This window comes from Mesoplodon bidens (assembly GCF_964165515.1).
Source record: "Mesoplodon bidens genome assembly, chromosome: 8".
Classification (NCBI taxonomy): domain Eukaryota; kingdom Metazoa; phylum Chordata; class Mammalia; order Artiodactyla; family Ziphiidae; genus Mesoplodon; species Mesoplodon bidens.
This window is the reverse complement of record NC_138165.1, coordinates 40,660,247-40,732,335: the sequence shown is the minus strand read 5'-3', so window position 1 is coordinate 40,732,335 and position 72,089 is coordinate 40,660,247. Positions and strand designations below refer to the sequence as shown.

At 38.6% G+C, this 72,089-nt stretch overlaps 2 protein-coding genes across 3 annotated transcripts in view; one reads left to right on the top strand and one right to left on the bottom strand.

The window, feature by feature from the left end:
• The first annotated feature begins 24,179 nt into the window (after positions 1 to 24,179).
• On the top strand, positions 24,180 to 64,661 carry GALNT5 (polypeptide N-acetylgalactosaminyltransferase 5). Its single transcript, XM_081241582.1, has 10 exons — positions 24,180 to 26,168; positions 38,846 to 39,012; positions 40,592 to 40,711; positions 46,348 to 46,483; positions 47,101 to 47,220; positions 49,608 to 49,725; positions 50,734 to 51,057; positions 55,523 to 55,603; positions 58,377 to 58,538; positions 62,073 to 64,661. The coding sequence occupies exons 1-10, from the start codon at positions 24,718 to 24,720 to the stop codon at positions 62,211 to 62,213; spliced, it is 2,820 nt and encodes a 939-aa protein (XP_081097708.1). The 5' UTR covers positions 24,180 to 24,717; the 3' UTR covers positions 62,214 to 64,661.
• A 6,200-nt stretch (positions 64,662 to 70,861) lies between these two features.
• ERMN (ermin) overlaps positions 70,862 to 72,089 on the bottom strand; it is a gene marked incomplete at both ends in the record, with an annotated part of 4,349 nt that continues 3,121 nt past the window's right edge. For both annotated transcript variants that reach the window (XM_081242260.1, XM_081242261.1), the window contains one exon: positions 70,862 to 71,385. In XM_081242260.1, the coding sequence (XP_081098386.1) occupies positions 70,862 to 71,385 (524 nt within the window). The remainder of the gene's footprint in view (positions 71,386 to 72,089) is intronic.

The window sequence follows — 72,089 nt, the reverse complement described above, 5'->3', positions numbered from 1 at the left end:
TTTTTAACTTAATGAAATAAGATGTTGATTTAATGTTAACAAGTAGAGATATTTCAAGTAATAACTTGGTATTTTGTAAACAGATATTGAGGAGGACTCCTAGAAAATAGTATGGTAATACTCCCAAGTTGGTAGACTATGGCAAGCAAAAGGCAAGGACCCAGCCACAGTGGCTAATCTCACTCATCTGCTGACAGACTGTGAAAAGTGTGGGATTTATGCCAGGGTCAATCACAATACTAAATGTGAATCTTTCTCTACTTTCTAAAGATAGACCTCCTGATTGAATATAGCAAACCTAATGAATGAATGAAAAGACAATCCAAATCCGATCATTTTAAACAAAAATTAAAGGCAATACTTCTGAAGCTGTAGTAGTATTCAGTTCCAAATCTGAAAATAGGAAGATAGAAATCAAAGTGTATATTGTTGAGGAGAGAGGGGAAGATTTTGAATTTAAACAAGTGATTCAATCATGTGGTGAAAACTTTCATTATGAACTACATGCTCTCCGATACTTTTAAAATCTACTGTTCCTTTCTAGACACAATTCTGCCAAGTTTAGATCCTCCTCAAATGTCACAATTTTTTTTTTTTTTTTTTTTTTTTTTTTGGCTGTATGTGGGCCTCTCACTGTTGTGGCCTCTCCCGTTGCGGAGCACAGGCTCCGGACGCGCAGGCTCAGCAGCCATGGCTCACGGGCCCAGCCACTCTGCGGCATGTGGGATCTTCCCGGACCGGGGCACGAACCCATGTCCCCTGCATCGGCAGGCGGACTCTCAACCACTGCGCCACCAGGGAAGCCCAAATGTCACAATTTTGATTTCTAAAATGATTTTGTTTTGTTATACCAAGTCACATTTTCTTGTTTTCAAAGTCTTTTAAGTTTATTTAAACTACTAGAAATGACCTTTTGAAAACAATACCTGGAATATCCGACAGAAGAAAATCTCTAATCTTGAAATTCACCTTAGGTTTACCAATTTGGAAAAATTAAGAGGGAATAATATAGATTACATACTTGGAGTTTTTGTTTTTGTTTAACTCAGGATTTAACTCAACCCAGCATCTTTCCAAACCCCAAATGTATGGCGTTTCTTGCTCTTCTTCCTGGTAAGAGAAGAGATATTTTTTTAAAGAAATCTTTGATTATAATCATATTCTCATTTTCTTTTCTCATATTTCTCATATGTATATTAAACCTATAGAGGATTGCTAGGTAATTAAAACATCCGTATATTTTCTGAGTCCTAGAAGTCAGTTTCAAAATATTTCAATGTTAGAGGCAAATAATGCCAACCACATTGTAAATGAATATAAAAGGGGAAGCAAATGCTGTGTTAATAGGTCCAGATTTCAGTCGGGCATTTCTTGCCTTTCTGCCCTTTGTGCTAGTTAGTATGTGTGGTAGGTAAGTGTGGCCCAGCGGTAGCAACATAACAGGGCGTGTGTGGACAAACATGAGCTGGGCTCCTATGGTTTCTTTCCACTCTTGAGATGAGGCAGGACACACCAGGAAGGACAGGGCTGGGGGATAGCCTCAACAGTGAACTCTCTCCCGGAATCCCTTGTAACTAAGGAATGATTGCTTTTCTAACACTGTGTCCAAATGACAAAGGCAAAATTCAGCAAAATAAAAAGTTTGCATCTGTTAGGTACCACCTACATCTGCCTACATATCTTCGTGACGCAGACTGAGAATGTGCGTATGTCACTAGCAGAGGGGGTTGGAGTTCATAGCATGAATCCCATTGGCAAGGATGTATTTTAGTGGGTTGAATTACACCCATCTGATAAACAACATTTGGGTTCACCACAGGGAGGGCTTGGAAAGAGAGAGGCTGCTCACGAGGAGATGCTGACACTGGGGAAGAAAGCAGGGAGGAAATGCGGCATAACAAAATCCCATTGAACTATTGATGATGGTGTCTCTAGCATGAGAGTTGCCTGTCACTACTATCTTGGAAGAAGTTACACAGATATTGATATGTCCAAATTAAAAAAAGAAAAAAAAAGTTTCATTCTTCAAATAATTTCTTTTATATGAAGTTATTTTTCAAATAACTATACCTGTAGGATTTTTCTGGAAAAAAAAGTCTATAAAACCCAAATATCAGGGCTTCCCTGGTGGCGCAGTGGTTGAGAGTCTGCCTGCTAATGCAGGGGACACGGGTTGGAGCCCTGGTCTGGGAAGATCCCACATGCCATGGAGCAAATGGGCCCGTGGGCCACAGCTGCTGAGCCTGCGCGTCTGGAGCCTGTGCTCCGCGACGGGAGAGGCCGCGATGGTGGGAGGCTCGCGCACCGCAGTGAAGAGTGGCCCCAGCTTGCCACAGCTGGAGGAAGCCCTCACACAGAGACGAAGACCTAACACAGCAAAATAAATAAATTAAAAAAAGCAGCTTCTGCATCCAAGATTTTAAAAAAAAACCCAAATATCAGAAAGTTTTAAAGACATTTGGATAAAATCCTCCCACAGATTCAGTTGGATTAAAACTAATTCCACTTCTCTTGTAATAACCTATAATGGAAAAGAATCTAAAAAAGAATATATATATATATATATATATACACATATATGTATGTATATAATTGAATCACTTTGTTGCACCCCTGAAACTAACACAACTTTGTAAATCAACTATATTTCAATTAAAAAAAAAACAAATTCCACTTCTGGGTCTGTCTAAAATTTCGCATTTGGCTAGGAGAGTTAGCAAACACTTATTTTTAAAGTTTATTTTAGCTGTTAAAGTATATATAGTGTGTAATATATATGAATGCAATCACTATTTTTTCAATTGACCTCTTACACAGCAATCTTGCTAAATTAACTTAGAAATTCTAATAATTTCATTATAGATGCCTCAGAATTTTGTATGTATGCAATCATATGACCTGAAATACAACGAGAATTGTATTTCTTTCTTCCCAGTTCTCATAGGTCCATTTTCTTGACTTACTGCACTGGCAGAGCCTTTCAAGAAAACATTGAAAAAGAGTGAATATTCAGCTACATTTTTCCATTCCTCAAATCAAAAGGAAATCATTCAGCATTCCTGGTTAAGGATGACATTTCTGGATTTTTTTCTTCTAGATACCCTTTATCAAATCAATAGTCTCCTTCTATTCATAGTTTGCTAAGACTTTTGATCATAAATAAGAATTGAATTCTATCATAAGCTTTATCTCCATCTATTGAGATGGCTACATGATTGTTCTCCTTTGTTAACTTGTGAAATGCACTGATTTTTTTTTAATGCAAAGCCAATTTTCCATTCCTAGAATAAACATAACTTAATCATGATGTATTCTTTTAGGATATTGCTATATTGGGTTTACTGATACTTTTTTTAGGGTTTTTATATCTATGCTCATGAGTAAGATTGGCCTGTAAATTTTCCTGCTTATAATGTCCTTCTGAGGTTTCAGTGTCAAGGTTATACTTGCCACATAAAACAGGTTGAGGAATGTTCCTGCTTTATTCTCTGGCAGAATTGATCTAAACTGGTATATTTCTTTTTAAACAGTTTGATAAAATTCATCCAAAATGACAAGTGGCTTGGGAGTACTTTTTGTGGCATATTGGATTTTGTTTGTTAGTTTGAGTTTGTTTATCTTTTAAATTTAAGATTCAATGTCTTTAATAGTCAAATTATTGTTCTCTTTTTGCATTAATTTTGGTCAGTTTTATAATTGGGCGAATTTATCAAAATTTAAATTTATTACTATGTAGTTCATAATATCCTCTTTTAATAGTTTAAATCCTGAAAAATACATTATAGTGTCATTTTTTCCATTTTTTATATTGATTATCTGTGTCTTTTTACTTTTTTTCTTCATCATTCTTACCAAATATTTATCTATCTTGGTCTTTGCAAAAAACTAACTTTTGTCTTTGTTTATCCCTATATTATGATTGGGTTTTATCACATTATTTTATACTTTTATTATTTACTGCCTTCTACTTTCATTGGATTTGACTTGCTCTATTTAACTAAGTTTTTGAGATTAATGCTTGCCTTGTTGATTTTCAGCCATTATTCTTTTCTGATATATACGTATTTGTATATGTACATATATAAATCTCACAACTTTTGGGGTGTAGTATTTTTGCAAGCATTTATTTATTCATTTTCTATTTTTCATTTTGATTTTTTCTTTGACCCATAAGCTACTTGGAAGTATGCTCCTTAAATTCCAAATCTGTGAGGATTTTATGGTTATCATTCTGACTAATTTCCTAATTAAGAATGTTAAGGGAAAAACACATTAAGATGGGTAGGAGGGGCAGAGATGCAGCCTAGTCAGTATTCTCACCCCACACAGGAGACCCACAGGTGGAAGGGATATCACAAACTCAGAGCACGTCTTAAGCAGCAAGGAGTTCTAGTCCCATACTGGACACCTCAGCCCTGGGGTCTGGCACCAGGAAGACGAGGCCCCAAAACTGGCTTTGAGAACCAACAGAGCTCACAACCCAGAGATCCAAAGAGTTATAGCAAACCAAGACTCCCATCCTAAGGGGCTCACGCAAAAAATCAGTGACTGAGTAGCGGCACAGAGGTAGCAGATTGAAAAAGCATGATGCTCTAGCTGACCTGCCGAGACCACTCCAGCACAACCCCAGCCTTTACCCAGCTCCAGCCTTAGCCTTCCCAGCAAGACTGCAGTCCTCAGAACACCCCCCAAAAAGGTCCCAGCCCATGATGGGCTCAGGCTCTAGCACTCCCACCAAGGCAGTGGCCCCTGGAACACTGCAGGAAAAGCCTTGGTCTGTGCCCAGACCAGGTCCAGCCATACCACCAAACCCACCAGGCACAAGCAGGCACATAGAGATGCTCCTGCACAAAGCCATGCCTCCAAGACTGGCAGAGGTAACTCTTTTGCCTAGTTCATAGAAACTAACACAGACAGAAAGTCAAGCAAAATGAGATGACAAAGGAATTGGTTCCAAATGAAAGAACAAGATAAAACTCCAGAGAAACACCCTAATGAAGTGAACATAAGTAATTTACCTAGAAAAGAGTTTAAAACAATAGTCATAAGAACGCTCACCAAACTCGACAGAATACCAGAGAAACACAAGAACTTCAACTATAAAAAAAGAATGAATCAGAGCTGAAGAATACAATAACTGAAAAGAAAAATACACTAGAGAGAATCAACAGCAAATTAGATGATTCAGAAGAACACATAAGTAACCTGGAAGATAGACTAGTGGAAATTACCCCTCTATTAGAGAACTTCTGGATAGCTGGGACAAAAACTTATTCAATTTTGATATCCCAAGCATTTAGCACCATACCAGGCAGATGGATATTATGGAGACTAAATGGCAAAAGAGGAAAAGAAAGGAAGTTTCTCCAGATACCTGAGGATCATAAAACGTTCTCCTGCTGTAAAATTCTTCTCTTTTTGAGTGGTGCAATACACAAGGACTAGAGGCTTAAAACTCTGTGCAGTACAACATCTGGAATATTCTGATAGTAAACAAAGTAGCTAGTTCTATATTAAAATGAAATAAGAAGCTCTTTTTAAAAAGAAAAGAAAGGAAAAAATGCATATTTCTGCCAGTTATAAACAGATCTCTAAATTAAATTTCCAATAGCAACTAGTTATTATGTCACTTTTTTTTACTTAAAAAAGTTATCATTTTTGAAAGAGGTGGAAGAAGGTAGAGGGAGTTTTTTTGGAAAAAAATGAAGTCTGTTATTTAACACAGCTCATTGGATAGCTGGTCATTCATAGTTTCTCACAAGGAGTCCCCAAGACAACACTCTATACTTTTAAACTTTGTGTTCTCAGCCTGAACCATGAAAATGATTTCTGTTAGCCTGACCAAACGTTCCCACTGTAAGCAGTGTAGGCTGAGCTCCTCTACAAATACACACATATTCCTGGCTATTTGAACAGCATGTCCTCCCTTGAGAAAATAGTCACCTCTATATGGATTAATTGATTAGTCAAGTCCATACTACTCCAACTTTAAAATAGCATGAATATTTTCAACACCCAAAGATAAGGAGTTTTTAATTTAAGTGTTGAGAGGCTCTTCAAAGTGTTGACAACAACAGAATATGACAAATTATTCTGTATAACCAAGAAGCTCCTCCAGCTAATGATTGAGAGGAAATCAAAATGGTGACCCAATATTTCAGGGAACCCAAAGAGGACAAGGAGAGACCAATTTTCTCAGTTTGGAGGGCTTATGGTCTTTGGTGGTTATGCTGATAAACTGTCTGTATAAATGTCTGTGTATATCTTGTCCGACTGCAAGGAGGGTCACTGTCTTCAAAAGACTAAAAGTAATACTGGTAACTTTTAATCAACATGTAAAATTTACTTCTGCTAAAAGTGAAAGCATGTAATCAGACAAAACTATCAAAACACAGTCACAGCACTCTCCCCCCAGCCAACTCAACCCCCTGGAACTCAGTGCTGAGACTGGCCTTAAGTCAAGAACAAGAAGATCTCATTTTATTCTAGTTAATATGGAGAAGGTTATTGTGGTTTGTCAGAGAGAACATTGAGCTGAATAGGGTGTATAAGGAGATAGTGAAAAGCACAGGTTAAGGAAGATAGAGTAAGAGTCAAGCCAAAGGCAGATAAATATTGTACTTAGACACTGTGCAAAGCTGGAGTATCACACAGCTTCAAGGGCACCATTCTCAAAGAATGAATTAGCAGTGCCTGACAGAATCATGCTATGTGTTGTCCCTAACTTTGCCTGGTGAGGATATATGTAATCATCGCCAAGACAGTAAATGCTACATCTGACAGGAAAAAGAATTTGAACAGTGACAAAGTCAAGAGTTCAGTAATTATAATTGCTGCTGTAGACATATTGGAATATTGGCAGACTGCAGTAAGGATTGCTGATTTGTCCAGTGCAATTGTGACTCGTAATTCTTTTAAGTAGAGTACTAAAATTTATAGCAAGCTCTGAAACTGAAGAGTCAGAACCATTAAATTTTAGTAAGGAAATTCCTTGATGTAGCAAAATCTGTGACCTCCTTGGGCTGAGTGATTTAAGAAGAGACCAAAGACCTTCTGCTCGAAATGGCACTGAGGTCAGCCTGCTATACACCATTCCACTTATGGAGGCCTAAGTTAGGTTTTAACATTAAAGGATCTTTTGAAAGTAAAGGTATTGTTTTTTCCCCCATTCTTTATTTATTTCAATGGTCTTGTTTCAAAAAAATAAGCAAAAATTTGAAAATAATTTACATCCACAGGAAAACCTTCACACCAGTGATTAGAGCAGCTGTATTTATAATTGTCAAAACTTGGAAGCAACCAAGATGTACTTCAGTAGGTGAGTAGAAAAATCAACTGTTGTACATTCAGACAGTGGAATATTATTCAGCACTAAAAAAAAAAGAGCTATCAGTCCATGAAAAGAGATGGAAGAACTTTAAATGCTTATTACTAAGTGAAAGAAGCCAATCTGAAAGGCTACATAGTGTACTATTCCAGTTATATGACAGTCTGGAAAAGGCAAAACTATGGAGACACTAAAAAGATCAGCAGTTGCCAGTGGTTGGATGGGAAATAGGATGAATAATCAGAGCACAGAAGATTTTTAGGGCAGTGAATATACCCTATATGATACCACAGTGGTGGATACATATCATTATACATCTGTCCAAACTCATGAGATATACAACACTCAGAGTGAACTGTAATGTAAACTATGGGCTTTGAGCGGTTATAATGTGTCAATGTAGGTTCATCATTTATAGTAAACATACCACTTGGATGGGAGGTGTTGATAATTGGGGAGGTCATGCATGTGTGGGGGAAGAGCCTATATAGGAAATCTTTGTACCTTCCTCTCAATTTTGCTGTGGACCTAAAACTGCTAAAAATAAGTTTTTAAAAATGTCATGAAGAATCTAGGGGTAAGACAGGAATAAAGACACAGACCTACTAGAGAATGGACTTGAGGATATGGGGAGCAGGAAGGGTAAACTGTGACAAAGCGAGAGAGAGGCATGGACATATATACACTACCAGACATAAAATAGATAGCTGGTGGGAAGCAGCCACATAGCACAGGGAGATCAGCTCGGTGCTTTGTGTCCACCTAGAAGGGTGGGATAGGGTGGGAGGGAGGGAGACGCAAGAGGGAAGAGATATGGGAACATATGTATATGTATAACTGATTCACTTTGTTATAAAGCAGAAACTAACACACCATCGTAAAGCAATTATACTCCAATAAAGATTAAAAAAAATGATTTACAAATATATGTAAAATATTGCCAAAGTACATAAATTGGATGTAGGGAAGAGAGGTGAGGCAGTGGGAGTATAAAGGTGAAGACATTAAACACGATAACACTCTTCTTGGGAAAGGCCAGGCTACTGAGCCACGATAAACCATTAATTGGTCAGATGATCGAATTAGGCACTAAGGTATACAGGACAATTTTGGTTGGGAGTTGTCAGAAGGTTGACAGATGGGAGAAATCCAGCATGTGGGACCCAATCCCTCAAGAACTGTTTTAAATGAGAAATAATAGGGGGAAAGTCTTAAGACATGGGAAGACATCATTAAGGGCTCTTAATTCTGAAATGAATGAAGCAGATGGGAAAAGAAACCTAGCTAGCAAAGCAGGGACACAGTTTAGCAGGTGGGGAGGCACTAGAATGATTTTGCAGAAAAGGCTCTGGTTCTTGTAACAGACTCTTTTTTTTTTTACCACATTACACGATTTTATTACAATCTCCTCTTTCCTTCTAACAAACACTTCACTTCTAAGAAGTTTGTGCTCCACATAAGGCACAAAAATGCTCTGTAACATCAGTGTGACCACAGTGTGTGGGATTCCCTGGGGAAGCAGAGCCAGGACAGGGAAAAAAGAACCTGCAAAAGAGAACTTGTGATAAAGACCCAAGTGATGCAGGGCCCTCAAGAGTTCAGCTCACTAACCTACAGGGGCAACTGAGAAATTTCTCCCTGCTACCGCTGATTGTTGGGTCTCTTCTTACACTTTTTGGTATTCATAAACAATGTCATGATCTGGTCCCTGCTTACCTCTCTAGGCTTATTTCCTGAATTTTTCCTAACCTACTACATATGCCACATGCTCTCAAGTCTCTGTGCCTTTGTACACACTGTTCCTTCAGACTGGAATTACCTAATCCCCTTGACATTCATGATAGCTGTTATTCAATCTTTATTACTTATCCTTAAAGTTATTTCTGCTGATATTTCCAAACTAACCAGATTCTTCTGTGGATATCTATTAGCTGCAGCATTTATCATTTATCTGTGTTAAAAATGCTGGGTTTTTGGCCTAAGAAACTTGATTTTAAAGACAGTGTCTTAGAAGTTTCCCAATCTTCACTTCTAGCACATAACACACTACCTATAGCATAGCATTTGTAGAATGAATAGTTGATAAATTCATCATGTCCTGTTTTATCATTTATTTTTGTTACAGTTTCATCTGGCTTCTACTGATTATACATTAAGATGCATGTATATATACACATATGCACACACCTAAAGCTCATTGGTTGCCCATATCCAAATTACAGTCTAATATGGATTACTTCTTAGAAACTTTAAAGTACATGCTAATTTCATGCACACTAAGGAGTTTTGGGTACATTTCAGTCATGTGGGATAGAATTTTTGTATCTTGTCCTTCATGTCTGTGGCCAACATTGTCTGGGGACTATAAGCTACTGCTTACTTACTATATAGCAAATTATTGGGCCTACTCTCCAATCATTTTTGTTGCTGTTGTTGTTACTGCTGCAGGCACTACTTTATAGTGTCATGATTGAAAACAAATGACAATACTTTAGCAAAATTTATTTATTAAAAATTTCAACAAAAAATATTAACTGCCATTAATTGCTACCTTAGCATTTAATAAGTATCTACTATGTGCCAGATGCAGAGCTAGGTATTTTTACCCTCTTCGTATCCAATTCTCACAACAGCACTAACAAATGAGCAGTAAAACCCACAGCTCGCACATGAGGAAACTGAAGTTCACTGAGGATACTGGGGTGCCTCAGTCACATCACAAGGAATGGTGGAGCTGAGACTTTGTCTGCTCTTTACTATGCCAGCCTGTCTCCCTATAAAGAACTTCTTTTTGTACACATCGTTCTCTATTCAATGATTTTGTTTCTTTACTAAAAAATGATGATGGGTGAGTATGCATATTTTAATGTAATTAAACCTTTGATACACAAAAGCACAAGCAAACAGAACAGTAAAGACAAAAGAAAGTAGTGCAAATGATACCCAGATTATGGCCATATAAACCAGTGAACCAGGAGCACTTCAGACAAACCAGCAATACCCTGAGTATCCCAGTCATACAGCCATGAATTTGACTGCTTGTTGGCTTTCCTTTCCAGGCTGTGCTTCCTCAGAGGCAGAAAGATACAATTCAGTGAATGAAATTCCTCATAAAATCAAATTCTAGTAACTGCCCCTACCCCCAGTGGAGTTGCGGGTTGAGGTATACATGAGAGAAAAGAAATAATTTTAAATTTTGGTTTTATGGACCCTGAATTACTCAAACATTATTATTATTATTTTAGATCTCAATCTTAATCCCAATAGTATTTCTTAAGCACTTAATAGACTTTACTTTTTAGGACAGTTTCATTTCTACAAAAAGAAAAATGAGGGGAAGTACAGAGAGTTCCCATATACTCTCTGTCGCACACATGAACAGCCTCCTGCACTATCAAGATCTTGCACCAGAGTGGTATGTGATGTACTCCTATTTTAATAAATTATATCTCCATCGTTTCCATGGAATTTATTGAGTATGGATTCATCATGTACTAGTTCCCTAAAAACTGGTTAAATCATACCGAAATTCTCATATACTCAACATATAAGGTGAATCCAAATAGCTCATTCCCAGCCTTTTCAGAAAAATCGAAATTGTAGCTGACACTAGCTGAAGGTGTTTTATTTGTGCTTTTCTGAGTCCTTGACTTGTATGAAGTCATTTAATCCTCCTAACAAATAGTGAAAAATGGGTGAGTATACATGTTTTAGCGAACTATAAAATGTCTTCATCTTCTCCATGGAATTTGTGGCACCCAGCACATGCAGTTTCCATGTGTCAGAGGCTGATCAACAAATGCATCCATGAAAGGCAGGAAAAGGTTGAACACTTCTCAATATATATTCATTGAAAAATACAGTAGTCATATCATGGGGGAATCATATTGTTCAATCAATGTACTGTCACATGTACTGTCATACATACTTATGTTTCCTTGCAAATGAGCCAAAGTGGGAAAGGGATGGGACAAAATCATTGTAAACAGATGGGACAAACTAAATTGAAAATATTGTTCATCATACCAAAGGACACACTGCTATAAAGACTCTGACTCTGTCTTCATAATATAAATTAAAAATGAAAAGTAATCAATTTAACCTCTGGGACTTGTTTCTAAAAACAATTTTTATGGCATTACAATGTTTTAACAGATTCCGCTTAATCAAATGTACCTTCTAAAACTGGCTTTTCACAGAATTATCATTAAAGTCCATGATTATAACCTTGGGATTAGTCAAATCTTGAAACACCTTCTGAGGCAGTCTTTCAAAATATAAAATAGCCTTCAGTATTGGTGCAAGATTAAGAATGGTCTGTTGTATGAATCACAACCTTTTCAAACATAGGAATTAAAGAAAACAAATTTCCAAAATTCCATAGTCCCTGCATACTGTAAATGTATTTTTTGTATCCACTTATTGAGCAAATACATAGGGACAAGACCCCTAGAACTTTTTTTTTAACATCTTTATTGGAGTAAAATTGCTTTACAATGTTGTTAGTTTCTGCCGTATAACAAAGTGAATCAGCTATACATATACATATATCCCCAAATGCCCTCCCTCTTGCGTCTCCCTCCCACTCTCCCTATCCCACCCCTCTAGGTGGTCACAAAGCACCGAGCTGACCTCTCTGTGCGATTCAGCTGCTTCCCACTAGCTATCTATTTTACATTTGGTAGTGTGCATATGTCCATGCCACTCTCTCACTTTGTCCCAGCTTACCCTTCCCCCATCCCATGTCCTCAAGTCCATTCTCTACATCTGCATCTTTGCATCTTTATTCCTGTCCTGCCCCTAGGTTCATAGAACCTTTTTTTTTTTAGATTCTATATATATATATGTGTTAGCATACGGTATTTGTTTTTCTCTTTCTAACTTACTTCACTCTGTATGACAGGCTCAAGGTCCATCCACCTCACTACAAATAACTCAAATTCATTTATTTTTATGGCTAATATTCCATTGTATATATGTGCCACAGCTTCTTTGTGCATTCATCTGTCGATGGACACTTAGGTTGCTTCCATGTCCTGACTATTGTAAATAGTGCTACAGTGAACATTGTGGTACATATCTCTTTTTGAATTATGGCTTTCTCAGGGTATATGTCCAGTAGTGGGATTGCTGGGTCATATGGTAGTTCTATTTTTAGTTTTCTAAGGAATCTCCATACTGTTCTCCATAGTGGCTGTACCAATTTACATTCCCACCAACAGGGCAAGAGGGTTTCCTTTTCTCCACACCCTCTTCAGCATTTATTGTTTGTGGATTTTTTGATGATGGCCATTCTGACCGGTGTGAGGTGATACCTCATTGTAGTTTTGATTTGCATTTTTCTAATGATTAGTGATGTTGAGCATTCTTTCATGTGTTTGTTGACAATCTGTATATCTTCTTTGGAGAAATATCTATTTAGGTCTTCTGCCCATTTTTGGATTGGTTTGTTTGTTTTTTTATTATTGAGCTGCATGAGCTGCTTGTATATTTTGGAGAGTAATCCTTTGCCAGTTGCTTGGTTTGCAAATATTTTCTCCCATTCTGAGGGTTGTCTTTTCACCTTGTTTATGTTTTCCTTTGCTGTGCAAAAGCTTTTAGGTTTCATTAGGTCCCATTTGTTTATTTTTATTTTTATTTCCATTTCTCTAGGAGATGGGTCAAAAAGGATCTGTGATTTATGCCAGAGAGTGTTCTGCCTATGTTTTCCTCTAAGAGCTTTATAGTGTCTGGCCTTACATTTAGGCCTTTAATCCATTTTTAGTTTATTTTTGTATACGGTGTTAGGGATTGTCCTAATATCATTCTTTTACATGTAGCTGTCCAGTTTTCCCAGCACTACTTATTGAAGTGACTGTCTTTTCTCCACTGTATATTCTTGCCTCCTTTATCAAAGATAAGGTGACCATATGTGCATGGGTTTATCTCTGGGCTTTCTATCCTGTTCCATTGATCTATATTTCTATTTTTGTGCCAGTACCATATTGTCTTGATTACTGTAGGTTTGTAGTATAGTGTGAAGATAGGGAGCCATATTCCTCCAGCTCCATTTTTCTTTCTCAAGATTGCTTTGGCTATTCGGGGTCTTTTGTATTTCCATACACATTGTGAAATTTTTTGTTCTAGTTCTGTGAAAAATGCCATTGCTAATTTGATAGGGATTGCATTGAATCTGTAGATTGCTTTGGGTAGTATAGTCATTTTCACAATGTTGATTCTTCCATTCCAAGAACATGGTATATCTCTCCATCTGTTTGTGTCGTCTTTAATTTCTTTCATCAGTGTCTTATAGTTTTCTGCATACAGGTCTTTTGTCTCCTTAGGTAGAGGAGACAAAAGACCTAGGTATTTACTCCTAGGTATTTTATTCTTTTTGTTGCAGTGGTAAATGGGAGTGTTTCCTTAATTTCTCTTTCAGATTTTTCATCATTATTGTATAGGAATGCAAGAGATTTCTGTACATTAATTTTGTACCCTGCTACTTTACCAAATTCATTGATTAGCTCTAGTAGTTTTCTGGTAACATCTTTAGGATTCTCTATGTATAGTATCATGCAAACAGTGACAGTTTTACTTCTTCTTTTCTGATTTGGATTCCTTTTATTTCTTTTTCTTCTCTGATTGCTGTGGCTAAAACTTCCAAAACTATGTTGAATAATAGTGGTGAGAGTGGGCAACCTTGTCTTGTTCCTGATCTTAGTGGAAATGGTTTCAGTTTTTCACCATTGAGAATGATGTTCACTGTGGGTTTGTCATACATGGCCTTTATTATGTTGAAGTAGGTTCCCTCTACGCCTACTTTCTGGAGAGTTTTTATCATAAATGGGTGTTGAATTTTGTCAAAGACTCCTAGAACTTTAAATGAATTTTTATATTTTATTAAATATAACACTGTGTGTGTGTGTTAGGGAAATGGTTGGGGACATATTTGCATATGTGCAAGGTGAAGAAAGAAAAGCAGACTGATGTTATCTTGTCAAGGCTCACTTCACATAGGTCCATGGTGATATCACAGCAGCTTCGCAACTTCAAAGGGTCCGTAGGTCATACTTTTGTAAGTATTGGTTCATTATGTTTTAGTTCCCTAAAACCTGGTGAAAGCATATAGAAACTCTCATACACTCAACGTGTAAGATGAATCCAAATAGCCGATTCCTACCCATTTCAGAAAAATCAAAATCATAGCTGACACTTGTTGAGTGTGTTTTAGCGTCTGTTCTCCTCTAAGCAGTTGACTTGTTAATTCATTTGATCTTCACAACAACACTGTGAGGAGGTATTCTTATGAGGAAACAAAAATCCAGAGAGATTAAAGTACCTGTCCAGGATCACAGAGCTAAAGAGGGCAAACCTAGATAGTCTGTCTCCAAAGCCTTCACTTCATATACCTCAATGGGGCTCTATTGTCATTTGGGATGGCATAATCCTTGATTGGATGGGAGTGTCCCACACAGTGTAGGACATTCTGCATTCTTTCCCTCTTCCCATTCAGTGTCAGTAACAGCCCCCAGTATTGTGACAATCAAAAGTGGTTCCCAATCCCCATCTCTTCCAAACATCCACTTGGGAGAGGAATCCTCTATGTTACTATAAGCCTTTTCTCTATAAGCCTTTTCTCCAGGCAATACCACATTTCACTGAAGGTCTACACACACACAGACACACACAGACACTCTAGTATACATACACATATTCACGTAATCGCACAGCCAGGATTTTCCCTTCAGAGAAAAAAAAAAGTTAACCGAGTTAAACACTTTCTTCCTCATATTACTGTCTCAATGAACATTGCCTTCCCTCCATCTCTTACATCTAGAGGGCACAGGCAGATGAAGAAAAGACAAGGAAAAGAGAATAGAAAATGCAAAAATTAAAGGTGAGGAAAAGAAGTAGGGGAAAACAGAAATCAAACAAATACAGAAGAAATTGTTATGTCTAGTACTTATTGAGATAGGAGTTAGCTGCTCATAAGTCACTGAATAAAATAAAAGCAGCCAGAAAACCAAAACCATATATGACTTGACTTCCCTTAAAATGTCTTTATGCATTTTAGAACCACTGAATTTCAGAATGGAGATGGCCCAGCAAATAACGATAGTGCAAACCCTCACCAAATGGAAGAATGCCCCCTACAACTTCTGTGACAGATGGCCACGCAGCCTCTGCCACATGTCATTTCCAAGAGTAGGCAGATCATTATCTACTTTTAGAAGGAATACATGTCTCTTTTGTGTAGTACTAATTGTTAGAAAGTTGTTCTCATTTAAAACAGAAATCTGCTACGCCTCGGCCTCATTTCTACCCTCTGGAACCATATGGAATGGTTAAATCCTTCTTCCACATGACATCTCTCCAAAATTATGAAGCAGTTATTATGTTGTCCTGAGTCCCCTCTAACCCAAAATAAACATATGCAAAACAATAGAATATGCCCTCCAAATATCAGTACACCTGGTAGGATGACCAATGTCCTCAAAAGCCCTGTTTCATTTCCTTCTCCATAGTAAGCTTTTCCTTGGAGAGCTCAAAATCAGCACATCTGGTGTGTATTTGTTTGGGAGTGCTCTGTGAACTCTGTACATTCATATGTGTATAAATATGAATATGTACACACAAGCATAAACCACACATGGAGTTTGTGTGTTTGCATATAAATATGTAGACACATATGTGTGCACACATGTAAAATATACACATTGCTCATCTTTCCTTTTCTCTCAAGTGTTTCTTTTTGCATGGCTCCCATCCAGTCCAAGTTCATGAGGAGAGTTCATCTTATTTCCAGGCTTATTTCATCCCTCTGGAAATAAGGTGGAGACTTTGGGGTTATATTTATGTTCCTTAGTTCAATCATGAGTGGATGCTTGCATGCTCCTGTCTCCTACATGCCCAGGCTTGAATAGTTAGTTAACCCTCAGCTTCTAAGGGTAAGGAAACCACTTAGAATTATACATCAGAGGAGCTGAGTAGCTCTGAAGATATTTGATCATGTAAAGAAAATTCATATCCTGTGATAACTGTAAGCACGACATTAACCTAAACCCATTTGTCTTTTCTTCTCTTAATTTCAGTTCCAATTAAGTATTTCTTCCACCGTTTCTGGTTAGTTCATCACTTGTCCATTTTCTACTCTATCTTCAGAAAGCAGGAAAAAAAGTCCTTCTTTGATATCCAGGAAAATGTCCAGAGGGTCCTGAGTTCAAATCACTTTCATATCTCACATTGTGATTTGAGTTTCACGGTTCAGTACTTTAGCAGACCTCAAATGCAAGGGTTGTTTCCCGGTTATGATAACATAATTGAATCCAAAGTCATTGTCATCCTTTCATCCCACAGAAGGTTATTTTGATCTTGCTCCTGGGGGCAGTAATTGAGTTGGAGGTGGTGGTGGAGCCGGGAGATATGAAGCAGCATTTAGCCCTTCTTCAAGGCTTTCATTTCATCCTACTTCTTCACAGCACATGAAAATGCCCCCAAGGGCCCTCCATTGTGCCTACCATCTGCCCCTCCCATGACTCTTCCTTCTCTACCCCTTCTCTCCTCGCCCTTCTTTTCTCTTTGTTAAAATGGAGGTCATAGAGAGAGCAGAATGGTTCCAGGGTGGGACAGATAAGAAGAAGATGAAGAGTCAGGACATGTTCTGAGGGCACCACTGGTGTGGCACCTGGAATGTGGCAGAGGTGGCCTTAGCAGAGCACGTAGGGCTCCCGGGGGCTCAGGGCTCAAAGCTCTCTGACAGTCCTTGCTCCTGTTCTGAGTTGGCAGCTCTTCCTTCTCTTCATAGCAACTGATTCCAACCTTTAGCACGTGCCTCGACCCCCTACCCACCCACTCCCAACTCTTCACTGTCTGTCTCGTGCTTATGTAAAATAATCAGAAGCCATCGAGCACAAACTCCCTGAACTTTCTTTCCTTCCATCTCCACTCATCCTTACCTGCCCTGGAACAGGTACAATTTCAAAATGAAACATGCCCCTAGTTGTTTCTAAAATGAATTAAATAATCCACCTGTGCTCTTAAGCTTATTTCCTGTCTCCTCTGGGACATCACTTTAACCTGATAAGGCTTTATCCACTCTTTATCTTCAATCTTACCTCCCCTATGCCTTAGTCTTCAAAAGCATTCAGGTCTAATCCATCTGCAGGTAAAAGGCAGTCTCATCAAGCTACCGAATTATCCCTTTTATTTCCCTGTTTGTAAGAAAATTATACAATAGAAGCATTTATTTATAAGAGAGATATAATTTATTTATAAAAATATTCATTTATTTATAAGAAAATTTTATTACAAAATTATGCTTTTATGAGAGATATTATAGTGTAGTATATGCATTTTTCTCAATGAGGTGATGTCACCCTCAAGGGGGCAAAAATTGATTCTTAGGGGGCAAAAACATTCTAAAATATTACAATGGTTTCTGGCCCTCCAAAGCTGAACTCTACTTGACAAAGTATTGTTTCTCAGTATTTAAATTCTCTCTCTTTAGGGAGAGTTTTAATTTAATTTTTCTCTCAGGGAGAAAGATCTGATAATGAGAAAGAGATTGAGAAACAGTGATGTATAGGATCCAGCCAGCCTGGGTTTATATCCTGAACCCACCACTGCTTGGCTGGCTGTATGACCTTTGACAGGCTACTTAACTTCACTGTGCCTCAGTTTTCTTACCTGTAGAGTGGAGATCTTAGCACCTAATTCACGAAGTTGATTTTAAGTAAAGATTACTTGAGGTAATATAGGTAATGCTATGAGTGTTAGCCCGCTCTTTCAACTAATTGAATCATATATACAATAAATTAATTACAAAATCTGGAGCCTGCCTACCTCTTCATCTCTTCCCACTCTCCTTCTCACTCATTCTACTCCAGTTACACTCACATTCTTACCCATCTCCAAAATGCCAGGCTTGTTTCCAATGTCACATCTTGATTTTTCTGTTCTTACCATCTGGAATCTCTTCCCCCAGATTTTCTCACGGCTTACTCCCTTACTCTATTCAAGTTTCTTCTCAGATGTTACCTTTTAAAGAGGTTGCCCTGATTTATATTCCCACTTTTCTTTCCCTATTTCCTTTAATTCTCTTTCTAGCACACATGACTACCTAAAGTTACACATTTTTGTCTCTTTATTTCATTATGAATGAACTACAAGACGATGGAACTTCTCTGGTTTAGTCACTGTTGTATTCTGGGTGCCCAGAACATTGGGAAAAGTAGTATTGATTGAGTACTAGGCTCTAAGGATATAGTGGTGAATAAAAGAAATGCAGTCTTTGCTTTCCTGGAACCTAAAATCTAGTGACAGTCAGACATTAAACAAGAAAACATGCAATTAATGTATAAGTGATAACCAAAATTACAAAAGTCTGCTCTCCCAGACAGCCTGAAGAAACACAACACAAATCATAGATTCCACATTGCCCTGCTGAGACCCACTGACAAGGCTGCAGGTCCTTCTTAGGACCAGAGAGCTAGGGACCTGATTTCTTAGAAAATTGCAGGCTATACTAATGGCTACTCCCATCCTTCTCCAACCTGGAATGGTAAGACACTGAAACACTAAACTTGTCTTCTTGTCAGGACTTATTTTTCTTCCTTCTTAGGTTAGTTGCTTGTTTCATTCACTTTTCCCATTTTTGTATTAATATTTTGCCTCTGTCACTGAACCAGTGAACCTCACAGTGTGGGTCTTGGTCCACCTATATCAGAATCATCTGATATTATAGTCAAAAATCTAGATTCCCAGGCCCTATATCCAACCTCAGAATTACTGAGGGAAGAACATGAGAATCTATATTTTAACAGTCCCTCCCCTTGAGATTTTTGATGCACAAAAAATTGAAAACAGCTACATTAAACTGTGAGCTTCAGCTTCTTTGTTTTCCCAGAGGCTAGTACACGGTTGGTACTCAAATATTTGCTCAATATATACATGTTTATGTAGTCCACATATATTTCAAACACAACATGTTTAAATCCGAACTTCTCTTTTCTTCCAAACTGTCATTGTTCTTCCTACCTTTCCTTTCTGAATTAGTAAAGCCTTAATCAGAGTCACCCTGAGCTATTTTACCTTTTTCTCCAAATTTATAATTAACCAATACCAATGGCTCTGTTAACTTAGTATTTGAGTTAAAAGTCTCGGGCTCGGGCCTCCCTGGTGGCGCAGTGGTTGAGAGTCCGCCTGCCGATGCAGGGGATACGGGTTCGTGCCCCGGTCTGGGAGGATCCCATATGCCGCGGAGCGGCTGGGCCCGTGAGCCATGGCCGCTGGGCCTGCGCATCCGGAGCCTGTGCTCCGCAACGGGAGAGGCCACAACAGTGAGAGGCCCGCATACCGCAAAAAGAAAAAAAAAAAAAAAGTCTCGGGCTCATTGACAGCTGTCTCTTAAGGCACTTTTTTCCTTCTGACAACTAGCGCAGTTCTTTTCCCAAGGTGGATGCTCAGTTAATGTTTTATTTTATTTTTAATTTTTAAATAATTTTAAAATATTTATTTATTTATTTACTTATTTATTTGGCTGTGTCGGTTCTTAGTTGTGGCACGCGGGAACTTGGTTGCAGTGTGTTGGTTTCTCTCTAGTTGCAGTGCATTGTGCATGAAGGCTCTCTAGTTGTGGCGCATGGGCTCTAGAGTGTGCAGGCTCAGTAGTCGTGGCACACGGGCTTAGTTGCCCTGCGGCATGTGGGATCTTAGTTCCCCAACCAGAGATCAAACCCACACCCCCTGCATTGGAAGGCGGATGCTTAACCACTGGACCACCAGGGAAGTCCCAGTTTTATTTTAAATTTATTAAATTTTTCTTAATCAAAATAAAATATTAAAACAATTAAATTGGCCAGGGACCTAAAAAGCACAGATGCTGGCTTGGCTCCACTCTTCACAAAACAGAAATAGAGACACAGATGTAGAGGACAAACGTATGGACACCGAGGAGGGGAGAAGTGGGGGTGGGGTGAATTGGGAGATTGGGATTGACATATACACACTACTGATACTATGTATAAGAAAGATAACTAATGAGAACCTACTGCATAGCTCAGGGAAATCTACTCAGTGCTCTGTGGTGACCTAAATGGGAAGGAAATCCAAAAAATAGGGGATATATGTATACATATAGCTGATTCACTTTGTTGCACAGTAGAAATGAAGACAACGTTGTAAAGCAACAATACTCCAATAGAAATTAATTTTTAAAAAATCAATGAAACCTGAGATCTAAGCACAGTGTATTATCTTTCAATGATAGAGGCCTTGCTTTCTTCAAACTCAGGCTTAATGGATTATGATTTACCACCACTAACATGGGAAATTTTTTCAAGGACAAATGTCGGAGGGAAGATCACAGCAGTCCTCATTCTCTGGGCGTTAGATAGTGAGGCTGTTTCTTAACCAGCTTCTAAATCTTATAACAAAGGGTACTTACACTGAAGCTTAAATGGCTGCCAGAAATTGTATTCATCCATCTTCACTGGAAGAACCAGTTAAACTGGAGTAAAATTATCATTTTTATATTTATGGTACCTATGGACTTTATAAAAACTCCAGCCTTTAAATTATGATTTTCAACTTTCTTTTTTTGTGAATTTTGTTCACAGGACAGTGTTATCTTCTTGAATACAATTTCTCTTTTTCTCAAAAAAAAAAAAAGAATTTTGGAGGAAAAAATGATCATATTAAAATACAAAAGCAAAATGATATTTACTTGATTCTCCCATTCAAATTTCCTAAATGAATAATATCCTCATCACATATTGTCTTTAATTGGAATCTCCAAATTTAAATCTACATTCAAATTCAGTGATGCATCTGTAGATTCTCATTATTCTCTAAAGAATATATGTTTAAATATATTTTCTTTTTATATCTTTTATAATTAAGGGTAAGCAACTGAGTACATATTATAAAAGAAAATAAGTATTAGTTACTCAGAATATACTTACATAGTCAAAAAAAAAACAACTTTCAAATATTCTGAGAGAGTTACTTTAGACACAAAGCCAGGGAACTGGAACCAGTACTTCTAATATTCTGCATTCTGACTGGGGAAATTGGAGAATAGAAATTTTTTAAAATGTGTATTGAACTCCTACTGATTATCAATGAGCATGATTCAGAGATATTCACCTTGGAAACAAAACAAAGGAACACAGATTTCAATCTAACTATATACAAAGCTGTCCTGCTAAACAGTTCATGATTTAATCTAGGAGAATCCAGTGTCAGGCACTCAGTAAATTCTCAATAAATGGTAGCTATTAACATGATAATCCTGACATCAACCATGTAGAGTTTAAGGACAGGTCCTCCTACTAATATACCTCTTTTACAGAAGAAGAAACTAAAAATACATTTTTAATTTTTTACTACACAAGTGTCAAAAAGAAGTCAAAATGAATTAGAAAAACCCCTCCAAAAGCCTCCCAAGGACCACGTCATAGCCCTAGTTTTTTAGAATGATACCCACTCCAACTAAGTATGTGCAGATTCTTGAGGAATTTGACCAGGTAAGTCTACCATTTGGGATGACAGCCAGAAGTACCTTAAACAGCCAACCCACCTATATATTTAGTTTTCTGCTAGTAATATGGAAACTAATACAACTAAACCAAAAAGCAGCATCATGTATCTATATGAAAAGTCATCTGTTGAATAATGTGTGTATTGACTGCTATAAAAGGTAAAATTTCTTAATTTCTTTGTTTTCTATTCTTTTCTATCCATACTTTTTCATTGCTCCGAACATCATGGAAGCCCAGCTAAGAGGAAAAAAAAGAGGAGAAATACATAGCTGGTGAGAACCACCAGTAGAGATTGTTACTGATTTTCTGAAGATCCATAGTATTGAGTCTGTAGAGCTGCTTATAACCAACTTTTATCATCGTTACAGATTCTCATAGACTAACCAGGAAAAAGATGTGGAAAAGGCTGGGAAGAGGCCTTTAGAGGTGCTTTTTCACCATGCGTTTGTCACCATTGGATTGTTGTCAAGATCGAATGAGATACTCAATGGAAAGAGCTTAGCAAACAGTTTGGGGCATATGGGGTACACACACACACACACACACGCACTCACACACACTCACACACACGCACACGCACACACATGTGCACACACGTGCGCTCACACACACACGCGCACACACACACGCCCGAGTTTCTAATCATGCTGGTTCTCAGAAATGTGTGCTTCCCATAGTACTATACTCTCTCTTCACTCCTATGTTTTTGCTAATTTATCTGCCTTTCACCATCCAACTAATACGTCCCTTCTCTGACCACAGTATGAGCAGAGATAATTATGTTCTTGTTCATTCCTCAAGTCTAAGGATAGCTTCTCCAAAAATCATTCCCAAAGAATCCAGGATATGGTTCTCTCATATTATTTACTGTGTATCGTATATGTGCCTACCTGTCTGTGTCCACCAATAGACTGTGAGATCTCAAAGACAAGAACTATGTCCTTTTTACTCAATATCGTTCAACACCCAACACAGGGCCTGAGCGATGGGACAGACTCAGCAAATATTGGAAGGATGGACAAATGGGGGGCAGAGGTGCATGGAGGAAATGGCTGAGCCACCAGTGCTGCCATCCATGTGGATAGTCCAAACTGGACTGAGCAGGCACGGAATAAAAAGGAGAATCAGAGATTTAAGAAACATGTTACCATAGCTGCACTTATCTGGGTTCCTTCCCATGGGGTAAAGTACAAACTTAAAGTTAAAATGTTGTGGAAGGCAATGCATAAGTATAAATTATTCAGAATCTTCCCTTCTTCCCTTCCCAAGTCTTTGGGAGCCTAAGTTTATCTCAAAGCGGGGATGCTATACCCCTCCTAACACTGGAGAAATAAGTGGCATCTCTGTCTGCAAATCACTCAGAGCTCCTCGGAGAACAGTGCTCCTGGGCTGTGCTTCTCAAACTTTAGGGACAATGTTTATAGCAGGTGAGGTTAAAATGCAGATTCTTGAAAAAGAATGGATACATGTGTGTGTATAACTGAATCACTTTGCTGTAACACCTGAAACTAACACAAGATTGTAAATCAACTGTACTCCAATATAAAATAAAAATTAAATTTATAAAAATGCAGATTCTGATTCAGTTGTTCTGGGAATGTATAGTTTTTATTAGGTTTTACTCTGTCTGGGAGAAAATTTCACAAAAATTGTGTGCAGTGTTCCAAAACCCAAAAAATAATGGTGAGGCATTTTATTCTAGACCAGTGTTTCTCAACTTTGGCTGTACATTAGAAAGACCTGGGAAGCTTCTAAAAACACAATGCAGACCAATGGTCATCTTTGCCCCTTGCCCCCCCCCATCAATTAATCAGAATTTGCGAGGATTTCTTCAGTGTGATTCTACCATAAAGCTGTTGGAACCAGTGTTCTACCAGTCTACCAGTGCCACTCAGAGTCTGGTCCAAGTTCCGGTTCACTCTGCAAGCTGTTGTTACATCTGGGACAAGTATCCAAACCAAGAGTAAGAGTTTAGAAACTTTTACAGCAATATGACAAATTAAGTTTATGTCTACTGAATCTAATAATAAAAATAGATGGACTCATTTAAAACAAAAAGTTAACTTACAAACAAAGATTTTGATGCCCCCCCCCACCGAGAAGGTTCTGAATAATCAAACACCCACCTTTGGTATTGAGGTTATGCTCAGCCCCTTCTATAAGCTGTTACCTCTCCAAGTTGAAACATTAAGTTCAGTGATGAATTGCTGGGGCAAATCACTTGGAGACCTGGGTACAATAGGGTTAATAAGCAGGAATGGGGTAGGTGGGGTTACAAACCAGGAACACATGCCCTCCAAGTTAGACAGTTTTCTTTAATTGCCCTGAAAACACACACACTCTCACATAACACGGAAGGTGAGAGCTGAATGAAGTTTTCTGGTTAATGGCTTGAAATGTTTTCCTTCTGAGAAGTGGTGTTGGGTTACAGCGTGCAGACCGAGAACTGCGAGGAGAGAAGGCGCAGCCCGGACCCCACCTTTTCTTGGGTTTGTAGGAAGGTGGACATGGGCTCATGGAGACAAGGCGAGTGATCTGTTGACCTGTCTGGTGGCTGGAATCGACCGCTCCCAGGGTGACCAAAGGGCAATGTTTAGCAGGGCTTAGCCAGGGGCCAGCCAAGCAGGCACGGATGCTCTGCTGTGAAATGCCACGCAGGCAGAGACTGAAGCAGTAGGAGCTGAGCTCTCCCTTTGGACTGCTGCTTCCTGCTCTGTTCAGGGGAGGGGGCCACTTTCTGGCAACTTTGCTGCTGCTGCTGCTGCTGCTGCTGCTGCTGCTGCTGCTGCTATTGCTACTACGTCAGCTCCCTCTCCCCTCAAGGTAAGCAGGCTCAGAGGGAGGGCAGGCTGCGAGGGAAGCCTTTGTACCATGAACAAGATCCGAAAGTTTTTCCGAGGAAGTGGGCGAGTCCTGGCATTTATATTTGTAGCTTCTGTCATCTGGCTGCTCTTTGACATGGCAGCTCTCCGCCTCTCATTCAGTGAGATCAACACTCGGGTCCTGAAGGAAGACATCGTCCGGAGAGAGAGGAAAGGGTTCAGAGTTCAGCCATACCAGGTGAAGAGCCTTGACGGCAGCGTGAAAGAGATGAAGCCCCCCTCGAAGGGACACGGGAAGGGCGTATGGGGCAAAGAGAACTTTAGAAAGACTGAAAAGAGTAAGCTCAAGGTTGAGGATGATTTGGACCAAACCCAGAAGGAAAGGAAAGTGCAGAATGCCCCCGGAAGGGGCAAGGTTGCACCTTTGTGGCGTCCTGCATATCTGCAGACCCCCCCAGTGACTTTTACCAAGCGGAAGACAGAGGGGCGAGACGTCAGACCTGAAGTTTCCTCGCACGTGACGCCAAAGCAAAAGACAGCTCAGGGGGCTGAGAAAACCCCATTCACAGCAGCAAGGGGAACTCCACTGGCCAAAATATCTGTACACACAGGACCTGTTGGTATAAACCAGGAGGGCCTGAAGAGTCTTAGTCTCAGCAGTGAAACATCAAAACAAGCAGCTGAGAGGAACCCAAATGTGACCATCCATCTTAATATTGACAGATCAAAGCAGCAATTCCAGGCAGTAGCAAATGAAAGGACCTACCCTGCCAGCCCACCAGAGCCAAAACCCAGGGAAGCCATAGCCTTAAATAAAACTGAGACTCAGAGCAAAGAACTAAATGCAAATAAACACAAAGCCAGTAAGAACCTTCCCTTTTCCAAGTTCATTGCCAATTCAAGTCGCTTAAAGAAGCAATCTATTAATGAGACACAGTTGGGAGGCTTGCCAAAGGATGATGCAGCCAAAGTGGCTGATGGGAAGAAACTCAATTTGTCTGAAAGCCATATTGTGATTATAACCAAGGAGGAGGAGCTAAAGACAGACACCAAAGAGGTCCCCAATTCCAAAACCAAAACTATATTTCCTACAGTACTGCGCAAAAGCCAAGAGGAACTCATTGCCGGGAAGAGCAGGGAGACATCTTTCTCTTCTCTTGCTCTCCAGGGAGCAGCAGTGTCTCAAACCAATCAAGCCTTAGCTGGTGGGCTGGGGCCAGCAAGAATCAATTTAACTGCCAAAACCCAGCCTGAACAACTCAACCAAAGTCACAGAAAAGCTCGTTCGCCTGAAGATGGTGGAATGCACCGTGTGTTAAGAATTGATGTGACACTTTCTCCAAGGGACCCCAAAGCTCCAGGTCAGTTTGGACGTCCGGTAGTTGTTCCCCATGGAAAGGAGAAGGAGGTAGAAAGAAGATGGAAAGAAGGAAATTTCAACGTCTACCTCAGTGATTTGATCCCAGTGGACAGAGCCATTGAAGACACAAGACCTTCTGGGTAAGATCCATTTTTCTTCTCTTTCCTCAGCCCCAAGTATTTTGGGTCTTGCATAGAGAAGACTTATTTCTAGATAATTCTGTGTGGTTTTTGGTCACCTAGAGAATTAGAGCAACAATAATCATTAGGCACAGTTCAAATAGTCTACCATCCACACAGAGAAAAATTCCGATATCAACATACCCCTTGCACTCTCTTTATACATTTATTTCTCTGAGACTTTGGCCCTCATCCCTATTAGCTCATGTTCTGTTCCCTTTTCTGTACTGAAAACCTATCAAAATGATTAGGGGAGCTCAATTCCTAATAAGGTGTATATGAATGGTGGAGCTTAAAATGTAATTCCGTTAAAACAGTGACAATGAAGTGAATTCTCAGTTTCAGAATTTTTTATTATTAGCAAGTTTGTCAGGAGTATATTTGGGAAAGGAGCACAGAGGAGGAGCCTTCTAGGCCTCTCTGGAATCATGTCTTAGCCAGCAGAATTCTGCCTAATCATGAACAATGATCACCGTAAGTGAAGAAGTGACACTACTCCTTAGAATTTAATATCCTTTATAGATGAGAATGGTAGATAATTCAGGAGTTCAGTGATACAGGAATAATAATTTTGGAAAAAGTCAATCAGCCAATAAGGAGCAAACACCCACAGGACATACAAGAATATAATATTTTATATTTCTAGAGTTTCACCATTTATGAAGCAACTGCACATGAATTTCACAAGAGCTCTGCAAAGGAGGCAGCAGACATTATGCGTTCAAATCAACAAGTAAGGGCACTCAGAAATTACTTCAGTCTTCCAAGAGAGCACATCTCTGAAGGTGCCCAGTGAGCCTTATAAACCAGTTTTAAAAAAATTATATTCCTTTAACTAGAAAGTAGATCACAAATATTTAATCTGATTCAAATATATTTGGTTTCTGGCTCTTTTTGGCCCACTCATAAGTGAGGGTACCTCATAGCCATATGTTCACTACCCATTAATTGATAATACAACTCCTTGTATGCCTTGATATGCAATTCCTGAGCCAAACAATGTTTGCCAAGAAGGTGGAATTAGGGAATATCAAGATTCAGATTTAGCACATGTGGTCTGTAAAGAACGCCCTCGTTTGGCTTCTGTAAAAAAAAAAAAAAAAAAAAGGAAAACAACCCTTCTCTGTGATCTAGGTATTTACTAGGAGGAAGGCAGATATAGATGTGCCTGTAGTCATATTGGTGAGAGGGGCCTCTTCATTGGGATGTTAGCCATTTTCAGCTCTTAGCCATTGGCAGATGGCTATTGGCCATGCACTAATCACCTGTTTAGGCCAAGCACTCTGCCATTCATGTTCCTCACCCTGGTGAAACTCACAACCTTGAGGAGAACACAAATATACCCAAAGTAAAGATGAAGAAACTGAGACCCTGGGAAGTTATATTGTCTGTGGTCATAGAGCTAGCAATTATAGAGAAATTATTAAAATCCATGCTCAAAATTATGTTCTGCTGTTGATAGTGCATATCTTACTAATTACTACCAAAATGATCCCCAAAATTATGCTGCACCAGCTCTGATCTGAAATCCTGTATATCACATATCACATATATCACATATATTTATGATATATCACTATATTACTACACATATACACTATGTATGGCACATCCAAATATGCCAGTATAGGGCATATACTATATATGCCATACTATGTATGGCACATTACTATACATATCCTATATAGTATATACTATATGACCATATACTATACATGCCAACTTTGAACACAAAACACCAGAGAATGAAGTAGGAAAGTAGCTTTATTTTAACATCCCTTCTGTGGCCTGGCAGACTGCTATGGAGCTTGGAGAAAAATCAGACACTGCACAGAAGCCCAGGCTGCAATTCCAAACCAGAGAAAGGACAATTGTGTGAGGGCCAAAAGCAAGTAATAATGATGTTAGCGCCCATGTGATTTAGTGAAGGCTCAGTAGCTCCCAGTGCTTGTTCGTTTCTGAAATTTGGTCTGTGGAAATTAAGGGTTGCTGCCCAGGGAAGTCATAGTCAGACTCTGTCTTCTGAAGGAGGCTGTCCCGACAGTAGGAGAAAGTGAGTGACACGTGTGCTTGAGAGGATGAGTCAGACAGCATGTGGCCAGGCCCCTCCCTCTTATCACACAACCCACCTTGGCTAAATATATGTGCTCTTGGCAAGGTGCCTACCTGATGCTCTACTCTTCCAACAGGATGGAGGTGACAGTTTTAAGCCATCAGGGATCCTGTGTACAGAACCCCTTTTGTGCCATTCTTACAGGAAAGAGAATAAATTATTTTCCTTTTCTTTTACCCAAACACTCTGACTACAAGTATGTGCAAATTATGTATTCATATGGATAAAGTTTGGAAGAAAATACAAATGAAAAACATTTGATTCATCAGGTTGGCATGATTTAAAGTTCTCTTACTTTGATTTTATTTTTTTCAGCTTTGCTCAAAAGGTATATGACATGCTCGTAAGAAAACACACAATAAGATTTTTTGAGATAATAAATTTTAAAAGTCAGCATGGGGGAAATTGTTATAGAATATAATAAGAATGTGTGTGTGTGTGTGTGTGCATGCACGTGCATGTGAGAGAGGCAAAAAGAAAAAGAAAGAGAGAAAGAGAGAAAGAAAGAAAGAAAGAAGAAAGAGAAAAAGAAAAAGAAAAAGAAAGAAAGAAAGAGAGAGAGAGAGAAAGAATCTATTAGAATGCGTAAGGACTGGCCTTAAAATTAGCTATGGTAGCAACCCACTGGAACCTTTAAATTTTAAGAGTTCTGGGAAATATCCCCCTTACTGCTTCTTTCATTTCCCCTGAATCCACGTTATGGATTGATTAACACAGTATAACTCACGTATCATAACTGGCTATTGAATATACATTGAACCAAAACAAGGATAAAAACCATAGATTTGCTAGTATGTTTGTTTACATTTAGGTCCCCTCAGTAAAGATAATAAGTAGTTAATAGTTCTTAAGGATGATGATTTAACCGATATGCTAGGATGAGGTTGACATTGAGAAGGAGAAGAGAGAAGCAGCGTTCCCAGGACAACTTCACTTGCTCTTGTTCTAAAATCAGACTCTCTTTTCCCAAACTGCTCTTCTCTCCTTTTCTCCTGAGTCCCAAAGAACCATTTCTGAGATGTTGAGATATAGTCCTGGCCTTTTCCAAAAGCACAAAAACTGCTGTCTGTCATTAGCATTATTCTCACTGTCCTTTTCAGTGCCACCCTGATTTCTGACCCTTGCTGTGTGGCTGTCGCTTGCTGCATGTGACATGCTCTCTAATGTGGGCCTTCAGCATAAGGATAGTTAGTCTTATTATCTTTCTCTACTCATCACATTTGTTACCATCCACTGATATTTTTCTTAACTGGTCCCTTTCCACGGCTTCCCCCCATCCTCACCTTTCACAGTCCTCACCATTTCTCCTAGAACATCTTGACCTGACATTGCTCAAAATCTAATTGTATCTTACCTCCATCTAGACCATGATTTGACTGTGACCTCTAAATTCCAATGACCATTAATGCACTCTCCTGGTTACTGAAACACTCCTTGCTATGTGTCCTTCACTAACCATGGCCTTGAGAATCTGTTTCAACTTCTTAGTGAAATTCTAAGCTTAGGAAGGAAACTCTGTCTTTTACTTTATTTTGTATCCATTTAGCACTGAGCACAGTGCTGTGGACTCAAAAGATACAAGTTTACACAATATGGTTTTAAAGATAAGATTCTCTGAAATGATTTTTGAATATTGATACTATTTTTTAAAAAATAAATGATAGATAACTATTCAAATTAGGCTTGCGAGAAGTCATTTTACAAATTAATAATGACTTCCTAATTTTTCATTTTGAATATATGGAATATGTTAGTGTCTCGTTTAAGGTAAATACATTCTATTCTAACACTATTGTCTATTCATTAATTCATGTTCATTCATTAATTCATATTTTTGTTGTTGTTTGGCTTGTCATTTTAATGTTTTGACTTTCAATGGATGAAAATCTCCTTATCTTATTTATGCGAATGTTTTATGCCAGTAAATAAAATACAATTTCATTTTGCTTAGAATTTTTGCCTATAAAATATGCTTCAAGGGGCTTCCCTGGTGGCGCAGTGGTTGAGAGTCCGCCTGCCGATGCAGGGGACACGGGTTCGTGCCCCGGTCTGGGAAGATCCCACATGCCGCAGAGCAGCTGGGCCCGTGAGCTGGGCCCGTGAGCTGGGCCCGTGAGCCATGGCCGCTGAGCCTGCGTGTCCAGAGCCTGTGCTCCGCAAGGGGAGAGACCAAAACAGTGAGAGGCCCGCGTACCACAAAAAAAAAAAAAAAAACAAATAAAATATGCTTCAGATAAAATACTGTTATGACGGTTATTTCAAATTTCCATATGTAGCCCTTTCTTTATAAAAAGCTAATCCTTGCAGTTCTTACTATTAATTATTGAAGTTTGTTTTAGCCAGCAATAATCAATACATACACACAGGCTTTGGTAAAACATGGTCCTATCTACTGGAAATGCAGGGCAATTCTACTTAGAGACGTCTGTCCTGTAGCCTGCAGCTAGAGTGAAGATGTAACTCCAGAAATGAACTTATTTTAAGAGTGCACTTCCTGAATCAGCATTTAGAGAAAAATGACTCAAAGACATGTTTGCTGCCAACATTTAGTTTTTTAGAGGACAGTAAGTATTACAGCATGCTCTTCTAGCACTGCTGTGTCATCACGATGTTAGCCAATTGTTTATTTTAATGCTTTGCTTTTCCTACAGTACTCTGGCAAGCCCCTCAATAAAGCAACTAGAATGGGCCTATTCTCTTAGCCCAGAGCTGGGACTGTCAACCAATCATTTGATTCCTTCCTACACAGTTAAAGAGAGTTTTCTTTTGGCACATATGAAAAGCAAAAGCACTGTGCGTTTGTCACAAACCAGTCCAATTTACTGAGGGGAAAGAAAAACCTTTATAGAACCTAAATTTCCACCTCTCCCCTACTCTCCCAATCCTAGTGAGGTCAAAAACCACAACTAATGAATTACTGAAAGTAAACTGACCACATAGCCTTCCAAACTTCATGTTTCTAGATGTGTGTATCAGGCTGAGAGAAAAGAGAAACTTTACTGTTATATGAAGCTCAATGTCCTTAGTTTTACATAAGATTAGTATTTTAATTGGTGAAATGAGATAGCTTTTGTGACTAATAGTGATGGGAGAACATTATCTAAAATTGACTGGAAAAGCTCTGAGACCTCCCTGAGAAACCAAACAAGGGCAGGGGGAAAAAAAATCTCACAAGATGGATTTAAAAGGGTTATTTCCTGCTTTCTCTTCCATGAGTGTACACAAAGCAATGTTGCTTTTGAATTGTGTTTGTGTACATGTTCATGCACATTAGTGTGTTCATGTGTGTTAGAGCACAGTGTGCTATTTCACTAAAAAGTTGTATCAGGAAGCTGGAAATATAAAGCAAACTTTGTTTAAAGGGTGCAGGCTAGACCATAACAAGACAAAGGTTAAATGTGGCCAAAAGATGACTATAGAGCTTTTGACATTTTTACTTATCACACTCTCCCCACAACTAGGGGAATGATAAGGAGAGAGATGATCAGAGGATATAAAACACACTTCTGCTACTGATTCAAAGAGAAGAAAACAGTGCCTAATTAATGTAAAACTGAGAAATGTTAAAGCAAATCCGTGACTTTGTCTCCTAAATACTGCCAGAGACCTAGAAATATTTATGCGAGAGAGGAATTTGTGAATGTAGAAATTCGAACCTGTGTACACTTCTTTTTTACACACCTCATCCAGGGTCCAGTTTAACCATCATAAAATTATTTATCAAAATCTTATGGTGATACTGCCCCGAGTACTCTTTTCCCAGAAAATAACTCCTGTTGGGCTCTTCTGGGTGACCCATTCAGAGCAGAGCCTTTCAAGAAGGGAACATTTTTTGCTCAAGGCTCAGAAAATGGGGGAGAAATAGCACTGTTTGTTTAGAAGCTCTGTTTTGTTGTTTGCTTTCAGAATAAAGGGAGCTTTTTAGAGTCTCCTTTATGTTTAAAAAAATCTATATTATTCTAAACTAAAGTATCTTCTAAGTTGGCCCCACTTCTAAAACGTTGGTGTACGGGTATGTGTGAGAAGGGTCAATGCAGAGAAACTTGAGTACAGTATTTAAAAAGGCCCTTATGACTTGCCTTCTCATTTGTTCCTTAAAATTATTCTTCAAGGCAGGTACTGTCGCTGTCCCAGCTTCACCTGTAGGGAAGCTGAGACTTAGAGAGGAAGCTGAGGTTTTAGATTGCAGCAGGCAATGCAGCTGCTGGCAGTTCATTTCATTCCACGCCTGTTTGCTCACTGCCTGTCATGAGCTGGGCAGCTAGGACCTTCCGTTCTCCATGTACGTCATCTTGTTTGATCCTCACAACAGCCATGCCAGATTGATAAAGTGCTACAGATGAGGAAGAAAGCACAGGGAAAGGTAACTTACCCAGGGACTCACAGCTCATAAATGGTAGGGTTGGGATCCAACCTTCAGTCTTCTGATTCTTCTTCACTCAGCAATAATTCAACTACACCAGGTCGGCTCTCTCCCCACCCCACCTGCTCTGCCCTTATAGTGACCATCCACACCTCTACCTCTCCTGGGTTTGCCAAGCCTCTCTGAATAAAGGGAATCTGTCCCTTGCTGAGCCTCACCAAAAAGGTGCTTAGTTATGTTCCAGGCAGTGATTGTGTACGTGTGTGGAGTTTTTTTATTCTAAACAATCCTCGCAACAACACTATGAAAGACCTACTATCTCTCATATGATTTACAGACGAGAAAAGTGAGGCTCTAAAAGATTAACTGATAGGTCTGCTGTCCCAGCAAGAAAATTTTCTGACTTCTAATTCTAGTGCTCTTTCCATAGGATACAGCTCCTCTTTCTTTTGTTTCCTTATAATCATATGACTTTAGCAGAAATTAAAACATCTCTCTTCCTTATACTCGGGGTGGGTAGCTGCAGGGAGGTTGACAGGGTCAGAGGTATATGAGGGGAATTAGTTTTGCACGTCAGGTACCTTGTCGGGGAGAAAATTTACAGGAAATCATTTTCTATACAGCACTAAACAAAGGTGGCTCTTTAAAACTGCCCAACAACCACAGCTCAGCAGTGGACAAATATCTCTGAGTGCCTACCTACTCTGCAATCTAACATCTGAGGGTGGGTCCTGCCTTCAAGGCAAACACATGAAAACGTTCTTCAGAAGCAGAGTAAACTACTGGGGCAAGGAAGAGAAAGGCGGAGCCTGGCCTGAGAGAGGGCAGAAGTGTTTCATCTGCAGCCTGAAGGGGTAGGGAGTTAGAGACATGGCAAAGGGGGTAAAAAGAATAATCCATTGAGAAACCGAGGGAAATCTGACATAGGGTTGGGGAGAGCAGGGAGGGTAGAAATGAGACCATAGAAGTAAGCAGAGTCCAGATCACGCAGGACCTTGTTAAGGTGCTTCTAAGGACCAGAGAGAAAATGTCCAAAGATTTAAAGCCCAAAACAACACTTTAATTTACCTTTGCTCTGGCTCTCATGACCCAGAGGGAAGCATTTATGAGGCTAAAATTACATAGAGCCTCACCGAAAGTTAATACTAGATGAAGCTTCAGAAGAACTCTAATCCTGTCCCCTGCGTTACAGAGAAGTCTGAGGAAGGAAGTGACTTGCCCAAGGTCACAGACCCCAGGAGAGACAGAACTACCTGAAAGGCGCCCTAACCTCCACCCAGAACTATCTCTGCCACATCACACCACCTCCTGCTCTTTTTTTTTTTTAATTTAATTTATTTATTTTTGGCTGCGTTGGGTCTTCATTGTTGCTCACGGGCTTTCTCTAGTTGCGGTGAACGGGGGCTGCTCTTCATTGCAGTGCACGGGCTTATTGCTGTGGCTTCTCTAGTTGCAGAGCACTGGCTCTAGGCACGTGGGCTTCAGTAGTTGTGGCACGTGGGCTCAGTAGTTGTGGCTCGCGGGCTCTAGAGCACAGGCTCAGTAGTTGTGGCACACTGGCTTCGTTGCTCCACGGCATGTGGGATCTTCCCGGACCAGGGCTCGAACCTGTGTCCCCTGCATTGGCAGGCAGATTCTTAACCACCGTGCCACCAGGGAAGCCCCCACCTCCTGCTCTTCTCCCTCCCATCCCTACCTCACTCTGACAGCTGCCTGCTCAAAATAGACTATTGTTGAACTGGTGAATATTGATGCTGGTGGCTTATATTTCTAAGCCTGAGTCCAGTAGCTTTGATGGGTAGGCAGTTACCTCAGGAAACACAGCTTCAGCCTTTGGAGTATGAGTGCTGAGTGTGACTGAAAACTTCTAGCTTAGTAGTCAGGCAATTCTGACTAAATGTCAGGGCTAGTCTACCCTAGAAAGAACAAAACATAAAAGTAAAAATTTTATATCACTATACCCTCTTATCAGTGAGAGGAAAAGAAGCTTCAATAATTCTAAGGTCTTGCAGAAAAGAATATAATTCTGGACAGAGCTCCTCAGCTAGATGATCTATTCTCTTTCTGATCCTCCCAAAGATACCAGAGCTTGGAGAGGGAAGGCCCCTGAAGGCAGTAGTTGAATTGCAAATAGAAGCTGAGAAAATATTCTCCTCGACCTTCTGTTCAAACCTGTGAACACTGAGACTTGACCCACATAGTCCATTTTGACTGTTTTGGAATAAAAATGAAAAATTCATAGACATGAGGGAATATTATCATTTCCTCAATCATCTGATTTAAAACCTTCCTTATTCGATAGGCTACATACAAATCACGTTAGTGGCTGAGGCTTCAGCACATACAAACCAAGAAGACAAAACGCATCACTTTCTGAGTCTCTTGGTAGATGATGAGCCCTTGATAGATTTGGATTAAAGGACGGCCTGGGAAAAGGGCAGTGCACGTAGTCGAAATGGGTGCATGTGCTTTTGCATAATCATAGGACCTTGCACGGGTTTTTTACCATGGAACTTACAGAAGTATTTTTATCTCCATTATCTCATCAAATCTTTATAGACATTCTGTGATGAAGGCATTGTAATCTTCATCCTAACGGCGAGGAAACTGAGGTTCTGAAAAGTTATGTGACTTGTCCATAGTCGTGCAGCCAATAAGTATCAGAAAGGTCTCAGTATTTAGTCATCTTCCTCAAGTCCAGAGTGTTTCTCTCCCACACAGTAGTGGACCCACTGTGTGCAGGACAGTGGAGCCCCCCACATTAGAATCCCCCTTTATTTTTAGTACCTGGACGGACTACAGTAATCTCAGTCTAGACTTCCCCCAAACATACAGGTTACAGGTTGGGTTAATTTTAAAGTATGGCACAAGGCCTGTAGACTCTAAGTACCTCACTTGTGTGATGACTGGGCATATACAATACAAATATGAATTCTTAACCTCAAAAAAGATTACAAACTCAGAAATATCTTGCATTTAACTTAGACTTGACTTGAGCTGCAACTCCTCCCTACAATATGGCAGAAAGGTTTCCAATGGGCAAACTGGAGGAAAGGAAATTTGCTTCAGCTGGGTTAATGTAGGATAACTTGAAACAGTTTCACCACCTATGGGAAGTAGATGACAGTCCATGTTTAAGAATGATGCAAGAGTTAATAAGGCTGAAAGTCTTTCCAGTCTGACCCACTGTGCTTTTGAACAAAACAAGCATGCTGGGTTTTCTACACACCTGGAAACATGTTTAACCTGTTTAGTAATGCAGGAAACCAGGTACCTATAAATGACATAGTAGCCTGGCATCTCAGCCACCCAAACCAAGACACACTATGAAACTTTGTATTTGAAACCTCTTACATATCCTTCTGTGCCCCTCTTCCCCATCTTTTAATGCCACCCCCTTTTCCAGGCACCAATATGATCTGTATAGCATAATCTTCCACAGGGTCATCTTCAATGTGATTCCTCAAATGCATCTAAAATATATATTTGTCCATAACTGGCAGAGGTATTATTTCCTGGGATAGAAATCCACATTGGATCTAGTGGAATCCTTCACGATCTACCTATATAGACTCCTGATGGGGAAATTAAGGCATCACAACAGATAATGGAGAGCAAAGGAGGGAAGAAGGAGCAGGTATTTGGTAAAGGGAGGTGCCTTCCCCAAACCTCTCAAATCCCTGAGCATTCTTTCAACCTCCAATTTCAGACTGGCTCACATTACCACTTAGAACTTTCTTCTAAAAGAGGCCAAAAAAATCGACTGTTTTATAAGATGAGAAGATTCATCTCCCTGGTTATATAACATGAGTTAGCCTGCTTAGTTGACTCTCCCCAATGTATTTTCATTTGTAACTAGATGTTTCTAAAGTCGACCTAACTTTAATAATAAAGCAGCTCTAGGACTTCACAGCTAAGGCCTGTTGATTCAGATGGCTCAGGCAGAATTTGTGCAGCTGACCCTTCCTTTTTATTTTATTTTTTTTAACATCTTTATTGGAGTATAATTGTTTTACAATGGTGTGTTAGTTTCTGCTGTGTAACAAAGTGAATCAGCTATACATATACATATATCCCCATAGCCCCTCCCTCTTGGGCCTCTCTCCCACCTTCCCTATTCCACCCCTCTAGGTGGTCACAAAGCACCGAGCTGATCTCCCTGTGCTATGCGGCTGCTTCCCACTAGCTAGCTATTTTACATTTAGTAGAGAGAGTGGCATGGACTTATATATACTACCCTTCCTTTTTAGAATTGATTTATTTTTTTCTGGACCAAATGTTGTAAAGAATATTTATGTGTGAAATGTGCATTTCCCATTCATTTACACTATAAAATTAGAGATGAGAGAGTCACAGGAGGTCACTGATGTTTTCTATACTCTTCCTTTCACTCAGGCCAATAAACTCCTCTTAGCTTTACTTCCTCTTTCCGAACTTAGAGCCCAAGATGGAATATTTAACCATACTTCCCCAGTACCTTCAAAATCCTCTACCACTTTCCTTTTTACCTCATTTTCTCTGATGACCTAGATCTGGATTAAACTATTTGTTCACATTCTCATATACATTCTTTCCAGTGAAGGATGTTACATTTGGTAGTTCATTTAACTTCTTAAGCTTCAGTTTGCTCTATTTGAAGAAAAGTATAATAGTATATATTTCAATTAGTTGTTATAAAGTTTGAATTTAACTATGTACATAATAGTATTTTACAACTGCAAAGTGCCATTCTAATGTGTTTTTTTCTATGGCTTTTACTCTTATCTATTTCTTTTTTTCAGACTAAGCACAGTGTAGTTATGTTGTCTGGCAGAAGTACCTGCTCCCACAAAATGCCACATGTACAGCCAGCTGCTTTTATTCTTGTGGACTTAATATTTCCTGAATAGTTATTTCTGGAGCCAAACTGGACCAGAGCTAGAGTCCCAACTCTGCCATTTACTAACAGTCTAATCATGGACTAGACTCCCCATGATTTCAATTATTCTTCTATAAAAAGGGGAAGAGATGCTGTTAGTCTGAGGTTTAAAATGAAATAATGCAGAAGGCTGATAATATTTATTTATGATCACTGTAATTTAACTATCACGTTACTAAGAGTAGCTGCATTAGAAATATGGCAAATACTCTTTGTGAGTTTCCACTGGGTTCCATCCTGTGAAGAGTTACTCAGGTGGGAGATGGAAGAATGTCAGCAGTGAGGCACAATGCACTTCAGGGCATGGAGAAATCCCAAGACCAATTACATCCCACCTGAATACCAACTCCCACTGTAGCCATTGTCTCACTTCCATGCCAGCAAAATTATTTCAACTGTGGCTACCCTGTAGCACAGAGGGTCTCAGCAAAGACCCCTTAAATAGATAGAGAAGCTAGCTATTTAAGAGTTTAATTAGTATAGAATACATATTATCTATATCCATAAATACATTCACATGCAGTGGGAAACAATATTTTCTTTGGCATTTGGTTGACGGCCAAGTGGGAAGGCAATCATAAGCTACTTGGTAGCATTAGCTGAATTAATGTTAATTAAGTAACATTAAATAAGAGAATAGGCATGTTCTCTTGTGGTATATAACCTAATTAGGATAGCAATAGCTACCATTTGGTGAATTCCTGTGCCCAGAAACTGTGCTAGACGTTTTATGTGCATTCTCGCTAAGCTGTAAACCTCTGTTCAATAAGAACCATTACCTCACTTTACAGATGAGGAAACTGAGGCACAGAGAGATTAAGTAAAGTATCAATAGACAAATATCTGAGAAATATTGGCTGTGGGCTTCAAAGTAGTGTCTTAACTACCTGCAAAGCCTACGTCATTTCCACTACAGGGTAATGCCTCCACAGGCCATTCTCATGTCTTGCATGTCTAGGCCTCTTATAGCAACAATTGTCCTTTGGTATCCTTCCTCTGCTCTTTTATTTTGTTTATAACTCTCCCCAACAAAAGCACATGAGAAAGTCATCTTATGGATAGATAAAGATAAAGATATAAATAGATGATGGATGGATGGATGGATAGATAGATAGATAGATAGATACATGGATAGATAGTGTGAGTGTATGTGTATTTACAGACAATTGCACTCTGTGACTTTTAAAACCACCTTGTGGATCTTGTTGGCACATCTTTTGTGCTCTGCTTGTGTTATGGCCCAGGTGTGCAGAGCAACTTGTACACAATAACCTCCCAACCACCAGTGTCATCATGTGCTTTGTGGATGAGGTGTGGTCCACTCTCCTGAGGTCTGTTCATAGTGTCCTCAACCGCTCTCCTCCGCACCTCATTAAGGAGATTCTGCTGGTGGATGACTTCAGCACCAAAGGTAAGAAAACTACCCCCTGGAAAATCAAACTTTGATATAAGGTAATAGCAGTTTGGATGGAAATTACAAAAATTACAGGATAATTTGATAAACATTTTACAAATGCCAAATCATTTTTTCATGTTGTGCCTTAGAGGCCTAAGTCCAAATGTCTATGGGATACAGAAATTCAGCACAACTATCCAGGGCCTTGTTCAACTAGCCACCGCAGACTTCCCTTTAGCTATGACTTCTTTACCATGTAGAAGTGATTTTCTAACTACAGCTCCTTGAATTTCCAGAGACCATAAGATGTTCTCTACAATTGCATAAATAACTTTTTATGGAACCTAACAAGCAAAGACTCCATAATTAACGGGATGTCTTTCCTACTGATAATAGCTAGAGTTACAGTAAACAATGAAATGGAAGGCCTATGTCCTCTTCTTCAAGAGCAAAGCCTATTATATGTTCAGCTAAGTGTTGAGAAGACAGATTGCCAAAGGGACAAGAAAAATGAGGTTCCAACAGAGTTCAAAGGCAGAATCCACCACTGTCTTTACTTTTGTGTTTATTACAGTGAAGAGTCTCTCTCTTTGGAATGTCAAAAAAATTTTGTATGTAAATGGTCCCATGACTGCCAAAGGTCCTAGACCACATTACAAATTCCCAAAATGCAACCCACTTCAGAAAATTTTAGAAAACAGCAAAGAGACAACTATCTTAATAGAGCAGCTTAGCCCTGGTCATGACCCCAAGGACAGGAGCCATTTCCCTCAGCCTCAGAGTACCTACCAGGGTCACACTGAGCTCCAGGAGCAGGGATATACCTAAAGAAAACTGGTTGAAAATTTTAAGAAGTGGTCTCGATAGCATAAACAGAAATAGCATCTAGTTACCAAGCAGATAATAGTCCCTTTAGGAATGACCTATTCGGATTTTGTGGGACCCAAAGCTTCTATGGGGTCCTCTTTAAGAAAAAGAATTCACAATTAGTAGAAAAGTTACCAGCAGAAGTATTCCTAGAAGCCATTCCTACCTGGGATATGTCAATAACTTAATTGCACATAGAAGTAACTGCAAGCTACATAAATATACCCCACGAAACCCCCCAAAAGAGCAAGAGAGCAGATGTGTGATAAAGGGGGTGTCATAGTAGGAAGTGACAGTGGTCTTAGCCAATTGCAGTTACAATATATTTCTTTTGCAAGTTTTTCACTTTGCATACAATGCTTAGTCTCTCCCTTAGGTCTTAGAAGGGGCCTTAGCAAGGGGAAAAGGTTGTGCAGAAACCTGAGCTTTATTTATTTCAAGGTGAATTTGTACCTGTCCTGACAAGTCCTCAGAAAAGGCAAGCCTTCCTCTCGGTAACTTGGCTACACTGAAAAGACGGATTCGGGTTTCGGGAAAACGGAGAGCTTAGAGTATTGAACCCAGAGAAAAATTCATCCAAGAAAATGACATCATGGCTCAAAGAATAAAGTTTAGTGACTATAGTAAATGTCATAGTTTTGGGAATTTGATATTGAAGAGGCACTTCTGGTATGGTCCAGATCTCATTAATTAAAGTGTTTCCTTGTCTATCCTTTCCCTGATATAGACTACCTGAAAGATAACTTGGATAAATACATGTCTCAGTTTCCAAAAGTTCGGATTCTTCACCTCAAAGAGAGACATGGCTTAATAAGAGCCAGGCTGGCAGGGGCACAGAACGCAACAGGTAAGAAGCTGCTAACTTTTTGTTTTGGTTACACTTTTATTTTAGTTTGTTTCCCAAATATACAGAAAATTTGAAATAATAATAATACAGTGAACACTCATATATCCATCATTTCATGCCACAAAGTTTTACGTGCTTCATCACACACATACACAGACACATACATACATACACTCTTTTTCTGAACTTTTGAAAAGGAATTTACAGACATCATGACACCATATCTCTAAGTACCTCAGTAGACATCTCTGAAGAACAGAGACATTCTCTTACATTAGCACAACTTTCATCATCTAAATATCATCTAATAAATGACCTTTTCAAATTTCCTCATTGCTCCCCCATTTTTTAATAACTGTTTCTCACTTTTGAAATTAGAAGTCTAATTCAGTGTCATGAACTCATTTGGTTGCTTGGTCTTCCTAGTCTCTCAGTCTAAAATAGACAAGTCCACATATATTGCTTACTTACCCTTGAGTTGTTTTTTTTTGAAGAGTACAGGCCATTTACTTCGTGCAATTGACCATGTTCGGAAATGTTCTCACTGTTATCTCACAGGATGTTTTTCATGAATACCATATAGAATTCTATTACATAGGTGATGGGAATTGTGGACTTCTTATCACTTCACATCAAGAGACACATGATGTCAGGTCGTCCCAGTGTTGGTGATACTAATTTTAAGCACTTGGTAAAGATGTTGACAGCTAGAGTTTTCCTCAGAGTAGGAAGTAATTTGTGGGTGATACTTTGATCCATGTGAGTATTCTGTTTCCTCACAACATTTATTTTTCACTGCTAACATTCTTTCTTATATTTTAAAATTTCTTATGGAAAGGCGTTTTATTTTAAGTTTAACAATGTGTACATGTCAACCCCAAACTCCCAGTCTATCCCTCCCCCCCTACCCTTCCCCCTCTGGTAACCATAAGTTCATTCTCTAAGTCTGCCCTCACAACATTTTATCCAATAATCTAGCAGCCACTGATGATCATTGCTTGAATCAATTATTATACTGAGGACTGCAAAACTGTTTGGCTAAATCTCTCATTCCTTCTTCTTTTATAGATGGCATTCAAATTGTAAAGAAGACATCTTTTTCTTTTTCTCTTTGCCTCTCTCTCCCCTCTCTCCCTCTCTCTCTTCCTCCTTTCTAACCCCCTGTTATGCCCCCATCACTATGGATTTATGCCTTAAAAGTCAATGTGGGGCTTCCCTGGTGGCGCAGTGGTTGAGAGTCCGCCTGCCGATGCAGGGGGCACAGGCTCATGCCCCGGTCCGGGAAGATCCCACATGCCGCGGAGCGACTGGGCCCGTGAGCCATGGCCGCTGAGCCTGCACGTCCAGAGCCTGTGCTCCGCAACGGGAGAGGCCACAGCAGTGAGAGGCCCGCGAACTGCAAAAAAAAAAAAAAAAAAAAAAAAAAAAAAAGTCAATGTGTATATTATCAGCATTAGTATTAGTATTCATATTTTTTTGTGTGTGCTCCAATCATCCAAATTTGACCACTAGGCGCCCCTTCAATCCTGTGACTTTTTGACCTGACCCCATCGGTTTTGAGAACTTCAGAATTAATTCTCTCTCCCCTGACTTTTGTCTGCTCTTCCAATTGCCCTCTCTTCTCAAAGAGCAACATGCCTTCTTTTCCTCACCTCTTTTTAGTGTGTGGGTATTAGTGGGTGAATGGGGGAGAAGGTATATCTTTTCTCTCCATAAGTATTCTAAAAATAGCATCAAACATTTTGGTTCATTTTCACATCCTCTCTGGATGCACTTGTACCCCATAATAATAGTTGACCTTATGTACTAGGTACCATTCTACACACTTCCTATACTAATTGACTTAATCCTTACAATAATTCTATGAAGTAGGTACAATCATTTCCCTCATTTTATAGGTGAGAATAAGGAGGCACACTGAAGTTGTGACAAGTTCTCCCAGCTAGTAAGTGGTAGAGCCAGGATTAGAACCCAGAAACCTTGACTTTAGAACCTACACTCGTTTCTACTACATTTTGTTGCTTCTAGACATTTAGCCACTGCTCTGCCCCATAAGCCATAGCATTGCAGAGCTCCACCAGCTTGGATTCAAGCATTGTCTGATACCGAATTATCTGCTCACCTGAGTTTCACTGTCTTGCAACTAGACCCCAGATTTGGAACTTTTCTTATCCCATTGGTTTGCTAACAGATTTCTTCTCTCTGTAATGGAAGTTTTAAATTGACAACAAGCACATCACACCAACATGGGCGTTGTGGTGACAGCTAAGATTCTTAATTATGGACTGAATTTGGAAAAATTTAATGAAATTCTCCATTTGATTTCCTTTGGAAAGTAATTATCCACAAATGATACAAAAATAAAATAGTCAAGAAATAGTCCAAGTGGATAACTTTTGAGCTGAGATCTGTGTGATGAACATTCCCAGGCAAAAGGAACAAGAAATGCAAATGTCTCAATGCAGAAACAAGCTCTGTAGATTCAAATTAAAGAAAGAAGTTTAGTATGGCTGATGGGTGCTGACCATGGAGGGAGTGGTAAGAGATGCATTTGGGGAGAAAGGCAAAGGCAGTCTTCTGTAAAGTTTTCTGAGTCACTTAAGAAATGCAGGTGATATTCTTGGTATAATGTGAAGCCAATGAAGGACATTAAAAAGGAGAATAAAATGGTCTGACTTAGATTTTAAAAGCTCATTCTGGCCATTTTGTAGAGAATAGACATTAGGGAAGTCAGAGAGGACGTAGGGAGACCAGTTAGGAGGCTACTGTAGTTGTCCAGGTACCAGAAATATACCAGGGCAGATAGAGGAAGTGGTCAGATTTAGAATTACTGTGGACACAGAGCCTACAGGACTTGCCATCAGGTAAGATGTGAAGAGAGTGTTAATATGAGAAGTCAAAAAAACCCCTAGGGGCTTCACTGGTGACGGAGTGGTTGAGAGTCCACCTGCCGATGCAGGAGACACAGGTTCGTGCCCTGGTCCGGGAGGATCCCACATGCCGCGGAGCGGCTGGGCCCGTGAGCCATGGCCGCTGAGCCTGCGTGTCCGGAGCCTGTGCTCCACAACGGGAGAGACCACAGCAGTGAGAGGCCCGTGTACCAAAAAAACAAAAAACAAAAAACAAAAAACCCTAGGATTGGAATCTGAACAAGTTGGTGGATGGTGGGGCTATGACCAGAGGAACAGGTTTAGGATTGCAACTGAGCTCTGATTTTGTCCATCTCAGTTTGAGATGAAAATTAGACATCTATATAGAGAAAGCTGATGAATACAGGACCAAAACTATGTTGCTTATAAAAACTGTCTCTCTGCCTGCCTGGAGCACAAGGCCTGCTGGTAATGATCTCCAGAACAGCCCAAATTGTTAGACAGTATGAGAGGCCACCTTCAGAAGGGGTGCGATGAACTTGATCAAAGTTATTGCCATTGGCCTTCTCAGTAACTTGTAGTTACACCATAAAATGATTTCTTTGAATTTAGTAAACCCAAATGTAAAAGTGTAAATTTGTTTCTCAGTCATTCATTAACACCCTTGAACACATTAGCTCAGCCTTAGTTTAGTAACTTTCAAACTCTTTTGACCATGACCCAGGTTAAGAAATGCATGAAGGATTCTAATATCTTCTTTTCTGTTTTATTTATTTTTTTTAGATTCTAGCCAATCCCAATAAATTGTTTTAATGACTCACTAAGGGGGCACAACTATGAAAAACTTCAGTGAGGTGCATCTTAATTGCTTGCCACTATGCAGCAGAGAGTGACTTCCCAAACTATCACAGAAGGACTTCTTTTCGTTTCCATTTTTTGTGGACACCTTTATAAATGATAGTAAAAATGAATTACCTAAAAAAGAAATGGGGAAAAAATAGCTATATATGCAATTATATATACATACATCCATACACACATATAGATATATACATAATTATATATGTGTGTGTATATATAACACACATGTATATGAAATAGACAATAAATTAACCAATTACTCTGGCAAACTGCTATAAAGTTTCAAAATATTTGTTCTCAATTTCTGTCCCTATCTCCCTATAGATGGCAGTGTCTACGGCCCATACTTTGAGCAACATTAGTGGAGGGCTGATGTCTGAGTTTGGAAAGAAGCAGAAATGTCTGTTTGATGGGGTTAATAACAGCTTCATCTAAAGATAAATCCAACTGCCCTGAAATGCACCTGAACACTGTGGAGAGTTTAAGGGAACTCAGGAGGTCCTGTACCAGATTTAGTCAAGGATGTAATTCAGGGACCATTTAAGGATGGCACTGAGCAGGGCTGGCCAGCCTAGTGAGTCCTCCCAAACTCTCCCAGGCATTCCCCTGACCTCACAAGTAGAGCATAGGCAGCAGCCTGCGGTGGATTTGAAGAGTCTCTATAATCAGAGGTCAGCAAAGATACCAGTGTAGAAATCTTCTCTAGAATGCCTGACCAAACAAAGAGATCAAAGATAAGACTCTGAATCCAGAATCTGACAGGCCTTGACAGCTACTGCTTCCCAAAGACTTACCCTTTAGGATTCAGAGAGGAGGGAAGTGAAGCCACAGGCAAGGTTGAGATCAGATATCCAAGGACATGCAGAAACAGAAGTCGAGTTAGCCACATTTGGTCTCAGAGTAATATCAGGTTCTCTGAGAGTCTGAAAGAGTCTTCTACAAAATAATAAGGCAAAACTGTAACTCTCTGGCTAACTTTTAGTATGTGGACAACAAGTGACATCTAACTTCTGGCCAGCTCTCAGGTCTCCTGAAGAGCAACAGTCTTTCTGTAAATTTCTACAACTTGTTTCTGCTGCAGGGAAGACACGTGATTTCCTCACCACCACTTATAAATCATTCTGTAAAATTAAATGGACAGCAGGTCCACATTCATCAAGGAACTCTAAGCACAATGCTCCAGCACTAATTGGTGCTAGCAGCAGTATCCTAAGTTCTAAGCAGTATCCTAAGCAGTAACCTAAGTATAAGTGGGGGGTCTGTGCCCAACAAGGACAGACAATTTTTCAAATGTACAGTTCACTGTCAAGTACATTCACACTGTTGGGCACCCAACCTCCAGCACTCTTTTCATCTCATGAAACTAAAACTCTATACCCATTAAACAACTCCCCATTCCCCCCTCTGTAACCCTTTTAAAACTACCTCCTAGTCTTACTAGTTCCCCCACTTTAATTCCTTTTCACTCCTATAATGTGGAGCAATATTTCCTCTTCATTATTCCTAAGGCCAAACTTGGAATCTCAAACTCTTCCTTGTCTTCTGCAAAACAAAGACCCAGTCCTCCACCCCAGAGTTAATGGGACCCACCTTCCTTACAAGGGACAAAAGCAACTAACTTTAATACTAAATATTCCCTTCAGAGCCTTGGCTCCGCATTCTAAGTGGCTGATCAATATTTTTCCAAACATAAATAATGCTTGCCCCAAGGGACTGCTAGAAACAAAATTTCTTTCATTTCATTATGGAATGAAATTAGAGAGCCAAGGAAGAAATTCAGTGAGAAGAAAAGTCTACTGCCTTTAAAACCACATTTCTGGATCAATCCCCAGGACCTTTGAATGTGAAGTACACACATTCAGTGTATTGCATTTTCAAATAATTGTTTTTTTTCTGGCTCTGTAGGTGACGTGTTGACATTCTTAGATTCTCACGTGGAATGTAACGTTGGTTGGTTGGAACCTCTTCTGGAAAGGGTTTATTTAAGTAGAAAGAAGGTAGCCTGTCCAGTAATTGAAGTCATCAATGATAAGGATATGAGGTAATATTGTCATATTCCACAAGATACTTAAGTGAGTTTTAACCAGCAGCAGGAAGTACTGGTCATACTCTTAATATGTACATTTTTGCAAATCTAAGTAATACACAATTTATCTGTTTAAATAAATGGAAATACATGATAGATATCTTGAGATAAAAGCTGATCAATCCAATTGTTTATTTGATCATCACAAATTCTTAACCCTTAATGCCAATAAATACTTATACTCATTGTCCAGGTCTTTCCTCTTTCTATTCAGCTGAACCCCAAAATATTTATTTTCCTTAAGATTAGTTTTTCTTTTTGTGGTATCTATATGTATACATATATATATGTACACATACACACATATATTCCTAAGTGGGTTTTTTTTCCTCAAAAATGGTCAAAACATTATTAAAAGAGAAGTGTAAGTTAAAAGTGAGCAATCCAGCCAGTTAGTCACTGATGCAAATTATACTCATACATTTTATTGAAACGTTGTTAAAAAGTTTGTGATGATCTAAAATCATCTGCGTAGGCACTTGTTTCATTCACTTGCACAAGACATGATGTCGGGTTGATTAAGTGTATGTGTATGATCTCAGGTAACACTTTGGTTTTTTTTCCTGGACTAGTTACATGACAGTGGACAACTTTCAAAGAGGCATCTTTGTGTGGCCAATGAACTTTGGTTGGAGAACAATTCCTCCAGACGTTGTTGCAAAAAACAAAATTAAAGAAACTGATATAATAAGGTAAGTGTGTGAAACTTAAGATTAGGAAGGCATCATGTGTCTTTTTTATAAAGGCATAGGAAGCAATCCCACAAAACAAGTATATGCTGTCCATCTATAGAACACCAAGAATTACAGTTCTAGCCAATAAATGACCAAAAGCAAAAAAAAATTTTTCCTAAGAAGTTAGTTTCCCACAACCAAAACTCACCTTTTCAGTGGGCAATTGCACCCTATCCAGCCCTGAACCAGAGAAATTCACAAACACTACTCCTGTTCTCTGGGATTTGCAAACTAAGAAATATAAGCCACTTAAATGTGCTGCATAAATGCTATATAAACACACATAATATTAAAGTCAACATGAGTAAAAATTAAGAGTAAATAACAGTAATAGAGATATCATTCTAATTCTTTTTTTCTTATTTATTTATTTATTTATTTATTTATTTTTTAATTAGTTTCTGCTTTATAACAAAGTGAATCAGTCATACATATACATCTGTTCCCACATCCCTTCCCTCATACATCTCCCTCCCTCCCACCCTCCCCATCCCACCCCTCCAGGCGGTCACAAAGCACCGAGCTGATCTCCCCGTGCTCTGCGGCTGCTTCCCACTATCTATCTACCTTACGTTTGGTAGTGTATATATGTCCATGCCTCTCTTTCGTTTTGTCACAGCTTACCCTTCCCCCTCCCCATATCCTCAAGTCTAATTCTTTTTGAGTCTAATCCTGTACTTTCTGTGGGAGGGGTGCCAAATTCTGTGAATAAATTGAGAAAGAGACACAGAAGCTGGATGCGAATGATAATTGGGGCTTTACTGCTGGAGAAACTGCATTGAAGAACACAGCTTAGACCTGAAGCCAAAGTGGCGGGAGCTTCCTAACACTTCCCCCAAAGTCTAGACTTGCAGGACGAGCACTCAGCCAGCCTCAGGCAGAGCAGGGGGAGCCCTGAAGCTTTCCCTGTTGGAGAGAGAACGTGAGTAGACATAAGCCAGCAAGTCCCCAAAGAAAGCCTGAGCCCAGCCTGTGCATTGCAGCATCCTTTTCCTGAACTTACCCCTCAGAAAAACACACCTCATATCCTGCCAGATGTGATGCTTTTCACAATTGATACTCCTAGCAAGCAAAGTAAGAGTATGACCATTTATTAAGCACTGTGCAACCTCTCTATAACCCTAGGAGAGAGGTTGTGGTTTTCCCATTAGAGATAAGGAAATTGAGACTTAAGAGAGTTAAGTAATTTTCCTGGGGATGTACAGCTTGTACAAGAAGAAACTGGGATTCAAACACAGATCTTCCTGGATTTAATAATCTTGCTCTGATCTTACATCTAAAGAACCTCTTTGCCTTTTTCAGACTCCCATTTTGAGGGTCAATGTAGTGATTAAATTCAGATTATATTCAACATAATGTTAGAAAGGGAATACATTCTGGATAATCTGGAAAGGACATTTGGGATACAGATAGAATATGCACTTAAATCACGGGGAAGGGAGGTAAGTGTGCAGGAGGAATTACTTCACCCTTGAGATTGCTGTACAGCCTAAAAGCAAGGCAGGCTCTCCACACAAACCGCTTTCAGCTGGCTCCATGGTGACCACCATGGGAAGTGATGACTGCCTTGTCTAACTGCTGACTCAAGTGTAGTTTCTGTTCCCCATGACCAATAACAGCAGTGAAGGCTCTGGAGTCAGACCCTTTGGGTTTAAATCTGAACTCTACTAGGTACTAGTGGTGACTTTTAAAAAGTTTCTTAACCTCTTTGAGTCTCTGTTTCCTCATTTTTACTTTAAGACTAACAGAAGTAGCTACCTCTTGGATTGTTTTGAGAATTAAATCAGATAATACTATATATAAAGCGCTTTAAAAAGTGTTTGCCACATAACAAGCTGTCAGTAAAGTTTGTGTACAGTTGAGGCAGTATAGCGGGGGAGAAATCATAGAGTCAAGCCAAATCACCCAAATTTGAACCCCAGATGTACAGCCTACCAGTCTGTGACCTTAGGAAACTTCGTTACCTTTTCTGGGTTGTAGTGTCTTAGTGTTACATACAGGATTTTTGTGAGGCCTGAGTTAATACATATATAACACTTACAACAGTGCCTGCCAGGTCTTCCCTAAACAGCACTAAATAACTGTTATTAAAAATAACATCTCTGGAGAATTTGTGTCAGAGCATACATGACAAGTAAGAATCCTAGTTCCAGGCCCCATCTTTGCTGACCCTAATCAAGTTCTGTCACATAAACCAGGGAATTTGTCACTTAGATGCTGAGTGACTTCTTTCAAGACCTCCCCATACTTGGTAAATATTCTAAAATGCCTCCTAGTAGGGAACCCACTCTAAAAGTTGAGCTCCCATGACATGCAAGATTAAAAAACAAATTTTCTTTTTGTAGATGCCCCGTCATGGCAGGTGGATTATTTTCTATTGATAAAAAATACTTTTTTGAACTTGGAACATACGATCCTGGGCTCGATGTTTGGGGTGGAGAAAATATGGAGCTCTCTTTCAAGGTATCACCAAGTGTTTCTCAAATTCTCTTTACAATTAAGAGTTTATCATTTTTAAACAGTTTCATTTTACTAATACAATCAGATATGTTACTGCCTCTGGGAGGAAACTTCACAGAAATATTAGGGCCTCTGGATTAATGTCTTCATATTCCAGATTGAATTTGGAAGAATCAATAACTCTCATGAAGTTTATTGGAGTTCCCTCATATTTCACAACATGGTTTCTGCATCTGAATGTGGGGAAAATAACTGTCTGCCATTCAGTGTAAATGCTGTGGGATGCATACTTGACACAAAATTACTCTCATAGGTTTTTCTAATATATTAGAAATAACGAAATTGTTTAGTAACGGGCCGTCTTGGAGAGCACAAGTGACAGAAGAATAAAAAGAGCTACTAGGGAAGGCCACCAACAGGCGATAGTACAGCATCTTAGGACGTCTCAGATAACTCTGGATATTTATATAACCATTGATTCATATCTGAGAAAGCGGTGCCAGCAGCCATAGTGGAGAGCATCCAAAGCACCTGATTTCCTATGGAGTGGGGCGTATATAGTAACAGGGGTACTCTTGATCAGGAAGCTCTTGATCAGGAAGAATTGTCTTCAGTTGTGTCCACAAGTCATACAGATCATTCCAAGATGTGAGAAGGGGACATTGAAAAAATGGAAATATATATTCCTTTCCTTGATCTGACTAAAGCAGGAACTCATGTTACATATTTCATACATTGGGATTCTGTTAGGATATTTTTAGAAAAAAACAAGATTTACACAGGATAGGAAAAGAGAAATATATATATATTTTAATAATCCTAAAATGGTCCACAGCAATATACAAAACTAAATAAACCTGTTGAGTTTAATTTTCTGTTGAAAAGGATTTCAGAAGTGAAGAATAGTACTTCAACAGGGGGAAAAAGTTGCCAGGTGGCTTCTTGTCATTAATTGCCCATGATTTGTGGACAATCACTGGATAATTGGTGCGTGTCATCAAATTGTTCCAGGTGTGGATGTGTGGTGGCGAAATTGAGATCATTCCCTGTTCCCGAGTGGGCCACATATTCCGAAATGACAATCCATATTCCTTCCCCAAAGACCGGATGAAGACAGTGGAACGGAACTTGGTGAGGGTGGCTGAGGTCTGGCTTGATGAGTACAAGGACCTCTTCTACGGCCATGGAGATCACCTCATAGACCAAGGGTTAGATGTCGGAAACCTCACTCAACAACGGGAACTTCGAAAGAAACTAAAATGCAAAAGCTTCAAGTGGTACTTGGAGAATGTTTTTCCAGACTTGAAGGCTCCCATAGTGAGGGCAAGTGGTGTGGTAAGTTTAAGCATCAATTTAAAATCTGACCTCGTAAAAAGACAATGCAAAAACCCTTTTGAAAATGCATGGGGAAGAATGAATTATTACATTATAAATAAGCAGCAAAAATGAGTGCAGAGGAGACCAGGCGTGGTTGAGGACTACATACATTGGGTAAACTTGAGGAAGGCTTCCCGGCGGCCATGTTCATTGATCAATTCAGCGAACACATCCCGAGTGTCAAGAAACCAGGCAGTATTCAGGACTGGATTGTAGGGTGATGAATGAAGTAGACTTGATCCCTTCTCTGTGGAGCTTAAAGTTGGGTAGGATAGAAAGATAATAAACAAATAAGCAAGTAAACTGTAAATTAAAAATATAATAGCTTTTATTTAGGGAACTGGCCACAAGTCATGAATTATTCTTAGAGTAGTCAACTCTGTGGAGACATTGAAGGCCAGGCCTGAAAGACCAAGCGCTGGCCAAGCTGTAAAGAAGAGAGCCATGGGCAGAGGATGCCCTTTGTGCGAAAACTCTAAGACGTGTGAAAATTTGAGGATTTCAAGAACTGGAAAGAAGATGGATGTTGTTATCAGGGTGTGAAGGAGGGAAGGATGGCACCAGATGAAGAGAGAGGAAGGAGATGCATCACACAGGTCCTTGCAGGCAGAGTAAGGATTTTCTCTCTCCCTCTCTCTCTCTCTTTCTTTCTTCAGAATGTAATTGGAAGTTGCTGAGTAGAGTTAAGCAATGGGATGGCGTGATTTAATTAGAATTTTAGAGATTTCAAAGAGGAATTGAAAATAACAGAAATTGTCAGGCAATAGCAGGGAAAATTCCAGGGCACAAGATAACATACCAAAAGGAAAGAAGCCAAACTTGATAGGTTGGATAGAGTACAAAGCTAAGAAAAGTCAAGGAAGGAGAGAAACTCTAAAAAAAAAAGAAAGGAAGAAAGAAAAAAAAGCCATTTCAAAACCTTTCTAGGAGCGAGGCTTAATTTGAAGAGGATGACAAGATATGAGAACACTTATCATAGACTGGGTTTAGAGATGGTTAGTCAAGGCTTGACCTAGAGGTCTTCTCCAGTAATGCAAATTTTTAATCTCTTTTTAGGTCATATTTTTTCAGTTCTCCCTAGAAAGTGGATTGTACAAACCCAGTCTTTCTCTGCCTAGAAAATCTCCTGATGACAAGGACACTTAGTAAGGCCATTCCCCTTGATGATATAAAGAGATCCCAGAAAAATGAGAAAGAGAGGAAACCAGTCTTAGAATTTGTTCTGCTTTTATAAAATTCAACTGACAAATAAGTATATGTAACCTGTTTGTGTATGACATAATTGCCACCTTTGTAGGTCAAAATGCAATAGTCGCTACTTCAGATGGTTCAACCTGATATTTTATCTTAGATAACTCATTAGGAAGAATAACCTGGGTTTATACACTGTTCAAATAATATGCTTGTAAAATAAATTTACATTTTTAAGACGCTATTTCCTGAGCAGGATAAAATAAAAAGAAATTATCAGCGTAGTAACTTTTTCCTGTCCTAACAGCACAGAATCTCAGCAAGAGCATTACTGAACTTTAACCACCAGAGGGAACTAAAAAACTATCTTTTGCTCCTCTTTGAGGCTAGCTTGTATAATAGTTCCCATGAAATTTTTGAAGAGCTCTCCTAACGAAACAGCCTTCTGCTGATGCCTGAGCTTTAATACAACAAAATGTGGAAAATATTTTTTAAATGATTTTAACAAATTCTTTCTATTTTCCTCCCTATTTGCTGCCTTCCTTAGACAAATTTTAATAAAATGACATTTGCTCCCTTCTGGAGCAACCAGTAGGGAGTATTATTACTATTAAAACAAACAAACAAACAAACAAAAAACCCTTCTCCAGGCAATTCAGAGTAAGATTAACTAGACCATTATTTTGGATAGATAATCATGTAAAGTTCCAAGAAAATAAAATCCACAGCTTTTTTTTACTTGCTCCATATTTTCCCCTTCTTTCAACCTACACACCAAGGAAAGTTTAACTTTTTAAAAATAAGAACAAATCTTTTCTCACTGAACCAAAAATATTTGAAAATAATAAAGTAAAAGAACCTCACCAATAATTCGTATTCATATTGGATAAAACTCAGCAAACAGCTTCTAGCCTAGTGTTTAACAATTCTGAGATAAACCATAGGGAACTCCCACCTCCTAAATTGGAAATGAAATAATTCAAAATGGATAATTTAAAATTTGTGTACTTCCTAATTAAAAAAAAAAGATTGACATGGTTTACAATAAAAGCATGGATATAATTTTTTTAAAATGAAAAGTTAAAAACCAGTTTTCAAAACTATTCATAATGAGATAAAGAATAACAATTCCATAGCACTTCATAGACCATTCCTATATGAAGGAAAGCAGTTTCTCCAGTAATTTCCAAAAGAAGGGAAGGGAAACAGATCTTCATATGAAGTGGGAGAAGGGAGGCAAGGGATAGAAAAGTTTTCTCTCTTTCTAAGACTTTCAGTGCTTGGAAGAAGGGATTGTGAGAAATAAATACAAAGAAATCAATTAAACCAGGGGTTCCCAAACACTGTTCTGAGCGAAGTTATTAATTGTGCAGTCAGAAATAGGATTCCGTGGTCAAATGTATTTGGCAAACTCTCGTACCACGTTGCCTTTCAGAGCCACGAGCTAAACATTAACCTACACTCAGTACCGAAGGTTCTGAGAAGTTCTGGACTAAGGCAACCTGTTCAACTGTACTGAAGCCAGAGTTTTCCAAATTCATTTGAAATAAGATATTTTCTGCATAATCTACAAGTACAGGAGTTTATATTTATTTCTGTTAAGATCCAGAGAGCAATTGGGACAGCATTTCCTTTCTTTCAACTCGAGGATTATTCTACCTCTGTGCACTTTTATTTATTAATCCTTTCTCTGAAGTTCATGGTGGTGGATTCCTTCCATAGGTTCTGACTGCTGTCACTTACTAATGATGGGTTGTCTCCTCCCAAATTTGTCATTGTCCAGTCACAGTTTAAATTGTGAATAGAGCTTCCTTTGAGGATTTCTGATGGAGATTCTCTTCTTCTAGAAATGTTTTGCTTGCCAGTCACCCCAGAGGTAACAAAACTGGTAGATTTTTTGTTTATTTTTGTGCTTTGAGGGTTCCATCAGTGTTCCTAGCCAATGCTAGTGGTGTAAGTGTGCATCTCAAACCAAAATGAAGGTTGATGTAAGGTTTCAGATTCCCATGGGGGAACCTAGCTTCCCCTTTGTACCCCTGTGCTAATGGGTAAATTGTTTTTTCCCAGTACACCATTCCACTGAGGGTCTAACTTTTTAGCTTTCCATCATGTGTGGAAGACCTCAATTCCAACTCTGGCTTATCCATGCTCACTATTGGTCCCCTGCTTGCCAGTATTTGCAATTTTCCCTCTTGTTTTCACATTTTTTTCTGCACTTTCTGGACCCTAAAGATGCCCCTTAACTTTCTTGCAAGAAAAGTTATGCATGTAAAAGTGAGAACCAACCCAGTGAGCACTGTGTTATGAAGTCTGGCAACTCTGTGAGCTACATAGCCTGTGTCCTACAGCCCTCCAGGGTTAGAGCTCTTTGTTAGGCACCCTGGAACAGAAAGGACACAAAGTCCCTGGCAACAAAGACCTCCCCACTTCCCAGCACAGGGGGCTTCCCTGAGTGTAGACACTTAACTCTACACAGCTCTTCTAGATATCTGAGAAGTCCAAATTGTGCTATTAACCCACCATCTCGTTAGACCTGCCCAGAATGTCAAAGGGAGCAAGGGAATCAATATTTTTCCACATTAAATGATGACTTATAGAAAGCTGCCTCCATACTGGACCTTAGAAATCCATTAAAAACCTGGGGCCCTGTCAGAAAGTGCCTTTAAGCTTGGCTCTGTATTAACTTGCGTAACTTCCCTATAATGAATTGTTGCTTGCCTGAGTCATTAGGAAGATTCTGACCAGGACTCAGCTGGAATCTGCTGTTTCTGAAGGACTCAATTTATCTACGATTCAGTGCCTAAGCAGTCAAATAGCTTGGAGGGGTCAGCCAGGGAACAGAGCCCATAACCGCTGGTTTGATTAAATTGCAAGTATGTGCATTGACTTTTAATATATGCATCAGACAAACTTGAGACAAGAAAATAACTACTTTTCATGCCACCTTTTTCTCCTTTCCTATTCAGCATTCCAGGCAAGGGTTACTTAAGAGCCTCTGTTGGCTCTGTGGCTGAATCGCAGGCCTCAACTGACAGATGGAAGCTGTACTTTAGCAAGATTACATTATGTCTGTGTTAGAGATAGCAACCAATAAAATTGTATAGTGCTAAGTAATGCTATTAACTTAACTATCTTTTAACCCTATTATAGTTTTATGTTCTATGTTTTCTGAATGTCTTGTTCTACTTTAAAATATCTTTTCTTAACGCATGTTTTATATTTTGCTTCCTAGCTTATTAATGAGGCCTTGGGTAAATGCATTTCCATCAAAAACACCACAGCCATTCTGGAAGACTGTGATGGGAGCAGCAAGGTATGCTGAGTTGGATTTTTTTCTCTCATGCTAGGTACAGTTGATAGTAGGTGCAGGTGTAGTTGATAGGTGCAGGCTATGACATATTCATCATTCACTTGAGAAATTCATTTTCGCCTACAGAAACAATAATTAGTTTCTACATTTCTGTGTAATGATAGGGTTGGTGACAACAGGGTCCACTTCTAAATATAAAAAACAGTGACTGAGGGAATAAAGGTGGATACTGTAGTCAACCCACCGGCGACCCAGTTCTGGTTCCATCACTTGTAAAAAATGTGTCAACTGGAAATTTCTTAACCCTTAGGTAAATGGCAGTAATAATAGTGCCTACTCCAAAGCTGGTGTGAGGATGGAATTAGATAACACACGTGAAGCCTGTAAAAGAATATCTAACATTTGCTGCTCCACAAATTTTCACTGCTATAGTAATAAAGACAAAAATGGGAAAAGTAACTCATTACATATAAAGACAAAATGATAAAGAAAATAAAGATGGCACATATTTTAAAATAATTAATCTAAGGGAGCAATTTTACTCTCTGATTCCACCCACCCACACACACACACATTATCCTACATCTTAAGGGAGTAATACAAATTGCACAATTCATGATCCATGGTGGAAAACTCTAAGCAAAATTTCAACAAACTCAGAGCACATATTTAGGGGAGGGAGTAGGGCCAGGGAGAACAGAGCAAGGACTCTGCAGGGCTGGGGATGAGCTCTGAGTGATGGCACCTCCCTCTCCAACATATGTTTCCTAACAACTCATTCTGTGGGGACAGTTATCAGTTTGGGTACCAAATATGACTCATAGGAACATACATTCAGGAGTTGAACTCACCCCCTAAAATTGCAGGTAAATTCTTTGATAGAGAAATTTTTTGTGATGAGAATCTAGGCTTTCCAAGACTTACTCCTTGGCTTTGACTTAGAGGTATTGCTTGTATTTTCAAGCACATCCCACCTCTACCTCTTAATTCAAAGCTGCTATAATTCAGCTATGGATTGTAAACTTGAAGCTAATGGAATTCGTTCTTAATTAGGAAAGAGGAGACAGAGGAAAGAGAAAAGTGTCAAAAATCAATTGAAAGAAGTAATTTTCATGTATTAACAATTCAAAGAGGAAATAAAGTAGTAAATTGTAAAACAAAACCATAAGCAGTCCTAATTATATGAAAGTAAAATATTAACTAATGCAATCCTTCAAGACTCATCATTATAGTGACTTTCTGTGTCTGATTAACTGGTATTTTATCTGAAATCCAAGTTCTCAATAACCACTAAGTCTCTCGAAGGGATGCTAGGAGACAAAAAGTATGAATCATGGAGCCCCTGCTTTTCACAAACGCCCATCTTCCTTTTTGTTTTGTTACTCATTTTTAGTTTCTGCTTCTTTTGGTTGGTTTGAGTAATAAAAAGTAAAGGAACATGGAGGAAGTTAACTTATTTTTAGCAGAATTAATGAGGCTTAATATTAAGCCAGTGACTGTAGCATTCATCCAAAAAAGCTCAAAAGGAATAAAACCCTAGGATTGAACCATCAAGCCCTATCCGTCACCTTACTTAAAATGTCTCCTTAGTTATTAACTTTTCTACCAGTTGAAATGTCCCTTTTCAAGGTAAGAGTTACCTTCTTCTAGTAGCCACATAAATCCTTGTATTATGACATGTTCGTGCTTCTCAAATTTAATGTGCACTCAGATCACCTGGGGAGTTTGTTACAATGCAGATTCTGATTTAATAGGTCCATAGTGGGGACTGAGATTCAGCGTTTCTAAGTAGCTCCCAGGAGATGCTAATTTTGGTCCAGGTACTACCCTTTGAATGGAGAGTTCTAACACAATAACATACTTGATAATCTAAGTCAAATCTCAGTTACGTTACAAATGATCCATTAGATAAAAGTATTTAGATAGATTTTACCAGCAGTCTATTTTCTTAAAATATGTTTACATTGGTGCAAAACAACAAATTTCCCACACACCTAGACATTTAGAGTATATTGACCAGGCAGATAGTACTAGATTGTAAGAAAACTGGAGAGAAATATTTATAAAAATTAAGAACATCATTCCATTACCTAAAACAGTATTTATTTTAAACATACAGTTGGCGACTCCCCAAAACCGGACATCTCCAAGAGCCGTTCCTGTGAACTGGGGGATGCTGACATAGTAGCAAAATGGTGATTCCTTATGCTACCAGCAAAGAAAGATTTTTAACCTTTCCTATAATAGAACAAAGCCTCTAGGAGTCCAAATGTCTAGTCTTAAAAAAAAGAAACATAATAATTCCCATCAAAGTAATTTAGGACTGTGACTTGGATCTCCCTGTAGCCCCAATGGCCAGGGGCCTAAATCATGTGGTGGTTTGAATGTTCCAATACTTCAAGCAACAAGGTAGTCTGGCATTCAGAACACCTAAAATGACATCCATTTGCAGATACATACTAATTGTACTAAATACTTTTTTTATTGCAACTAACACTTATTGAGGCCTTACTGTGTGCTCAACACTTGAGAGTCATTACCCCAAGGTTTTGAGATAGACACTATAGCTATCCAACTTAAAAATGATAAAAATGAGATTAGACAGGGTAAATAATATGCCCACATGATCAGAATTGAAAGTGGCAACACCAGGATTTGAACACAGAACATCTGACTAGAGTGCCTGTATTCTTAAGCATTGCTAACAAAAACGTTTGACAAAGCTGCTACTTGTGTGTGCCATTGGAAGTCACCTTCTTATTCATTTCACCTACAGCTTCAACAATTTAATTACACCTGGTTAAGACTTATTAAACAAGGAGAATGGTGTTTAGCTCCCTTCCCTGATAACGGAGCCCTGAGGCTGCACCCTTGTGATAACAGAAACAAAGGGCTAAAATGGCTGCATAAATCAACATCCGTCTTTCATCCAGAGCTGGTAAGAGAATATTTGCACCTGTTGCTTACCACAAATCCAACTTTCAATTAAATGGGACATAAAACCCTCATTGTCAGCTTCCTCAATCAGAAGACTTAAATGTGTTTGGGACAATAGAGACAGTGCGAAAGTTCATACAGAGAGATAAACAGATATTTTCTATAAACTGTCGAGTCTTTTTTAATTCTTTTCACAAAATTTATTTCAAATCAGTTATTTTAAATAGAACAGTCACCAGGTTCTTTTGGTTAAATTGCTATTGCCATCTTTGTTTCTAAAAGTCATTTGCTTCAGTCAACTAACAATGCCAAAAGAAAGGTGTATAGGCTAGAATTGGTTCTCACTGGCTACCAGGAAAGTTTACAGGGACAGTATATGGGAAAAGTGAGAAGCAGTGTGCTTCCCACAAGCCCTGCACTTAGTGTGAACCTGGTTCTGCATCCTGCCTCCTTTCCATGTAGAGAGACTTTCTCATGCCCTCTGGTTCCCAGAGGCCTAGGCTCTGAGCGGGTGCTGGAACCAGCTCCAACCAGCCTGGGGGAGCTGGCTGTGCACAGCTCTTGCCAACTTCACATTCAGCAATGTCACATTGGTAACTTGAAACCAGCCGTGATGCAAGTATTTATACCCATGCTACTGTTGAAAAATTAACCAGTTGATCTAAGAAAGAACTGGAAAATTTTATTCAAGTCAAATTTGAGGATTATAACCCAGAAAGAGCATCTCAGAAAGCTCTGAGAACTGTTCTGCCTGTTAGAAGTCAAGACACAGTTTATATAAGTTTTTTAAGACACAGGGCTGCACATTAAATAACAAATTATTGACAATTTACACAATCCAGATTTAAGTACCATCGTGGTGGGTCATGTGACCCTTCACAAGATCAGGAAGGACTGTTCTCTTTTAAGGAGTTGTTGATGCTAGAAGAATGTTGTTTATGGTTGAGCAGGTATTCCTGCTGATGGGGGAGGTTTGGTCAATGCATAATGTGGAGACACAATGCATAGATGGGGGAGAGGGGAGGCCAAAAGGCAGAGAAGAATTTTTATGTTTAAATTTTTCTTGTCTTGCCATAAATATGAATTTTATTTCATACTACAAATCGGGGATGTTTTACCAGAGGTCCAGTTGTGAATATTTACCAGAACATCTGTGCTCTATCCTATTCACTCTCAAAGTCTTCTGTTTCCCCCAATTATATTTTAATAGGACACAAAGTCATAAGCTTTGGTGTAGGACCTTGGAGTGGCAGGAATAATTTCAAGCCTGCCTTCTCAAATTTTCTGCTATCTCACTAGCAGGTAGCCACCAAATCCACTGAATGCATTGAGTATGCGAGACCATCATTTTGCTCAGGGATGAACCCTGAAGTAAGCACACTTTTTTCTTTGGAGCGCCTCCATTCTTTTTGATGTCACAGCCAGTGACTGTTCTCTTCATGACATTTTTCTTCCTGCTCAGGATCAAAATTAGGACCTAAGCAACACCTCCTCCAATCTTTCTTTCTATAGATCATCCCTGTTATATTTCAGTTCCTTCTGGACAATATTTTTTTCTTTTTAGTGATGATGGTTATTATTGAGTTATTCAGAAAAATTAGGAATTACCAGTGTGTGAGCTGCTAATTTCACATTGCATAGCATTAAGAAAATCTGTAAACACATATTGAATAAATTACATCTTACCTTCTGCTTTCTTAACCCTGTGCCAAAGACGAGCAACAGAGAGAGGGAGAGAGAGATAGGTAGATGGATAGATAGATATAGATGGATAGATAGATAGATAGATAGATAGATAGTTAGATAAGGAGGGAGGGAGGAAAGGAGAGAGGGGGAGAGAGAGAGGGGGAAAGATTGAGATTGCGAATGAGAAAAAGAATACATTTCTCATCTTCAGAAGTGAATCTTCAGAAGTGAATCTGTTATCAGAAAAGATATTAGGAGCTGACAGTCCTTAAATTACATAGGGCTTACTTATAAACTGGATTGGGCCCACTGAGAACTTAGGCCTTTATTCGCTGATTTTTGTATAGGCCCAACACTGGTCTCCTTAATGGTAAGCTAATTTGTAAATAAGGTAATTTAATTAAGCTGGCAAAAATCAGAAAGCTGTTCCTCTACCTTGTTTGTGCCTATGACTTTGTAACATGTTACATAGCTGCCTTCTGCCTTGGGTTCCCCTTTTCACGATGCTAGGTGTCATGGAGATGAATATCTTGACAATTATCTTTCTTCTTTTTTCAGTATTTTGGTAGTTTTCATACTAAACCTCCTAGGTCCCCCAAGATGTATAAGTCTTAAAAAACAAAAGAAATGGAGAATAAGACTATGAATAACAGGAACATGTCTCTTCTTTTAGAAAGCATTAGGCATTGAGAGCTTCATGGAAGGCGGAAGTGTGATAGTGAGTTTGACCCCGGATACCAGTGAGCTATTAAAATTATACATTTCTGAATCTGCATTTAAAAGGTGTCCTCTAGGTCAGCCCTCCTCAAATGCTGTGAACTGTGGCCACCTAAAAGGAAAAGGCTCACAGGTGGCGTCTAGGATTTGGATATAGAATGCCCCTCCAATACCGGTTTCCACATTATGTTTTTTGTTGGGGACAAGTTATTTAGTTACCTCTTTACAACCCAGGAGCAGAACATTGTAGATAATCCAGAATGATCTTCTCAATGTTATCTCTTTTACAAAACCTTGAGCATAATCAAGCATCATATTCCCAAAACCCTACAAGGGTGACATTGTTTTAGTCAGAGCATCTCTAAAATAAATTATTATGAAGTCACCCCTGTTTGATAAATTTTTAAAGCATTTCAAAACAACATATATATATTATATATATAATTAAATATATATATATAATTAGAATGATCTCTGTCACAGTCATGGGTAATTGAGAGGATTGGTAAGTGAAAAAATTATAAACCCATGAGCAAGTTCTAAGTAGGTTATCGACCATTTCTAGGACATTCAATAAATATTAAGCAATAATAGAACCTCTGAAATACCTATGACTTTCTCTAATCACGTCTGGACTTTCTGGACATCAGGCATTATGTACTCTCAGAGATCGTGATAGGAAACTCATAAATAAAATACATCATTTCTAGCACTTTTTATTCCAAATTTGCATTCTAAGTCACAGACTTAAGAAATTAACTAACACACTTTTTATAATGGTGTGTATTTTTTCTTACTACCAACAGTGAGGCAGCCAGTGATTAAATATAGTAAATGCCATCTGGAATTATTTCCTTTAAATAATATAGCTATCAGCCATATCATCAGAAAATTCTTCTTTTGCCTCATGAAGAATTAAAAGTCTTGTAGCTTGGAGAATGTGAGAACTTAGTTTGAGATAAAGACAAACTTAATACTGCCTAAAACCTGTGTTTATGTTATTAATTTTGTTCAGGAGAATTCCTGAAAAATCAAAAATGTAATTACCTAATTTTTTATTGGTTTTCATTTTCTTACATCACAATTGTCAAATTCAGTCTGTGGCTCATTCTCAGATCCTGTTTCTCTCCAGGTGAATCACATTGTTTTTGGAAACTATCACCAGTTGTTATGCTTAGAAGGAAATTTCTCTCAGAAGACCCTGCAAGTTGCTGCTTGTGACCCAGTGAAGCCATATCAAAAGTGGAAATTTGAAAAATATTATGAAGACTGAGGAGGAACTGATGTCTTTATCTAGTAAATCTATTAGACACTGTGACTATAAACTTGGTGACTATTTCTCCATGCTAGTTCAAATTTTTCAAAATTAATAACATTTGAATGGAAGGTTTTTTAAAAATCACAATATTTGAGATGCCAAAAGTTAACTCAGGGAAACAGTCCAACATTAGATTGAAGTCCTTCTTCAGCACTAGATGGGCATTTGAATTGCCTGCTTTCCACCCTGTTCTGGAACAAAGCCTTCAAGTTTCCACATGCCATCTAACAGGTAACTGGAAAAGAAGACGGAAGTACTTGGAGAAGCACAATGATACTCATGAAGGCTGAGTTTGATCATAACCAGCTCTTTTGGTCCACAAGTAGGTATAATCAGTGAGAACCTGATCCTTTATTTGCTGTTTTTTCATCAAAAAAAAATAAAATTACTTGAGTTCCTAGGCTAAAAGACCCCAGAAACACACAGCTTTCACCTTGGTGAAATCCCTCCCAACTACATGCATGTTTACCTAACAGTTTGAAATAGTGTTGATATAATACTCCTTGATGGCAGGGTTTTGATCTAGATGACTGTATAATGTTTTTCCCAATCTGAGTCAGTGGAAAAACTTTAAGTGAGGAAGTCACATGCTTATTCAATTCTAGACATGGATGTTGTTTCCATTCATTCTGTGCTTTTAAATTGCACTTTAAAAAATGGCCATACTAGACTCATACTAACTTCTAGACTCATGTGGATATTAAAAAAGAAAAAAATGCAAAGAAATAGAGGCTGGGTCACAGCACACCGCAGTAACCAAAAATACATTTAATCATTGAACCTACTCTAATGTAGGACCAAATAAGAGGAGTTGAAATGAATAAAGCAGAAATAGAGCACGGAAAAATATTAAAGTTCTTTTATGTGAAAAGACTACTTTAGATTCAGCAGTATTCACAGGGATGAAGAATGCTAAAAATGGGCTCTAAAAGATTTCAAGGTAGAAATAAAGTGAGGGAAACAAAGAAAGGGAAAGAGAATGAGCTAAAAACAGTTAGGAAGAGAGTTAAGAAAAAATTGTCCGAGACTTGTCCAAAAACGGAAGGGGATTTGGCACCTCTATGGGGGGGGGGGGGAGAAAAGAATAAAGTCCTAGATGTGGACCTAAAGATAACACTGATAAATTTGGGGAAAATTCCAATATTTCTTTGATCCAAACTGAGCACATAATCTTAGGTATGACAATACTTAGGCATACTGGCAGATATCTTAGAAATCCTAATATCCTTTGCATTCATTTTGGTAAGGCAGATGGCCTGTCCAAAAATCCCAGGCCAGTTAGTGAGAGAATCAGGATTAGAATTTGGATCTCCAGAGACAGGGCCACTAGCTTAACCAAATCTCCTCCACAACATTCTTAAGAAAGATATACATAATTTTTTTTGTTAGAGTTGGGTCTCTGGAGGTCAATCATGCTATATTCTTGTTAATATTAAAATAAAAAAGCAAACAAACAAACCTGTGCTGTTGAGCTGATGGTAAAACTGGGCATCTTTAGTTCTGATTTCCTGTTTAAATTTTAACTCCCAATTAATTACACAAAAGCAAAACAATAACTAAGAGTTGGAAGGGGAAATAGTTTAACGTATTTGCAACATATTTAAGATGTTTTATGTAAATAATTGACATTGCAGATGAGATAAGAAAATGACTAGAAAATGAGATAATTATTTTCAAAACAGAGCCATGTGAAGGATAAAACACAAGTCAGTTGCCAAAGGACTGAGTTGCTGACCAAACTAAATATGCTGGATGCCTCATGCAATGCTTTGTGTGAATGAAAAATGTTGAAAGGTTTTCTGCCAGTCTAAAGAATCTCTTTTTATTCAAAAAGAGTTTCCACCAAAAAATGTCAACTCTGTTCACGAAAAGATGAATTATGTTTTCGATACACTTACCTTTGGGTATACCAGCTGAAGAAATTTGAATGTTTTTGCTCAAAAGAACCTTCTGTGGTCTGTTCAGTGTATGCTCTTCCTGGCTTTACTTTGACATACTTATTATGTGAAGCTATTTTTGGATCCATATTGTCAATAAAACAAAGAACTGTTTTCATACATCACGTATTTGTTCTTGGGTAGAATTTTAAAAACAGCTTTTACCATGTTTTTGCTCAACTACTCTTAGAAGCAAGGAACTAAGCAGTAGTTAGGAATCTTATGGACCTAACTGTAAGAGTATTGACTAATTGTGAAATCTACTACCAGCATTCTTTTAAACATTGCCCTCTAATTTTTGTTTTCAGAAGACCTTTATAAAAGTATAAATGCCTCTAGGTCTTCTGGTACTTCTAAAGATAAACCCTTGGCTGGGACACATTAGGGTCTTAATTAGCCCCAAGTTCTTCAATAGGGGGCTCTGTTCTTGGGGACTTCAGAGTTTTCCCTGGATTAGCTTAAGTTATTGCCTTTTCTTTAAAAAAAAATGTCTCTGCATCTTGTTACCTTGAACACAAACATAGTTGATAATATTTTACAGGACTTACTTGATCAAAGACTAATTTACTAAACCATCTGAGTGCTTCTGAGCCTTCCAGCTTGCACAATTCTTTTCTTGTTTTCAACAGTTACCCAGAGATTCTACCCTACTGTCTTGAAGGATTACACAGCTGTTGTTGATACAACTGTGTTTTAACACCAGCCTCAAATTTGCTCAATTCTTGCCAACATTTAATCAACTGTCATTCACAAGGGCAAAAACCACCATGGACTATGATCAAAATGTATCATTAGCTTTGAACACTAATTTGGAAATACTTTCTTATATATTAACACCTTGCCTCTAGAATTGCCTTAGGAACTGTAGAGGAGCAAAGATACTAGTTATGGTGTATAGGAATTCAATTTTTCCAGTCAACCTTAATTTCATGAATGGCTTAGAATGATTTTCAAGGGTCTCTCATGCAAGAGAATGGAGTTGAGGTGCACCAGATAGTACCATCTTTATTTGTTGTAACATCTTTAACTTTCACATTTAAACATAGAAAAGAAATTCTGTCCCAAAAGAAAGCCCCAAGAGCTTGGATAAAAACAAGGAAATTACAAGGAGTAAAGAGAAAAGAAGTGGGACTAAGTACCTTTGAGTACCTACTATGTGCTAGGCACTGTTTATGCCCCATCTCACTATTGTGTGCAACTCAGTGAGGGGAGTTTCATTCTCCTCATTAGGCAGATGAGGATGGCTGAGAGGGATTGTCTAAAGTCATCCCACTAGTGAGAGTTAAAACCCAGATTTCATTCTATTGGGCTCAAAAAAAAAAAAAAGAAAAAAAAAAGGTGAGACTCTTTCACTAAACCATGCTGCTGTGGTTCTTTGATTCTTCTCCTCTTCCTCCTCTTCTTCTTCTTCTTCTCCTCCTCCTCCTCTTCCTCCTTCTCCTCCCCCTCCTTCTCCTCCTCTTTCTATTTCTTCTGTAAGTAGGACAGACAACTCAGGTGGGCTTAGTTAAAATCCCTTGGTATAGAGTCACACCTCTTTGGTCTCTCTCTTGCATGTTGTACAGACAGGAAATAGAGGCTGCACCCCTCTCTGTTAAACAACTGAAGTGTAGACTTAAGGATAGTTATCCTCATACACTTCGCAGTGGTCTATCTCCTTGACTTCATGCAGGACATATTCCTTTCCATTTCCTAGAACAAGTATGAGAGGGAGAAGTGGACATAGAGAGATTGCTTCTCTGTGAATGGTATTTCCCACTCTTTGTTCCCCCAACCATTAATCAAAGCTGACAAATTGCTCAATTTGAACAGAGGTAGAAAGTGAAAAATTGGAGTCCTTTAATTTAAAACAAAACCCAAGTCGTGTAGCTTTCATTCCAATGTGTAGATTGTCACCATAATGCTTTTACAACAACCTTTGCATAAGTTTACTCAACAATTGCTACAAGCCAAGATGCCTTGAAATGAGAAAAGGAACACTAACCACAGTTAATGTACAAAATATTTATTTTTGGCAAATAGCCATTCCATGGTCAGGTTTGAATAAGCCATGTAAAGTATTATCTACTCCTGATGAGGTTTAATGTATGGAATTTCAGGTGTTGGTGTTGTCCGTGCCTAAAAGACAGGAAAAAAATACCATCGCACTAAGATTTAATGCCTCTGTTTTCAACCTAATGGGTCATCTAATAATTATCACTACAGTTAGGGTCGCTTTTCAAGTTTATGTGAATCTTTGCTTTGCAAAAACACAAAAATCTCATTTTCCAGCAAATAGAGCAACTTCTAATATGCTGAGTTTCTAATGACGACAGTTGCCATCAAATAAGTAACAAATAGTTTCTTTGAAAACTGGGACTTTCTATTTTGTTATTGACTGATAGGTTTTCCCAGTTCAAGGATACAGGTTATAAATATCTATACAAAGTCTTTATATTAGCTGTTGAAACTAAAACATATATATATGGCTATGGGTATGTTTCTATATTTTATGCTTTGAATTGAGAGAAAGTAAAACCAAGAGTTTTAACTAACAAAGAAAAATTAAGAACAGTTTTGGGATGTTTTTAAGTCTCTCTTAAGTGCATAGCTTCATCTGCACCTGGCCTTCTGGACAAAAGTATCTCACACAGATTTTCACTCTGGGTATTTTTTTTCCAGACCTGAAAGGAGTAACCAAACTCTAAATTATCAGGATGCTTGTTATTCAGTTTAGATTTATGCACATGCGTTAATTCTTCTCCTTCAAACAACTGCCCAAATGTTGCTAGTTTTATACATATTAGCTATAAGAGCTGGGCATAAAAACAAGAGAAGGCAAAGGTTAAATTTGTGAATTTGTTATGGATTACCTAAAAATATTTGTTAGTGGAAAAACTAGATTGAAACTATGGAGTAGAAAGGAATTTGGAATAAATTTGAACATTTTTAGATACCCAGATTTTCTGCCTCTGACCAACCAAATTTATTATAAAGAAGAAATCAAATATGTAATTTTAAGTTTCTAAGTAAAAATTCAATTACTTTCCAAATTCATAACCAAAACTCATCCAAGCTGGCAGTTAATTACAAAACGCTTCGATTTTGTAGTTTGCCACATATCTGGGTGATTTCCACTGCTCATTACTACCCATGTCATTGTGTTTATGTCAATTGTATGTTCTACTTACCTTGTGTTCTTCATGAACTGTGTACATGTTTTGGTATTCATATTTATTATGTTACTGTCTGATATTTTAATATGGACAAATGTTTGCTGTAACTTTTGACATTACTTTTTATAGCCCTCTTGTTTTTATAGAGGAATGAAAGTTTAGGCTTTAAAAGAAGTAGTGCCTTTCTCATATGGCCAGACATATTTCTTCATGATGCGCTGGTGTTTCATCTTTTTCCATAATTCTCTATTATTACTTATTTCAAATGTTTTTCCTATCATTTTGAAAAACTCAAATGTCTGTTCTCCATTTGAAAGTGTGCCAAAAGTACTCCACCATGTAAATATGTAGAAACAATTACTATAAAGGTGTCAGCATAGTTTACAGCAATGTATTACCTTAATGACTACAACGATATATATTTTTTTCAAGTTGTTGGAATTAAGATGTATCTAAAACAATAGTTCATTTCCTGTAAAAATAATAGAAATGTTTCAAGAACATTACATATCTATCCATCAGAAATTCTTTTTACAATTTCATATACAAGCATTTTAAGGCCTTTTTGAAATAAATAATGCAAATGAATTAAAATGAGGTGTTCTCTTGATTTCTGAAATGGTATTTATTGATGGTTTCAATAGCTGCTAATATGCAAGGTTTCTTTTAAATTTTAAAAGGCAGATTAAAAAAAAATAAAATCTAGGGCTTCCCTGGTGGCGCAGTGGTTGAGAGCCCGCCTGCCGATGCAGGGAACACGGGTTCGTGACCCGGTCCGGGAAGATCCCACATGCCGCGGAGCGGCTGGGCCTGTGAGCCATGGCCACTGAGGCTGCGCGTCCGGAGCCTGTGCTCCGCAACGGGAGAGGCCCGCGTACCGCAAAAATAAATAAATAAATAAATAAATAAATAAATAAATAAAATAAAATCTAGGCACCAAAAACAAGGACACAAACTTTTATTGAGAGCAAGTCAAACACAGTTCTTTATTTAAACTGTTAATAGGTAGATAGATAGAGTCTGATATATTCTGTATCTTCAAAGGTAGCATTATATGAAGGGTTAAGTTTTATATTGACAGAGAAATAGAGCTGTTATTACTTCCTGTTCACCCAGCATCTAAGGAAAATAAAAAGTCATGTAAGAAATATCAGCATTCTCACAATAAGTCAATTCTCCCTCCTACCAGGTACCAGAGTCCTTCTTCTATTCCTGAACCTTGAAGCACAAAAGCAGTAAACCTTCATGTGTAGTTACCAATTTGTGTTCTTAATGTGTCCCATGTGCTTTTCAAATATGTTAAGTATCCCCCATGAGATTTGAAACAGACCCTTGTCTTTCTTAGGTTACAAGAATCAAACAGCCACCCATCACCATTATATACTTACAGTCACTAAGCTCTGTGGCCTTAGTGTAAGATGGAAGAATAGGGCAATGGGCACTAATGCCAAATAATAGTTTCAGTACTCTTCTGCAACTACATTGCCTCATTCATGAGCATTAAGCATTTACTCATTGAACATACCCTGAAATAGTCTTGTTGATAAAATCTTTCATAGTTGGTTAATCATCTGGTAAGAGCACAAAACTAAAAGGGCCAGGGTTACTATATTTTGGAGCCCAATTAGAGCTAGTTGCTTGGCCACATCAAATGACCACAGACCTCCCACCTCACTCAAGCTCCACAGGAATTGGCTGCCTCTGCTGGAATAATTCAAAATCCAGGCTCTGTTGATGGTAGGTTAAGAATATGGTCCTGTTCCATGATGGATAACACAGTACTGTGCTTTGAAGTTAAGTAGAAAATAGTAGGGGTCAACAGTAATCCAAAAAGCAAATAGCTTGTCCAAGTGAAAAGATTTAGAGGCTCTAAATAAACAGGTAATTGTCCTAGTGCATCAATCTTCTACCTAAATTTGTCAATAAAAAACTGATTTCCCTGTCTTTATTCTGAAAACTTGCATTGTCGAGAATGAAATGTGTAGATTCCATAGATTAAGTGTGACAGACTTTTATATGGTCAGGTTGTGAAGTATCTGTTTGAAAGAATAAAAGGAAAAAATTCAAAATTGAGTCTCATAAACACTAAATAATAGTATATGATACCATGGAAACATATTATATGATAATAAAGAATTAAAGAAAGTGCCTTTAGAATGTGTGGGATTTGTTACACATAAATAAGCAATAATCTGAGAAGGGCTAACCCAGGGTTTTTCACAAAATGAAAAATAAATAAACAAAGGGTTGAATAGTACAATGAAGACTGTATTACATCCAGACAATAAGGAATTGTCTTTTTATTTCTAGGGCCAAAAGAAATGCCTTTATCTGTGGTGACAGAAAGCTCAGGATAATATATATAGAAGCATGAAATGAAAAATTATGGAACTATCTAAGAATATAAATATAGACTCTCCCTTTTCATAAATATTCAATACATTATTTGACACACTGGTTTGAGTGAAGCTTCACAAGTACAATTTTAAGCATCTTGATTTGGGCTGAGGTCCAGTAAATTATATATTCCCAACAACCATCAGAGCTTTCTCTCTAAAAATACATGCTCACACTCTACTTTGAAAATATTCTAAGATAATTATTTCCATTTTCATAGTAACTAGTACAGTTATGACTAGAGTTGTCTCAGGTTTCTAAGGAAAGAAAATTATTCTGAGATACTCTTAATAGGAGAAAGTGTAGTAATAGAGAGGGGTATTTTCTTAAAATTGTGCTAAAGCTGTCATTTTCATGTTTAATGACATTAACTGTGCTAGACAAGATTTTATTTTCAGTCTCAGAAATAATCTATCTGATATAACTCTTTAGTCAATTGCCCACCAATCTTCCAGCCCCTCCCTGTGGCAATCTCACAATGGATTTAATTCATCTTGAGAACATAAAGCCAACATTTAGTAAACAGAATTTTCCTGACTGACAATTGCTCAGCCCCTCTAGTGAGAAAATTCAGTGAATGGTAACACCTAGGAAGGCAGCCTATACAGAATTTCACTCTGTACATGCCAAGGAAAACAACTTAAAATCTGAAGATAATAGGAAAGGCAAAGTATTTTGGAAAGTTTATTGCCAGAGTCTATAAAACCATGTTTTAAGGAAAGAGAGATTTGATACCAGACTTTCTATCACCCTCAGTGTACAGGAAGAAAGACACCAAAAGAAATACATTTCATTTCAAATAGTCCTCTTTCATTTGATGACTACATTTCCCAGCATTGCTACTTTTCAAGTCAAACCGTTTAGTGCTTAGCACACAGGCTATATTAGTGAGGATTTAAAAAGCAAATATCCAAGAATGAATCTAAAGCTTTTTGATTTGAGGTTACCAGACTGAGTTTTGCCTAGGGTTATTTCCACATTATTCTACAGTGAAACAGAGACTAAGCTTCCATTTCTTTATAGGGGATGACTCAAGGCATACAAAGATGCATCTCAGGAAAATAGAATTAGCTTGTGCTTTAGTGGGCATGAGAACTTCTCAGTTCCAGTTAGTTTATAAATGCATCATAGACTCGAATTCATCAATTCTTTGCTTGGTGTTCCCCTTTCTGATCTTCCGATAGGATATCGTATTGTATCTTGAATAAGCATTTCTGGAAATATCACCCTTCTTCCCAAAGGTTGGCTGCTCATCAGGTGTGACAGGTTGGGAACTGGGGCTGCTCAGTGGGGAGTCCTCACTTGCATCGCCTTCCTCTTTTAACTGAGAACCCTCTTCATTTTTTTTCTTAAATTCTATCACTCGAACTTCATCTTCATCATCCTTGCAATCATCATCATCATCATTATTAATTTCTTCACCCCAAACCTCTTGCTCCTCATCATGCTTAGAATGTAACACACCAGCTTGGCTAGGTTTCCGAAATCCTAACCATTCAATTTCCACTGCCTGATGTTGAGTTTTGTTCTTCAGATCCTCATCTTCTCTCTCTCCTAAAGGCTGTTCAGCAATCCTTTCCTTTCGTCTACTTAGTTCTTGGTTACTGCTGCTCAAAGGAATCTTCTCCCACTGATGTCCTGTAGCAAAATCAATTGGTAATTGAGATGTGTAGAGATTTCAAAATACCACAGATTCTCCAGATTATATTTCTGGACAATCGTTTTCCACCAAAATTTTATGGGATATTGTTTTGTGGGCTATTATTATGTTTTACACAAAAAGATAGGCTACACCATCAAATTAGCTTGGAAAACACTGCATTAAACACAATTAAGTAAGCCTCTTCAGAATTTATCCAAGCCTTTAAAATACTAATGAATATTAGCATCCAGCAGCCCAACCTCATTTGACTATGGAGCATTTTTGTTGTGGACTACTGTATCTAGTGATACTGGTATTCCCTGAGACACACTTTTAAAAATCCTGTCTAGCCTGTCATGAGTGGATATGTGAATATATTAAAAAATATTTGGGCCTAGCTCCTACACACACACACACACACACACACTCCTCAAGGAAAATTAGAAAAAAGGCTTTCTTGCAACAGTAAAAATAATGAAATAATGACTGCCAGTGACTGGTCACACTCAGAGTAGGAAATTCAGTGTTTACTACCATGCTTCTCAGAGTTCTCATGTCCTAAAGTACCGGCTATGGAGGAGGAGTACAGATGGCCAAGAGTCATGTGCTGGGCTAATGGATGCATCAAGTCCACGAAAGGACACACTATATAGCCTAAGATCTGCCACTGATTTCTAGTGAGTCAAGATTTAAAAATCAT

Bases quoted from the DNA above. Each gene is read 5' to 3' on its own strand.
- GALNT5 (XM_081241582.1), top strand. From the start codon at position 24,718: ATGAACAAGATCCGAAAGTTTTTCCGAGGAAGTGGGCGAGTCCTGGCA. The intron at 40,712-46,347 runs GTAAGAAGCTGC...CTGGCTCTGTAG, and splicing joins AGGGGCACAGAACGCAACAG to GTGACGTGTTGACATTCTTA. The intron at 47,221-49,607 runs GTAAGTGTGTGA...TTCTTTTTGTAG, and splicing joins AAAGAAACTGATATAATAAG to ATGCCCCGTCATGGCAGGTG.